Source organism: Rhinoraja longicauda, chromosome 13 (genome assembly GCF_053455715.1).
Source record: "Rhinoraja longicauda isolate Sanriku21f chromosome 13, sRhiLon1.1, whole genome shotgun sequence".
Taxonomy (NCBI): Eukaryota; Metazoa; Chordata; class Chondrichthyes; order Rajiformes; family Arhynchobatidae; genus Rhinoraja; species Rhinoraja longicauda.
Genome location: NC_135965.1, coordinates 53,794,857 through 53,866,945, shown reverse-complemented (window position 1 = coordinate 53,866,945; position 72,089 = coordinate 53,794,857). Strand labels below are relative to the sequence as shown.

The 72,089-nt window shown below is 46.6% G+C and overlaps 1 protein-coding gene and 2 pseudogenes across 1 annotated transcript; 1 reads left to right on the top strand and 2 right to left on the bottom strand.

Moving 5' to 3' along the window:
- LOC144599108 (alpha-1,4-N-acetylglucosaminyltransferase-like) overlaps positions 1 to 5,953 on the bottom strand; it is a 7,588-nt pseudogene extending 1,635 nt beyond the window's left edge.
- A 27,890-nt stretch (positions 5,954 to 33,843) lies between these two features.
- LOC144599107 (uncharacterized) lies at positions 33,844 to 36,830 on the top strand (annotated as a pseudogene).
- A 13,086-nt stretch (positions 36,831 to 49,916) lies between these two features.
- On the bottom strand, positions 49,917 to 60,291 carry LOC144599334 (alpha-1,4-N-acetylglucosaminyltransferase-like). Its single transcript, XM_078410128.1, has 2 exons — positions 59,863 to 60,291; positions 49,917 to 50,522 (listed from the first exon to the last, which is right to left on the bottom strand). Exons 1-2 carry the CDS (start codon positions 60,289 to 60,291, stop codon positions 49,917 to 49,919), a joined length of 1,035 nt encoding a protein of 344 aa, XP_078266254.1.
- Between the last annotated feature and the right edge of the window lie 11,798 nt (positions 60,292 to 72,089).

The window sequence follows — 72,089 nt, the reverse complement described above, 5'->3', positions numbered from 1 at the left end:
TGGAATAAATCGTGACAGAGACCATTGCAAACGTCTCCAGACTGTCTTTACAAATCCACACTCTGCGAAGAGGTGGGCAACCGTGTCCTCTCCATAGTAGCCATCCCGAGGGCAGCGTGCGCTGGTGGTGAGGATCCGGCGGTGCAGGAAGGATCCGACTGGGCTGGCTCCCTTCACCAAGGGAGATCAAGGGAGTGATCATTCACTGGGATGGCTCCCTCCCTCCTTCCCTTCAAGCAAAGCCAGGTCTTGGTGCTTGATGGTGAGTTCTGGCGATGAGGCATTTTGCCAGACAAGCTGGGCAGTCTGCTCTGGGAACGATGCCACAGGATCCACGGAGTCATTTCCTTGCTGTGCCTGCAGGACATTCCGTGCTGACCACTGTCAGATGGACTTGTGGGCAAAGGTGTTGGTCCAGAAGAACATTTCCACGAATGACAGATGGTGCAGCAATGTCAAGCTGACTGGCACATTGCATGGCAACTGTGCCAGGCCCATCCTTCGCAACACCAGGGACAGGTAGAACCTCAGCAGGTAGTGACACTTGGTGCCCACGTGCCTTGGCTCTATGCTCCGCCTGATGCAGCCACACACGAAGGTGGCCATCAGGATGAGGGTGAGGTTGGGCACGCTTTTAAGTCCGTTGTCTGCCGACTTGTGCATTGCGGTCCATCCTCGATCCACTGATGAAGCGAAAGACAGCTCGGGTAATCCCCGTGGCGTAGGAGGGAGGGATGGGCCACATTTATGCCAAGTACAGCAGCCCCGAGAGCACTTCACACTTCACACTTCACACTTCACACTTCACACCCGATGACCAGATATGACCAGATATTTTCCCGTGATGGAGAGGGAGCTTCCACAGCTCCAGTTTCGTCCCCACCTTGGCTCAGATCCCACCGAACATGCCTCAGATCCCACCGAACCAGGTCCCCAGCACCTTCAAGATGTCAAGCTTGATGGTGAAGGGGATGTAAGATCAGTCGGGCCAGTTACCAAAGAACATGGCCTCACTCTTTCTGCGATTCACCCTGGTTCCCATGGCCAACTCAAACTGGTCGCAGACGCTAATTAATCTGCGGCTGACCCTGGATCCAAGCGGAAGACGGCAACATCGTCCATGTACTGTGAGGTTTTGATCTGAGTGCCCCCACTGCCTGGCAATGTCACTCCTCTTATGCTCGCGTCCTTCCTGATGGATTCGGCAAAGGGCTCAATACAACAGATGAACAAGACAGGGGAGAGAGGGCAACCCTGCCTGATTCCAGACCTGACGGGGAAACTGTCTGATTCCCACATATTGATTTGGACTGCACTACAGATATCGGTGTAGAGCAGTTGGGTCCACTTCCTGATTCCCTCCCCATAGCCCATTTTGGAGAGCACGTTCCTCATGTATGTGTGCAATATCCTGTCGAAGGCCTTCTCCTGGTCCAAGTTGACCAGGCAGGCATCCACCCGTCTGTCCTGTACGTAGGCAATGGTATCTCTCAGCAGCGCCAGGCTGTCTGAGATTTTCCTGCCAGGTACAGCACAGGTTTGGTCCGGGTGGATCACCTGTCCTAGAGCAGACTTGACCCGGTTGGCGATGGCCTTAGACAGGATCTTGTAACCTACATTCAACAATGTGATGGGTCTCCAATTCCTTATATCATTCATCTCCCCCTTCTGCTTGTAAATTAGTGTGATGCTGCCCTTCCTCATAGAGTCTGACATGCTGCTGGATAGAAGCATGTCATTGTGCACTTCCACCCAGTCCCACAGAGCCAAATCCAACACAATTTCAATCGCTTCCGGGCGTTTTACTCGAGGCAAAGGATTGGATGGAGCCAGTCTGCACTTCCAGGATCTGTGGTTGGTCCAGACTCTCCTGCTTGCTGTTCACCAAGACCTCCGTGATAGAGGACAGGAAGTTCTGGGAAGTGGTGCTGTTTGTGACCTTTCTGTCATATAAACCCTTATAAAAGGATCTGCAGATCCTCAGCATGTCCCATTGTACCCATACTGTTAGAATCTGAGCCCTGTGGACATGTAAAGTTGCCAAATGGCATAGACTTCATTGACATAATGTCAGTGTAGAGGTAGATGCCTCTGTACTTCCAAAACAGGGCTAATTTACAGCCATCACCAAACACATGGAGCCAAAACTTCTTTTTTGGGGTTTACCTGTGATATAATGGAGGAAGAAACATTATCTTCAGTTCAGTATAAGAAAATAACTGCAGATACTGGTACAAATCGAAGGTATTTATTCACAAAATGCTGTAGTAACTCAGCAGGTCAGGCAGCATCTCTGGAGAGAAGGAATGGGTGACGTTTTGGGTCGAGACCCTTCTTCAGACAAAGGAAGGATATAGGTGGAGAAAGGAAGATAGAGGGAGATCTGGGAAGGAGGAGGGGAAGAGAGGGACAGAGGAACTATCTAAAGTTGGAGATGTCGATGTTCATACCACTGGGCTGCAAGCTGCCCAGGCGAAATATGAGGTGCTGTTCCTCCACTTTCCATTGGGCCTCACTATGGCACTGGAGGAGGCCCATGACATAAATGTCAGATTGGGTATGGGAGGGGGAGTTGAAGTGCTCGGCCACCGGGAGATCATGCGGACCGAGCGCAGGTGTTGAGCGAAGCGATCACCGAGCCTGCACTTGGTTTCGCCGATGTAAATAAGTTGACATCTAGAGCAGCGGATGCAATAAATGATGTTGGAGGAGGTGCAGGTGAACCTTTGTCTCACCTGAAAAGACTGTTTGGGTCCTTGGATGGAGTTGAGGGGGGAGGTAAAGGGACAGGTGTTGCATCTCGTGCGGTTGCAGGGGAAAGTGCCCGGGGATGGGGTGGTTTGGGTAGGAAGGGACGAGTGGACCAGGGAGTTACGGAGGGAACCGTCTTTGTGGAACGCAGAGAGGGGAGGGGATGGGAAGATATGGCCAGTGGTGGGGTCCCGTTGTAGGTGACGGAAATGTTGGCGGATGATTTGTTGGATCTGCAGGCTGGTGGGGTGGAAGGTGAGAACGAGAGGGATTCTGTCCTTTTTGTGAGAGGGGGGAGGGGGAGCAAGAGCGGAGCTGCGGGATGTAGAAGAGACCCTAGTGAGAGCCTCATCTATTATGGAAGAGGGGAAGCCCCGTTTCCTGAAGAATGAGGACATCTCTGACGGTCTAGTGTGAAACACCTCATCCCGGGCGCAGATGTGGCGTAGACGGAGGAATTGGGAGTAGGGGATAGACTTTTTGCAGGGGACCGGGTGGGAAGAAGTGTAGTCCAGATAGCTGTGCGAGTCAGTGGGTTTATAGTAAATGTCCGTCACTAGTCTGTCTCCTGTGATGGAGATGGTGAGGTCCAGAAACGGGAGGGAGATGTCGGAGATAGTCCAGGTATATTTAAGGGCAGGATGGAAATTGGAAGTGAAGTGTATGAAGTCAGTGAGTTCTGCATGGGTACAAGAGGTAGCACCAATACAGTCGTCGATGTAGCGGAGGTAGAGTTCGGGGATGGGGCCGGTGTACGCCCGGAACAGAGATTGTTCGACGTACCCGACAAAGAGGCAGGCGAGTGCCCATAGCTACGCCTCTGGTTTGGATGAAGTGGGAGGAGTCAAAGGAGAAGTTGTTGAGCGTAAGAACAATCTGAATTATCTTAAGTCTAATTCCTTCTAAACCTTCAGACTTATCCCTCAATCCATGTTAAGCTGTCAGGTCCACTCCTTAATAAACAACTCAATCCTCTCTTCATCTTTGTTCATAATAATAATAATAATAATAATAATAATGCATTACATTTGTATAGCGCTTTTCTAAAAACTCAAAGACGCTTTACATGGTTTACTAAAACATAGAAAAAAAAAAAAAAGAATAAGTAAACGAACAGAAAAGGAAAAATAAGGTGAGGTGACGGTCAGTGGTTGAAGGCAGTGTTGAACAGGTGAGACTTCAGTGATGTTTTGAATGTGGTGAGTGAGGAGGAGTCTCTGACGGTTTGAGGTAGTGAGTTCCAGAGGGTGGGAGCAGCAATGGAGAAAGCCCTGTCCCCCCAGGATCTGAGTTTGGTCCGGATGGGGGGGGACAGGAGGATAGCAGCAGCAGAGCGGAGGGTACGGGTGGGAGTGTGTCTGTGGAGGAGGTCAGTCAGATAGGATGGGGCCAGGTTATGGAGGGCTTTGTAGGTCATGAGGAGGATTTTGTACTGGATTCTCTGGGGGATGGGGAGCCAGTGGAGCTTGTAAAGGACAGGGGTGATATGGTCACGGGTCGGGGAGTGGGTGAGTAGACGGGCAGCGGAGTTCTGGATGTATTGGAGTTTATTGATGATTTTTGAGGGTCAACCATAGAGGAGGCTGTTACAGTAGTCCAGACGGGAGGTGATGAAGGCGTGGATGAGGGTTTCTGCAGCTGTGGAGGAGAGGGACGGACGGAGACGGGCAATGTTTTTGAGGTGGAAGAAAGCTGTCTTGGTGATGTGTTTGATGTGTTTGTCGAAGGAGAGGGTTTGATCAAAGATGATTCCAAGATTCCGGATGTGAGGGGAGATGGATACTGGGAAACCATCAATGTTGAGGGTGAAGTTGTGGGTGGATTTGGTGAGCGTTTTTGGTCCAGATAGTGAGTCATACTGTTATATAGGTAAATACCTTTGGCAAATCACATCCACCTGATCACTGGACTCATCGGTTCTACCCCCATTTATCTACAATAGATCCGTGATGATTCACATGCTTATCGAGATCCTTCTTAAATAGTTTGAGAGTACCTGCCTCCAACCTGCTGTCCAGGCTCATTACCTTATCTATGCCTCTTATGATGTGATCAACCTCAATGAAGTCACTCCTCAGCCTCCTGTACTCAAGTGAATAAATAAACATCCTATCCAGCCTCTCCTTATAACTCAAAACCTCTAGAACTGATAACTTCCTCAAAAATCTTCATTGCTCCCTTTGCAGTTTGTTATTTTGACTGAAGTAATCCAATCCAGACAACATATTAGTTATTAATATCTATTTTAAACATCGAATATTGCAGCAGCAAATATTTAAAAATCTATCAATTCATACTTTATGGATGATCCAACCATTAAACATTTACTGACTTATTTGGCAGAAAATCCCAAAGATTCTCTGACTGAGAGAAATTCCTCCTCAATTTTATCCTGAATGGCCAAAGTCTTCTTTAGAGAGAGTCATCCCCTTAATATAGACACCTAGTCAAAGGAAACATCATCTCAGTATTTACCCTGTCAAGCACCTTACGAATATTGGACATTTCAGGGAGATAACGTGGGTTTTACTATCTCAGGCGAGCACTGACCCAAGATACTCAATCTCTGTTATACAGCAAACGTGCCATGCAAGGAATCATCCTGGTGCAACTTTACTGCACTTCATTTAGTGCGTTCATTCTTTATCATTCAGGGAGACCAGACTTGGACGCAAATTTCAGATAGTCTGAGTCATCTTACTCCCAGGAAGAAAATAGTCAATGCCCACCCTTCCTATCATGTACATGTCCAAATATATTTTAAGTGCTGTTACAGTAGCTGCCTCAAGCACTTCCTCCAGCTCATTCCATAGACAGACCATCCAGTGCGTGGAAAATCAGGCCTCACAATCCCATTGTGTACATTTATCTGATCATGTCCCTACTCTGGTTTGACGACCCAAAATGTAACACATCACACTTTCTTCTTATTGGTTACCTTTTGATAGAAGAATTTCAATGGAGTATCATCAAACAGTTCGGCAGCGTTTACAGGTAGAAGGACAACATTCTTCACTGAGGAGAGCAACGGGATGAGTCTGTAATCAGGCTCTGGATACTGGCTCAATTTGCCACTGAACCCCTTCATGAAGAAATAGATTGGTTTATCTGGGTTTTGACGAGCAGTGGACTCCACTGAGCACGCCACCAATGGCTTCCCCCGTTTTAAGTTTTCGCCAGACAGATAATTTTTGGAGTTCATCCATGTGGTCTTAAATCTTTGCCATTGCATCTCCACCGCCAATTCTTTAAGTATAATTTGCCAGTCTATTTGAGGCAATTCTCGTCTCATACCTTCGAAGTTTCCTTTCTTTAAATTCAGGGACCTAGTCTCTGAATTATACGTGTCACTCTCCATCCTAATGCAAAATTCCACCATATTATGGTCACTGTTGCCCAAGGGGCTTTGCATAACAAGATCGCTAACTAATCCTTCCTCATTACACAGTACCCAGTCTAGGATAGTCTGCCCTCCAGTCGGTTCCACTACATATTGGTTTAATAAACCATCCCGTATACATTCCAGGAAATCCTCGTCCTCAGCGCTATTACCAATTTGGTTGGCCCAATCTATATGAAGATTAAAGTCACCCATGACCCATCCCTTTTGTACAGGTCACCCTTGCCCCAGAAGGATTCCAGTGACCAATATTCGTAAGGTGCTAGCTCATTATCTCAATCCATGTTCCTAAGCTGTTTCATCATTCGGTAATGATGATGGCTAGCTCTATTTCTCTTTTCACAGATGCTGCCTGACCTGCTGAGTGTTTCGATAATTTCCTGTTTTTCTTTCCGAAGTCCACCAATGTAGTTTTTATTTACTTTCCACTTGCAATATATTGTGTATGGAAAATTAACATCAACCTTCAGGGATTTGCATGCAAATTCTCACAGGTCCACTTGAATCTTTCACCATCTCTCAATCTCTTCTAAAATACCTCATCTTTTACTTCTTCGACTGCAGATGATGACCACCGTTTTACTCATTGTATTCAATATGGTATATCACTACCCATCCATACAGCCTCTCTAATGCCCCAAACCCACTCTGTCTTCTCATCACTGCTCACACAGCCAACTAGCTTTGTGTTATCAGCAAACATGGATATATTACTCATGGTCTTCTCATCCAAATCTACAAAGATTAATAACCGTTGGCTCAGTATCACCATTCCCCGCAGCAAACAACTGGTTACAGCCTCCCAAATAATTATTGTTATTTGCTCCTATCTCTTCATTAATTAATCCTCAATCCTTGTCAGTATATTGCCCCCATTATATGCACTCGTTTGGATGAGTTTCTGGAAGCAAATGGCAATGGTTGGTGGGTCGTTCCGTGACTGAATGATTATTACCATTGGGGATTCACTGGCATTAACCATTTAGTCAGAGAAACATCCATGGTCCATTGACTTAGACTTAAACATAGGAGACGTGACAATGAGGATTATAAATGTTACAAAAATGATTGAAAGGGGATGTTGGGGGAAGGTACTTAATGGGAGCATGGCAGATTACAATGCTCTATGTTAGTTGTCTCTAGCCAGTGCAGTTCAGGATTCGTCATGTGAAAGCGTGGTGGAGGCAGAAAACCTCATCAAGTTAAAATACAAACTGGATTGATTTCAGGTTTTACCCTAAATGGGCTGGTAGCTCTTGCAGAACCAGGTCTATGTAGTACTTCTATAACTTCCAATTGTGTGTGCACCAATGGTGCAACAAGGGAACATAAGGTATCCTGTGGCTCTCAAGGTAAGATCCTTTAAATCAGGCACACAATACACAATACACACAACAAACAACTGGTTTCTTATTGTCAGCACCAAATGCCGTACATTAAAATGTAGGAAGTGCATGTACATCGTTTGGAAATTCTGATTGCAAGAGGTAAACGTTTTGTATTTCTGGCAGTTGCAAGGAAAGATGTGAATGGGTCAATAGGTGTTGTTAGAGAATGAAAAACAGAGGGAATGTTCCCATCAGGATACTAAGTGGAGCTGGGAGAGAAAGATAAGTTTGATGGTGATGTCAGATTGAAGGGGGCACTGGAGTAATTAGATATCCACAACAAAATGAGCTGATAAGGACCATGAAATGTTCAAAGTACCATAATATTCAAGGTATCATGGATGTAAGTTGGAAGAGTAGAAAGGCTAGAGTTCACCCAACCATTGTTGTGAAATAATTCCTGTTTTTACAATTTTCTTCTCCAGCTTGATCCAATAATCTTCTGTTCCTAGCTGTCTCTTTGTCTCCAATAATATTCCATTTTGTAAATAGTGCAATTTCTCTATTTGATGTCTGCCCTTCTTCAAACTTGGACCATGTGTGGTCTCAGCATGGGTTTTGCTTTAAAATCAGTTTTGCTATTATTTTTGTGCATTGAAACGAAGTGCACAATGTAGAGAATGAATTAGAGCAGCATTTTCTTGATCCACTGATACTGTGTGTTGTCAAGACTGGTACCAGTGGAATCAGTGCCAAAATAAGTTTTGATGACTTTAAATAATAACAGATTCATTACTCGCAACACCAACAGACAGCAATGTTAGGAACCCTATTGGGATTAACAGCACCTGACCGACCATCCAGAATTTATCACCTTCTGCCTCACCCTCTGTTTGATTCAGCTCCCCCCAGCATCAGAGGTGTTGTGGTAGCAAGTCCTGCTTGTGGATCTTGGGGCGGCGGTAGGCGTGAGCTGTGCACATTGAGGGTGGAGGCGTGGAGGTAAAATTGCCTGAGGATGTAAGATCAGTGATGATAACATTCAATTTGGGGTGGAAGGTGGAATGAGGTATTTTCTGGGGAGCTGACATTAAAACAATACAGTTCTTTGCCAAGCAGGTTTGTGAGCTTTGATTCAGACAGAGGCCTTGTTGTGTGGACTGGAGGCCTGTGACGAGTGTGTGCCTCAGGGATCAGTACTGCACCAATGCTGTCAACAATCTCACGATCAGAGACAATGAAGATGATTATCGAGAGTTACAGCAGGAATGACCAGTTGCGCAAGTAGGCCAAGGAATGACAAATGAAGTTTAATTCATTTCAGTATGAGGTGGTTGCATTTTGGGAAGTTATACCTGGTCAGGAACTTCACAGTGAATGGTAGGGCCCTGTGGAATGTTGTCAAACAGAGGTAGTCAGGGTGTACCAGTATATTGTTCCCTTAAAGTGGCATCACAGGCAGATAGGATAGCGAAGAAGGCTTTTGAAACATAGAAACATAGAATGTTTTAGAGGATGTATTATTGCCTTTCAGGCATCCCAAAGCAAGAAGAACCGAGCTGAACAACATGAGCTAGAAAGACAGATAAAACAGCTAGACACAACAAACGCGATCGCTCCTTCTATTATAATACATAATAAAATTGCTGCTCTTAAATATAGGTTAAATCATATACTTTCAGCTCAAATCTTAAGGCTTTTTCAGCATACTAAACAAATATATTTTGAATTTGGAAATAAGCCACAGAAATTGATAGCTCGACAACTCCGTAAATTAGAAGACGAATCCACAATTCATAAAATCAGATCAGACAACGGAGACTTGCTTAAATTACCCAAGGACATTAACGAGAGATTTTTGCAATTTTATCAGACATTATACTCATCAAACATAATAGATAGCCCTGCGAATATGCAAAACTTTTTGCAGAAATGTAACCTCACTGGTTTAAATGACAATGAGAAAAATTTACTGGGCGCAGAAATAACTACGAATGACATTGAAGAGGTCATTAAGTCCTTGAAAAATGGGAAGACTGCTTGGCAAAGAATTTAGTGACTTGGCAAACCTGCTTGGCAAAGAATTTAGTGACTTGATCTCCCCACGCTTACAAACTGTATATAGTTACGCCTTTAAACAACAGATATTACCACAAACTTTGACTGAATCAACAATAATACTTATCCCTAAAAAAGATAAGGATTCTGGTTCGTATAGAGCCATAGCTCTTTTAAATACTGATCAGAAGATATTAGCTAAAGTTTTAGCCCATAGATTAAGTTTAGTTATTGATAAATTAATACACCCTGATCAATCAGGCTTTATATCTAAACGATATTCTTTCTAGAACCTAAGACGTTTGTTCAATATAATATATTCAAATAGAATATTAAACGAAGACTTAGCAATCATTTCGCTAGACGCTGAAAAAGCATTTGATCAAGTGGAATGGCCCTATCTTTTCTCCGTGATGGAAAAATTCCAACTTGGTGAAAACTTTTGCTCAGGGGTGAAACTTTTATATAAAACTCCAACAGCTAGAATATTGAGAAACCAAATGTTGTCACCAAAATGTCACTTATCCAGAGGTTGTAGACAAGGATGTCCACTATCTCCGCTTTTATTTGCCCTCGTTATAGAACCACTCGCCGAGAGTATCAGATCACACCCAGACATTCACGGCTATAACACTAAACATACAATTAACAAAATTTCCTGAAATGCGGATGATGTACTATTATACATCACAAACGCTGAAATTAGCATTCCGAATTTACTAAATCTCATAACTCAATTTGGCTCATTCTCCGGATATAGAATTAATTGGTACAAAAGTGAAATCATGCCAATTACGGAACAAAATCCGGCTATACTTCAACAATTCCCTTTTAAAATTGCCTATGAAAAGTTCAAATACCTTGGAATCTACGTGACTAGGAAATATACTTCTTTATTTAAATCAAATTTCCCTTCTTTAGTCACTAAATTACATAGAAATATCCAATTTTGGAAAACACTCCCCATTTCACTAGCTGGTCAAATTAATGCTATAAATATGATCTTCCTCCCACAGCTACTATACTTATTTCAAGCAATTCCGATACACCTTCCAAAAAATTTTTTCAAAAAAATTGATTCAGTTATTACTAATTTTATTTGGGATTATAAGACCCATAGAATAAATAAAAGACATTTATGCAAGTCTAAAACTAATGGAGGATTCGCTTTACCAAACTTCCTATTTTATTATTGGGCGGTTAATATTAAAAATATAACCTTCTGGCTGAACGACATTGATCGGCAACCAGATTGGTTAAAGTTGGAGAAGGAGGATTGCTTACCATTTGACATTGGTGCGATCTTATTCGCCCCAATAACTTTGAATAAAAAAACATATGGAGGAAATCCGATTATACATAGTGTTATCCGTATTTGGAAACAATTAAAACTCACTTTAAAATTGAGTAATTTATCTCTCTTCCTACCCATTGCAAAAATAACCCTTCTTTCAAACCGTCTGTCTCAGATAGAGGATTCATTCAATGGAAAAGTTATGGAATTAAAATGGTGGGAGACCTCTATCATAAGGGAACTTTTCTCTCTTTTCAGGAATTACAACAGAAGTATGGATTACATGCTAATAATTTTTTTAGATATTTACAAATCAGAGATTATGTAAAATCACATACGCAAGAATATAGATTTAGAGGCCCAGGAATTCTTGATGAATGCTTGAACCGTCACTACAATACAAATAAATTAATATCTTATATTTATAACACTCTTTTAGATACCAACATTCCGTCATCAGAATCATATAGACGAGCATGGGAGGACGAATTGGCTCAACCCATAACGCAAGACATATGGGACGAAAGTTTACAACACATACATCAATGCTCGTTAAACACTAGACACTCATTAATACAATTTAAAATATTACACAGATTACATTATTCGAAGACAAAATTAAACAGGATCTTCCCAAGTATCTCTCCTATTTGTGATAAATGTCAATTTCAAGAAGCCAATTTAACTCACATTTTTGTGACTTGTACAAACATGCAAAATTTTTGGATCGATATTTTAAAAATCATTTCTAAAGTTATCGATAACCAACTGGATTTAGATCCAAAATTAATAATTTTAGGATTATCAGAACACATTACAAACTTTACGCTAAGTCAGAGACGCTTTCTTGACTACAATTTAATAACTGCGAAAAAATTAATACTTAAATTTTGGAAAAAAACAGTAACCCCCACAATTAAAATGTGGATTACGGAAATGACCGAGACCTTGCATTTGGAAAAAATAAGGTTTGCCTTAATTGACAAACCAGATCTATTTTTAAAAATATGGTCTCCATTTATTGAATTTTTAAAAAAGTAAATGGGTTTGTCACAAAACTAAAATTTAAAACAAAAGTTAAAACTTGAGTTTAGGGTTGGATGTACAACTATACTCATTAACTCCCGAATCAATCCCCATAATCTTTATGTTAGTAATTCTCTTTTTTCTTTGCTCTCTCTCTATTAGTTTATAGTCTTTTTTTCCAGCCTATTTTCATCTTTATTTTTTCTTTAAAAATTTAAAAATTGAAGCTATGTAAGAACTCTATAACCAATTTGTCGTTTATTATTATTTGTAGATATGCTTTAAAAAAAAAAAATAAATAAATAAATAAAAAAAATAAAGTGGCATCACAGGCAGATAGTCAAGTCAAGTCAAGTCAATTTTATTTGTATAGCACATTTAAAAACAACCCACGTTGACCAAAGTGCTGTACATCTGATTAGGTTCCAATGGGAAAAAAAAAGAAACATACAGTAGCACGCAAACAGTTCACAGCGCCTCCTCAATGAGCCTCAAACGCTAGGGAGTAGAAATAGGTTTTGAGCCTGGACTTAAAGGAGTCGATGGAGGGGGTAGTTCTGATGGGGAGAGGGATGCTGTTCCAGGATAGGATAGTGAAGAAAGCTTTTGAAACATAGAAACATAGAAAATAGGTGCAGGAGGAGGACATTTGGCCCTTCGAGCCAGCACGGCCATTCATTGTGATCATGGGTGATCATCTACAATCAGTAACCTGTGCCTGCCTTCTCCCCATATCCCTTGATTCCACTAGCCCCTAGAGCTCTATTTTGGCATGCCAGCCTTCATCAGTCAAGGAATGGAGTACAGAAATTGGGATATTATGTTGTACATGATGTTGATGAGGCTGCATTTTGGATTATTGTGTTCAGTTTTGGTCACCCTGCTGTGAACGATGTCATTAAGATGAAAAGACAGAGAAGATTCATGAGAATGTTGCCAGGACTTGAGGGCCTGAGCTGTAGGTAAAGATTGAGCAAGCTAGGACTTTAATCCTTGGAGTGTCGGAGCTGATGGGTGAAAATAGAGCCAATTCTGATGAAATGTTATTGACTGTATGTTGCTGCCTGATCCATTAAAATTACTTCCAGCATTTAATTTCCATTTTTATATATTTCCTTCTCATGATGGTCACATTACCTTTCTGGTTTTAGTGGAACCTTTCGTTGTGTCACATTCATAAAATATCAAACCTCTTATTGAAAATAAATGTAAGAATATGGTTGAATGCACAGAGTCATATTTTCAGAGTAGAGAATTACAGGGCATAAGTTGAAGGTAAGGAGGGAAAGATTTAAGAGGAATCTGAGGGGCAAATTGTTCACACTTAGGCAAGTGGGACTGGGGTAGCTGGGACTTTGTTGTTCGGTGTGAACGAGTTGTGCTGAAGGGCCTGTTTCCACACCTATGACCTATGGCTCTATGACTCTATAAGGAGGAATGTGGGCACACGGAATGATCTTCCAGATGAAATAGTTGAGGCAAATTCAATTACAATATTTAAAAGACATTTGAACAGGTGCATCGATTGGAAAGCTTTAGAGGGAAAGGAGACAAACACGGGCATTTGAAATGAGCTGAGATTTGGAATCTTGGTCATCATGGGCAGTTTGAGTAAAGGGCCTGTTTTCATGTTGTATGACTCTATAACTATGTATGATTAACCATCCCTCGACATCCTCTCAGCTCACACCATCACCAATTATGCAACTCAGTCTCTGTTGGTCTCCACCATGTCACTGACACTATCTTTGTTTTCTGTAACCCTGACAATACTTTGTAGTTTAAGCTCTGATTTCTATCTATTCTGAGTTCTGACAAATGGACATTGAACTTCTGATTTCCTCTCCACCCATACTTTCTAACTCTTCTGCACCTAGCATTTTCTGCTTTTATTTTACATTTCTAACATCAAATGCAGGTGGAAACAACTCCCATGTTTACTTTTAAATAGAATCACAATATTCTCCCGGGTTAGCTACATGAGGTGACATGTTTCTTTTTGTTTTTACTATGACTGGCTTTCAGCCTGTAAAATTGTTATTTCAGTGTTCCTGATTTTCTGAATGATATAAATTTCAAAACACTACAGAGACAGGTTTGAGAAATAAGAGTGATGATTTCTAGACATGCCATTCTTACATTTTTCCACGGATCACTTTCCAGTTGAAGATATCAAAAGCACCAAACTACAATATAATTCCAAAGTGAATATGTTAAAGATCTTGGGTATTTATTCACAAAATGCTGGAGTAGCTCAGCAGGTCAGGCAGCATCTCAGGAGAGAAGGAATGATCTTTGTCACTCACCTGTTTTAAACTGGCAGTGTCAGTGAAGAAGGATTGTGAGGTCAGGCAGCATCTCGGGAGAGAAGGAATGGGTGGCGTTTCGGGTCGAGACCCTTCTTCAGACTGATGTTAGGGGGGCGGGACAAAGGAAGGATATAGGTGGAGACAGGAAGATAGAGGTAGATCTGGGAAGGGGAGGGGAAGGGAGGGACAGAGGGACTATCTAAAGTTGGAGAAGTCGACGTTCATACCACTGGGCTGCAAACTGCCCAGGCGAAATATGAGGTGCTGTTCCTCCAATTTCCGGTGGGCCTCACTATGGCACTGGAGGAGGCCCATGATAGAAAGGTCAGACTGGGAATGGGAGGGGGAGTTGAAGTGCTCGGCCACCGGGAGATCAGTTTTGTTAATGCAAACCGAGCGCAGGTGTTCAGCGAAACGATCGCCGAGCCTGCGCTTGGTTTCGCCGATGTAAATAAGTTGACATCTAGAGCAGCGGATGCAATAGATGAGGTTGGAGGAGGTGCAGGTGAACCTTTGTCTCACCTGGAAAGACCGTTTGGGTCCTTGGATGGAGTTGAGGGGGGGGAGGTAAAGGGGCAGGTGTTGCATCTCGTGCGGTTGCAGAGGAAAGTGCCCGGGGTTGGGGTGGTTTGGGTAGGAAGGGACGAGTGGACCAGGGAGTTACGGAGGGAACGGTCTCTGCGGAACGCAGAGAGGGGAGGGGATGGGAAGATATGGCCAGTGGTGGGGTCCCGTTGTAGGTGACGGAAATGTTGGTGGATGATATGTTGGATCCGCTGGCTGGTGGGCTGGAAGGTGAGAACGAGGGGGATTCTGTCCTTGTTGTGAGTGGGGGGAGGGGGAGCAAGAGCGGAGCTGCGGGATGTAGAAGAGACCTTAGTGAGAGCCTCATCTATAATGGAGGTGGGGAAGCCCCGTTTCCTGAAGAACGAGGACATCTCGGAAGCCCTAGTGTGAAACACCTCATCCCGGGCGCAGATGCAGCGTAGACGGAGGAATTGGGAGTTGGGGATAGATTTTTTGCAGGGGACCGGGTGGGAAGAAGTGTAGTCCAGATAGCTGTGCGAGTCAGTGGGTTTATAGTAAATGTCCGTCACTAGTGTGTCTCCTGTGATGGAGATGGTGAGGTCCAGAAACAGGAGGGAGATGTCGGAGATAGTCCAGGTATATTTAAGGGTAGGATGGAAATTGGAGGTGAAGTGTATGAAGTCAGTGAGTTCTGCATGGGTGCAAGAGGTAGCACCAATGCAGTCATCGATGTAGCGGAGGTAGAGTTCGGGAATGGGGCCAGTGTACGTCTGGAACAGGGATTGTTCGACGTACCCGACAAAGAGGCAGGCATAGCTAGGGCCCATGCGAGTGCCCATAGCTATGCCTCTGGTTTGGAGGAAGTGGGAGGAGTCAAAGGAGAAGTTGTTGAGGGTAAGAACCAGCTCTGCTAGGCGGAGGAGAGTGTTGGTCGATGGGGATTGGCTGGTTCTACGGTCGAGGAAGAAACGGAGGGCCTCGAGACCATCCTTGTGGGGGATGGAAGTGTAGAGTGACTGGACATCCATGGTGAAGATGAGGGAGTGGGGGCCTGGGAACCGGAAGTTATCGAGGAGATGGAGAGCGTGTGAGGTGTCTTGGACATAGGTGGGGAGGGATTTAACCAGGGTGGATAGGATGGAGTCAAGTTAGGTAGAGATACGTTCGGTGGGGCATGAGCAGGCAGAGACAATGGGTCTGCCGGGACAGTTCTGTTTGTGGATTTTGGGTAGGAGGTAGAATCGGGCCGTGCGGGGCTGGAGAACTATGAGATTGGAGGCACTGGGGGGGTAGATCGTCGGAGATGATGAGGTCCGTGATGGTGCTGTTGATAAAGGTCTGATGTTTGTCGGTGGGGTCATGGTCCAGGGATAGGTAGGAAGAGGTGTCTGATAGTTGTCGTCTGGCCTCGGTCCGGTAAGAGGTCAGCACGCCAGACTACCACAGCCCCTCCCTTGTCAGCGGGTTTAATGATTAAGTCCGGGTTGTTGCGGAGTGAGTGGAGGGCTGAACGTTCAGGAGGGGAGAGGTTGGAGTTCGTCAGGGGAGTGGAGAATTTGAGGCGGCTAATGTCACGCCGGCAGTTGGGGATAAAAAGTTCTAGTGAGGGTAGTTGGCCAAACTAGGGGGGGGGGCAAGGGGAGGGGGGTCCATTGGAGACGGGAGAAGGGGTCATCAGTGGGGGGTGGGGATTCCTTACCATGGAAAAATGCTTGGAGGCGGTGGCGGCGGAAGAAGAGCTCCACGTCATGGGGGACGCGGAACTCGTTGATGTGGGGGCGGAGGGGAACAAAGGTAAGGCCTCTGCTGAGGACAGACCGTTCGGTGTCTGAAAGGGGGAGGTCAGGGGGGATGGTGAACACCCGGCAATGGTGGGGGTTGGGGTCGGATGGAGGCAGGGGGGCAGGTGGAGGTGGAGGGAATGTATGGTGAGGGGGTGGTGGGTTAGCAGGGCAGAGGGGGGCATGAGGACCGATGTGGGGAGTACTTGGGGTCGCCTGGCTAGAGGGGGAAGGGGGAGACCCAGTGGAACCCCTGCTGCAGTTACCTGTAGTAGTGAGACTGCCTGAGGCCATTTGGTTTGGCATTTGGCATTTTGAGTTTATGTTTGTGTAACTTCAATTGTGACTTGCGTGTGCGCACAATAAGAGGTTTGATCATTTATGAATGTGACACAACGAAAGGTTCCACTAAAACCAGAAGGTAATGTGACCATCATGAGAAGGAAATATATAAAAATGGAAATTAAATGCTGGAAGTAATTTTAATGGATCAGGCAGCAACATTCAGTCAATAACATTTCATCAGAATTGGTGATGTGAAAAAATAAAATGCTCATGAAGGATCATTGCCCTGAAACACTAACTTTGTTTTTCTCTCCACAGAAGCTGCCTAGCTTGCTAAGGATTTCCTACATTTTCTGATTTTAATTTGAATTTCTGACTTCTGTACTTTTTATTCACTTTTCTATAATCAGAGGCATCACAACTTCAAAGAGGCGTGGACCAAAGGGTGATGACAGAAAAAGACATAATAACATAAACTGGTGGAAACAGGAACAAATCAATGTTAAGAGGGAAGAAAACTGCAAATAGGTAATCAGAAAGGAAAAAACAAAGAACGAAAATAAAAATGTTGAAGTCAAAAGCAGCGTGAAATAACAAATGAAAATGCTGGAAACACACAGCAGGACTCGTGCATCATCTGAGCAAACAGAAATGTAATTGACATTTCAGGGGGGAGGCTGTGCTGTACAACTGGGAGAGAGAGAAAAGAGGTTTGTTTTAATGTGGCAAAGTAAAGGGTAGGACAAATGGAATACAGAGGAAGGTCAAGAATTTGGGTTGAAGAGGTCCTCTGTTGGATGGGTCCTGATAATCACTGCCATCAACTTTACAGTATTAATTGCCACAAGGTTTTCGGGATGAAATCTTTCCAAGTAAAAAATATAAGTATTATTAGAGAAGGAATTTGGTTGGGAAATGAAGATGTTTTACCATAGAAAAGAAAGGATTGGAAGGTGGACCTATGACAACAGACACACAGGATTATCATTCCCTAGATATGATATTGAACATGCTCTGTGTCAATTTAAGGTAAAAATGGGATTTAATTTGTATTATGGAAGCTAGGATTCTCATGGTTGCCATCACCAAGGTTCTTGCAAGGCCACATCTCTTTTCCGACCTCTGTCATTTGTGCCAATGTGTACAATGTCACTGGCTGCTCACCCTCACCCTTGAACTGCAGCCCAACAGGGGGCCCACAGCAAACCGTGCTGCAGGCGGGACCAAGAACCTCGAGTTTTCAAGCTACTATAATGCTTTTAACGGGTCACGAGGGAGAAGTTTATTGTTGTAGTTTTCACTGTATTTCACTGGTCAGCCATCCAGACTTGACCATACAGTGGCACTGGTGGTCTATGGTGTGTCCCGTTGGGGCTGGGGAACTATGAGATTGGAGGCACTGGGGTGTAGATCGTCGGAGATGATGAGGTCCGTGATGGTGCTGTTGATAAACGTCTGGTGTTTGTCGGTGGGGTCATGGTCCAGGGATAGGCAGGAAGAGGTGTCTGATAGTTGTCGTCTGGCCTCGGTCCGGTAGAGGTCAGCACGCCAGACTACCACAGCCCCTCCCTTGTCAGCGGGTTTAATGATTAAGTCCGGGTTGTTGCGGAGTGAGTGGAGGGCTGAACGTTCAGGAGGGGAGAGGTTGGAGTTCGTCAGGGGAGTGGAGAATTTGAAGCGGCTAATGTCACGCCGGCAGTTGGGGATAAAAAGTTCTAGTGAGGGTAGTTGGCCAAACTAGGGGGGGGTTGGCAAGAGGAGGGGGGTCCATTGGAGACGGGAGAAGGGGTCATCAGTGGGGGGTGGGGACTCCTTACCATGGAAAAATGCTTGGAGGCTGTGGCGGCGGAAGAAGAGCTCCACGTCATGGCGGACGCGGAACTCGTTGATGTGGGGGCGGAGGGGAACAAAGGTAAGGCCTCTGCTGAGGACAGACCATTCGGTGTCTGAAAGGGGGAGGTCAGGGGGGATGGTGAACACCCGGCAATGGTGGGGGTTGGGGTCGGATGGAGGCAGGGGGGCAGGTGGAGGTGGAGGGAATGTATGGTGAGGGGGTGGTGGGTTAGCAGGGCAGAGGGGGGCATGAGGACCGATGTGGGGAGTACTTGGGGTCGCCTGGCTAGAGGGGGAAGGGGGAGACCCAGTGGAACCCCTGCTGCAGTTACCTGTAGTAGTGAGACTGCCTGAGGCCATTTGGTTTGGCATTTGGCATTTTGAGTTTATGTTTGTGTAACTTCAATTGTGACTTGCGTGTGCGCACAATAAGAGGTTTGATCATTTATGAATGTGACACGACGAAAGGTTCCACTAAAACCAGAAAGGTAATGTGACCATCATGAGAAGGAAATATATAAAAATGGAAATTAAATGCTGGAAGTAATTTTAATGGAACAGGCAGCAATATTCAGTCAATAACATTTCATCAGAATTGGTGATGTGAAAAAATAAAATGCTCATGAAGGATCATTGCCCTGAAACACTAACTTTGTTTTTCTCTCCACAGAAGCTGCCTAGCTTGCTAAGGATTTCCTACATTTTCTGATTTTAATTTGAATTTCTGACTTCTGTACTTTTTATTCACTTTTCTATAATCAGAGGCATCACAACTTCAAAGAGGCGTGGACCAAAGGGTGATGACTGAAAAAGACATAATAACATAAACTGGTGGAAACAGGAACAAATCAATGTTAAGAGGGAAGAAAACTGCAAATAGGTAATCAGAAAGGAAAAAACAAAGAACGAAAATAAAAATGTTGAAGTCAAAAGCAGTGTGAAATAACAAATGAAAATGCTGGAAACACACAGCAGGACACGTGCATCATCTGAGCAAACAGAAATGTAATTCACATTTCAGGGGGGAGGCTGTGCTGTACAACTGGGAGAGAGAGAAAAGAGGTTTGTTTTAATGTGGCAAAGTAAAGGGTAGGACAAATGGAATACAGAGGAAGGTCAAGAATTTGGGTTGAAGAGGTCCTCTGTTGGATGGGTCCTGATAATCACTGCCATCAACTTTACAGTATTAATTGCCACAAGGTTTTGGGATGAAATCTTTCCAAGTAAAAAATATAAGTATTATTAGAGAAGGAATTTGGTTGGGAAATGAAGATGTTTTACCATAGAAAAGAAAGGATTGGAAGGTGGACCTATGACAACAGACACACAGGATTATCATTCCCTAGATATGATATTGAACATGCTCTGTGTCAATTTAAGGTAAAAATGGGATTTAATTTGTATTATGGAAGCTAGGATTCTCATGGTTGCCATCACCAAGGTTCTTGCAAGGCCACATCTCTTTTCCGACCTCTGTCATTTGTGCCAATGTGTACAATGTCACTGGCTGCTCACCCTCACCCTTGAACTGCAGCCCAACAGGGGGCCCACAGCAAACCGTGCTGCAGGCGGGACCAAGAACCTCGAGTTTTCAAGCTACTATAATGCTTTTAACGGGTCACGAGGGAGAAGATTATTGTTGTAGTTTTCACTGTATTTCACTGGTCAGCCATCCAGACTTGACCACACAGTGGCACTGGTGGTCTCGGGTGTGTCCCATTGGCCCAGACTTCCTCAAACCTGTGACAGGGGAACACAACTAGGGGCTCTCTCTCATGTTTTACCATTGAGTAAACTGTCTCTACCTAGTAAGTTTAGTATAGTTTCGAGATACTGCATGGAAACAGGCCTCTCAGATCACCGAGTCCACGCCGACCAGCAATCCCCATACACAAAGCACTATCCTACACATACTAGGAACAATTTACTATTTTACCAAGCAAATTAATCTACAATCCTTTTATTCTTTGGAGTGTGGAAGAAAATCGGATCTCTGAGGGAAAACCCACAGCGGTCATAGACAGAACATACAAACTCCGTACAGACGGCACCAGTAGTCAGGATCGAACCCAGGTCTCTGACGCTGCAAGGCAGCAATTCTACGCGCTGCATCACCATGCTGCCAAACCCTTCCTCCTTCTCTTCATGGACATAACCAGTTGTAATCACATATTGATAAGAAAAAGAATTGAAGCTAAACATCAAATTTGCCTCAAAACCATTCTGGTTTATTTTTAATTGATCCTGAATATTGCCTTTGCCAGGTAAAATTGCACTGAGGTTACAAACAAAATGGCCATGGAATAGAGCACTGAGCAGTTTATGGAGGAAAATTGCCAACATGTGATAAACACAGTAATCATGGCCTTGCCTCTATCAACTGGAGCTCAGGAACAAAAATATAATAAATTGGCCTTGATTAGATAGGCCACAGTCCCACAATTACAATAGCTTGTTCTCATAGGATTACAAAGATCTGTTTATGAGGATTGACACCACCTTTATCACTGTGTTTAACATAATAAAGCACATGCTTTATCACCGTGTGTGTCCGAAACACATCAAGAGGACCCACGGCACCCAGGATTAAACTGATGAAAACTTCCACCCACGCAAACAACTTCATCATCTTCGGTCTCATATTTACCACTCCCCTCAGAAAGAGTCCAGATAGGATACATCTGCCATTCGGTAAACTCAGTGAGACTTCTTCATTTTTGTATCCAACCCTAGATTTGCAATTTGCCAAGATCAAATCGATACAGCTGATGTTAATTTAGTCTCCATGCTCAATGATTAAATTATAGGATCGTCATAAGATCAAGCACTCAAGACTTGTACAATGAGCAATTTGCACAAATGATCAAAACTAAAAATACTATCAGTAAAGACTATTGTAGTGGCCTGGCGGAGGCCAGAGAAAGGGGTGGATGCCAGGCAGGTTTAGCAAAAGGTCTTTATTTGGCTGTGAGCTCCTACTCACAGTGAAGTCCACCTAGGAATAAACCACACCTCCCAACGGGCTGACCTATAGCCTGTCCGTCAAGTGATGAGGGGGCTGACCCAAGGAGTGGCCTGATCCCCAGGGACCGCCACAGGACCCCCCCCAAGAACCGGAGGTACAAAGCGGACAGGAGGGCGCACGAGGCGACCAGCCCGGGTGCGCAACACGACCGGCGCAGGGGATGGCGACCGACCGACAGGTGGAGGGGACGTAGCAGACACTGGCGGGGGTAACGTGGACGGGGGGCGACCGCGCGGGTGGGGCTGCGTAACTGGCACCGGCCGATCAATGTCCACGTGTGCCGGCTTCAGCCGTGCAATCGAAACTGTCTCGCTGCGACCCCCATGTCCAGGACAAATGTGGCCGAGCCGTGCTGCGGGACCCGGAAGGGGCCCTCATAGGAGCGTCCCTGCGCAGGAAAACAAACTGGCGGTCCTCCAGAGCAGCAGGGACGTGCGGATGGAAGGTCCCATGACGTGACGTGGGCACAGGTCCCAGCTTGCCCGCCGTCTGCCGAAGACGTTGCAGGGCGTCCGAAGGCTGCTCCACTCGACCCTGCGCTGGTGGGATGAACTCCCCGGGAACCGTCAAGGGGGCCCCGTACACCAACTCGGCGGAGGAGGAGGCCAAGTCCTCTTTGGGTGCGGTGCGGATCCCTAGTAAAACCCACGGCAGGGCGTCAACCCAGTCTGGGTCCGTGAGCCGAGCCTTCAGGGCAGCCTTCAGCTGGCGGTGAAAACGTTCCACCAAACCGTTCGCCTGTGGATGGTACGCCGTAGTGTGGTGTAGGCGAACTGCCAGGAGGCGTGCCATGGCCGACCACAGTTCCAAAGTAAATTGCGGGCCCTGATCCGATGTTATGTCCAGTGGCACCCCGAACCGGGCGATCCAGTGCGCCGCCAAGGCCTGAGCGCAGGTGGCCGTCGAGGTGTCCACCAGCGGAATGGCCTCCGGCCACCTCGTGAAGCGATCGAGCACGGTGAAGAGGTGGGTCATGCCCCGGCACGGCGGCAGCGGCCCCACGATGTCCACATGAATGTGGTCGAACCGCTGCCTAGGGACACCAAACTCCTGCAGAGGCGCACGCACGTGTCGCTGGATCTTTGCAGTTTGGCACGGGATGCAGGTGCGTGCCCAGTGTGCGACCTGCTCACGCAGCCCGTGCCACATGAAGCGGGAGGCTACGAGGGCCACCGTCGCCCGAATGGAGGGATGAGAAAGCCCGTGGAGCAACTCGAAAACCCTGCGCCGCCAGACGATGGGGACGATGGGCCGCGGCAGGCCAGTGGAGGTGTCACACAACAGCGTTGCGTCCCCTGGGCCACAGACAATGTCCTCTAGCTGCAGGCCCGAAATGGATATGCGATAGGCGGCCATCTCCTCGTCCCCCAGCTGTGCGGTTGCTAGGGCGGAATAGTCGATACCCCCGGCCATTTGAAGAACGGCATGGACCGCGTGTCTAGACAGGGCGTCGGCCACCCTGTTGTACTTGCCCTCCATGAAACGATTGAGGTGGTGTACTCAGACATGTACGCCAACTGCCTCTGTTGCCGCGCAGACCACGGATCTGAAACCTTGGCAAACGCAAAGGTGAGTGGCTTGTGGTCCGTAAATGCGGTGAATGGTCTCCCCTCCAGGAAGTACCGAAAGTGGCGTATGGTGAGGTAGAGGGCGAGGAGCTCACGGTCGAATGCGCTGTAACATCGTTGGGCGCCGGTGATAATAGCACCCACCCCCTCTGCTGGTGTCCGGTGGTGGTGCAGACTGGGATGCCCACCAGCGACCTCCGGTGGCCTCCAGCGGTATGGGAGGTGGTGCTGACTGGGCTGACCACCAGCGACCTCTGGTGGCGTTTGAATGAACTGCCGGCGGGCCTTGCGAGAACGACGTGCCTGCGCCGGAGTGCCCGATGGCGGCCGGATTTCGCCGCGGAGGTCGCCCTGAGACGCGGTCGACGGAGGCCCGGCTTGCTGTGCGCCTCCCGACGCCATGGAAAAGATGGCCAGCACGTCCAGGTCCTCCCGACGGGACATCCAAAGCTGGTCAACGCGCTCGCCCAGCGCCTGCATGTCGGTGAACGGATCCCCGGCGAGCTGCAGGCGGAGGTCGGCTGGGAGCTGCCGAAGGTAGGCATGTTTAAATAGATAACAGGGCTCGTGGTCGCCCATAAGGGTGAGCATGTCCTCCAGAGGGGCCGACGGCCGTCGGTCCCCGAGGCCCTCCTTGCTCATAACTCGAGCTGCCCGCTCGGCCTCACTGAGGCCGAACCTCCTGATAAGCAGATCCTTGAGGCTCGCATATTTGTTAGCCGCCGGGGGGGCGTTCAGGTAGGGCTTTACTCGCCTTGCAGTTTCCTGGTCCAGGGCGCCGACGACGTAGAAATACTTTGTCTCGTCCACGGTCACGCCTCGCACAGCAAACTGTTCCTCTGCCTGCTGGAACCAGACCTCAGGCTCTTCGGTCCACAGGGTCGGGAGTTTGAGCGCGACGGCATCGAGGTCGGCAAGACCGGGTTGCGCATTATTGCGATTCATCACGACGCGTGATGAATGTCGGGGTCACCAATGTAGTGGCCTGGTGGAGGCCAGAGAAAAGGCTGGACGCCAGGCAGGTTTAGCAAAAGGTCTTTATTTGGCTGTGAGCTCCTACTCACAGCGAAGTCCACCTAGGGATAAACCACACCTCCCAACGGGCTGACCCCTTAAGCCTGTCCGTCAAGTGACGAGGGGGCTGACCCAAGGAGTGGCCTGATCCCCAGGGACCGCCACACTATCCTCTTTGACACTTCTGCAAAGTTCAAGGAATGGAGTAGATTTTAACCCCTTTAATGGGGGGGGGGGGATCAGAAATTGGTGTTTGACGCTAATTTAAATTAGACAGGGGAAGTAGGGTATATTCGGATCAGAAACATAACAATGAATGCTTCATGAATTGCATTATAGAGCTCAAAGGTGTTTTACACACGTTTTACTCTGGTACTATCACTCATAGTAAAATATCAGGTCCGAAATCACAGCACTATTAATAAATTGAATTACCTTTCTGTATGTAGTTGGACAACAGGACTGGAATAATTGTTCAATTAATGATCCACTTCCAGCAACTATTTTCTTTTTGTTGTTGGAATTCATAACATTCCAGTCATGTGCTCCATGCATGGCTGAGAAGGTCTGCTCCATTGTTTCCTTTTCAAAGCGAACAAAGTACTTCTCCCAAAATGTAAATGTGATGGGGTAGAATCGATCTGTGTTCCATAAAGAAATGCTGTTGCATTCTTTGCCAATGAAGGCACCTAGATTATCCATCTGACACCATCTCTTCAGTACACAGGTAAGCAGTCCAGGACCTTGTTGACCCTAAAGATCCCCAATGTATTTGGCCACAAAATCCTCCATGCAATTCCATAGAAAAGGAATTGCCCCGTTACTGAGTACATGTGAGCTCTGTGGATATGTAAAGTGACAAATGGCAATGGCTTCATTGATATAATGTCAGTGTCCAGGTAGATGCCCCCGTGCAGTGCTAATCTACAGCCGTCAGCAAACACATGGATCCAAAACACATGAACGCTGTTCCAGATGTCAACTTCTCTACATCGGCGAGACCAAACGCAGGCTCGGCGATCATTTCGCTCAATACCTTTGCTCAGTCCACGTTAACCGACCTGATCTCCCGGTGGCTCAGCACTTCAACTCCCCCTCCCACTCCCAGTCTGACCTTTCAGTCATGGGCCTCCTGCATTGTCATAGTGAGGCCCAGTGCAAATTGGAGGAACAGCATCTCATATTTCGCTTGGGCAGTTTACACCCCAGCAGTATGAACATTGACTTCTCCAACATCAGATAGTTCCTTTGTCCCTCTCTTTCCCCTCCCCTTCCCAGTTCTTCCACTGTATTCCTATCTCCTACTACATCCTATCTGTCCCGTCCCCTCCCCTGACATCAGTCTGAAGAAGGGTCTCAACCCGAAACGTTACCCATTCCTTCTCTCCTGAGGTGCTGCCTGACTTGCTGAGTCACTCCAGCATTTTGTGTCTACCTTCACATGGATCCAAAACCTCTCCTTTTTTGGATCTATGTGTGATATAATGGACTGAAACATTATCTTAATTTGAAATCTTTTTAAACTTTACCACCCCGGTCTGTGTGTCTCTTCCTGAAGCTAAAGATCATTCACCAAGGAGTCATCTTACACTGGCTGTAATCAAGGCATGAAGACACTATAATCAGTTCTCTAAAGGAGCGGCGAATTGTCTGCTCCACACAATTCCACACTGCAGAACAGACATGATCCAATAAATCACATCAAAAACCCTCAGAGCTATACTTCACTACATCTTAATCTGGCATGTCCACTCGTTGGGAAACAATTTATACCCTTCATCTTTGTTCATGCAGATAGTGAGTCATACAGTTACAGTGCATTCAGAAAGTATTCAGGCCCCCTCACTTTTTCTACATTTCATTACATTACAGCCTTATTTTAAAATGGATTCAATTCATTTTTTTAATCATCAATCTACTCACAATACCCCATAATAAAAAAGCGAAAACAAGTGTTTAGAAATGTTTGCAAAGTAATTAAAAAGAAATAACTGAAATATCACATTTACATAAGTATCCAGACCCTTTACTCAGTACTTTGTTGAGGCGCCTTTGATTGGGTTCAAGTCCGGGTTCTGGCTGGGCCACCACTCAAGGACATTCACAGACTTGTCACGAAGTCACTCCTGCATTGTCTTGGCTGCGTGCTTAGCCTTTCCAGCCTCACCTTCCAACTCAAAGCTTCTGGACCCGGTAACTTCCAAAAACTCTTTTTGCACCCTTTGCAGTTTGTCATTTTGATTGAAAGACTCAATTTTGACCACTCCATAGTGGTCAATAATATATATTCTAATCATAAAATATTGCAGCAGCGATTCTTCTGGTACACCACTGGTCACAGATTTCCAATCAGAGAAACAATCCATCACCACCCACTCCCTCCCATTACTAAGTCAATTTTGGATCAATTTGCCAGTTTGTCCGGTCCTCTTATCAGCTAGACTGTGGTCCTGACCTCCCATGTACCTCATTGGATACTTTGAACTATCTTTAAATAGACCTTATTGGACTTTGTCTTGTACTAAATGTTATCCCCTTTATCCTTTATCGGCGCAATATGGTTGGCTTAATTGATTGATTAATTAATTGATTAATTAATTGTATAGTCTTGACTGGATAGCTCGCAAACTAAAGCTTTTCACCGTACTTCAGTATGTGTGACAATAATAAACTAAATTATACTCTTACTTACTTTTAAGTAGAACCACAATATCCTATCGGTTTAACTACATGAGGTGACATGTTTCGTTTTGTTTTCACTATGACTGGCCTTCAGCATGTAAAATTGTTATTTCAGTGTTCCTAATTTCTTTAACATTGTAAATTATGAAACAGTGAAGATAGGTTGGAGAAATAATAGTGAGGATTTCGAGACATGCCATTCTTTCATTTTTCCAGTTGAAGATATCAACAGAAACTGAGAACAAGAAAAACCCCCCACATTTTTCCAGCATTAGAACCAAACTACAATATAATGCAGCATAGGTTTACTAGGTTAATTCCCGGAATGGCGGGACTGTCGTATGTTGAAAGACTGGAGCGACGAGGCTTGTATACACTGGAATTTAGAAGGATGAGAGGGGATCTTATCGAAACATATAAGATTATTAAGGGGTTGGACACGTTAGAGGCAGGAAACATGATCCCAATGTTGGGGGAGTCCAGAACCAGGGGCCACAGTTTAAGAATAAGGTGTAGTGGGTCTGGACGCAGCAGGAATCAGGCAAGACGCCAGGTAAGGATCAACAGTAACTTTAATGTAGCATCAGACATCCACTCTCTTCCGTCTCTCGCAAGAGAGTCAACTCTCGCCCCTTCAGGCAAACCCCATAGCTCCAGACCCCTCACCAGCCCTGTACACTCAGTGCCGAGGGGGATGACCCAGGGAGTGGCCTAATCCCCGGGCACCGCCACAGGACCCCCCCCCACCAAGAACCGGAGGCACGAAACGGACAGGGGGATGTATGAGACGACCAGCCCGTGTGCGCACCACGGCGGGAGGCGGAACCGGAGCCACGCCGCCAGGGGAAGACAACCGCGGGGACGCTGGGGGTAAGGGCTGGGACGCTGGACGACCCCGAGGGCGAGGCCGCGCCAGTAGGACCGGCTGGCTAATGTCCACGTGCGCCGGCTTCAGCTGTGCAATAGAGACTGTCTCAGGATGACCCCCCATGTCCAAAACGAAGGTGGCAGAGCCACGCTCGAGCACCTTGAATGGTCCTTCATATGGCCGCTGAAGGGGCATCTGGTGCGCATCCCAGCGCAGGAAAACAAACGGACAGTCCTGCAGAGCAGAAGGGACATGTGACCGCACCGAACCATGGTGAGACGTCGGCACCAGTGCCAGCTTGCCCACAGTCTCCCGAAGGCGTTGCAGGGCGGACGATGTTTGTTCCTCCTGACCCTGGGCTGATGGAATAAACTCACCGGGCACTGTCAGCGGGGCCCCGTACACCAATTCAGCCGAGGAGGTGGCCAAGTCCCCTTTGGGCGCAGTGCGGATGCCCAGCAACACCCATGGCAACGCGTCGACCCAGTCCGGGCCAACAAGCCGGGCCTTCAGGGCAGCCTTGAGCTGGCAGTGGAAGCGTTCCACCAGGCCGTTCACCTGCGGATGGTACGCAGTGGTGCGGTGCAGGTTAACCCCCAGTAGCTGAGCCATTGCCGACCACAGTTCGTAGGTGAATTGCGGCCCTCGGTCAGACGTGATGTCGAGCGGCACCCCAAACCTGGCAATCCAGTGTGCCGCCAAGGCATGGGCACAAGTAGAGGCAGAAGTGTCCGGCAGTGGAACTGCTTCTGGCCACCGCGTGAAACGGTCAACCACAGTCAGGAGGTGAGTGAAGCCCCGAGAAGGTGGCAGCGGCCCCAAGATGTCCACGTGGATGTGATCGAACCGCTGTCGAGGGACGATGAACTCCTGGACTGGCGCTCGCACATGCCGTTGTACCTTGGCAGTTTGGCACGGGATGCAGGTGCGTGCCCAATGCCCAACCTGTTTACGCAACCCGTGCCACACGAAACGGGAAGCCACGAGTGTCGTCGTTGCCCGAATGGAAGGGTGGGCCAGCCCGTGGAGCACCTTGAACACCTTGCGCCGCCAGTCAATGGGAACGATGGGGCGCGGCTGCCCGGTGGAGACATCGCACAGTAGCGTCGCGCCCCCAGCGCCACAGGGAACGTCCTCCAACCGCAGGCCCGATACGGCGGTACGATAGGCGGACATCTCAACGTCTGTCAACTGGGCGGCCGCCAGGGCTGAGTAGTCGATGCCATCGGCCACCTGCAGGATGGCGTGGACCGCAGGTCGAGACAAGGCGTCGGCCACTCTGTTGTCCTTGCCCCCGATGAAACAGATGGAGGTAGTGAACTCCGAGACGAAAGCCAACTGCCGCTGCTGGCGAGCTGACCATGGGTCGGACACCTTGGCGAACGCAAAGGTGAGGGGCTTGTGGTCAGTGTACGCTGTGAAGGTTCACCCCTCGAGGAAGTAGCGGAAGTGGCGGACTGCAAGGTAGGACTGGCGGACTGGCGGACAAGGAGCTCGTGGTCAAAGGCACTGTAGTTCCGCTGTGTGCCGCTGATGTGCCGGCTGAAGAAAGCGAGAGGCTTCCAACACCCATCAATCCGCTGTTCTAGCACCGCCCCAACCGCCACATCCGAAGCGTCGACCGTCAGGCTGGTTGGTGCATCCGCCCGTGGGTGCACGAGCATCGTGGCCATAGCCAGGTCTTCTTTGCCTGTAGAAAGTCCGCACCCAGCAACGGCTGGGACACATCCGCAATGACGAATGGCCATGAGAAGCGGCCCTCTCCGACGTTGAGGGAGAGCGTGCACACCCCCATACAAGCAGATTGGAGTCCCGTTGGCTGCGGAGAGGAGGGGGCCGCGTTTACCACTGCGGAGGTCATCATTGGAAGGGGGAAGGACGCTCACCTCAGCCCCTGTGTCCACAAAGAAACGAGCCCTGGTGCGGCGATCCCACACAAACAAGCAATGAATCTGGCCGGCCGCCGAAGCAATCACTGACGGCCAGCCTCTGCGTTTCCCGGGAACGAACAGGGCTGCTGGCATTGACGGGTAGAAAGGCCCCACCGCCGGTGAAAGTAGCACCAGCCCCCTCTGCTGGCGTCTGTGGAAACGGGCGGCTGTGCGGGCCGATCCGACCACCAGCGACCTCCGGTGGTGTGTGGAGGAACTGCCGGGTTCGACCACCAGCGACCTCTGGTGGCGTGCGGAGGAACTGCCGGCCGGCTGCGCGGGAAAGACGTGTTGCCGGCTGGGTGTGCTGTTGCAGCCGGGTCCGACCACCAGCGACCTCTGGTGGCGTGCGGAGGAACTGCCGGCTGTGTGTGCTGCTGCAGCCGTGTCCGACCACCAGCGACCTCCGGTGGGTTGCGGAGGAACTGCCGGCCGGCTGCGCGGGAAAGACGTGCTGCCGGCTGGGTGTGCTGCTGCAGCCGGGTCCCGCCACGAAGGACGTCGAGGAGCGGGGGAGATGCGGGCGATCGAGGCCCCTGCCTGCGGATCGTCGTCGGTCGTCGGAGGGACTTCCAGCACGTCGAGGGCCGGCTGACGGGCCATCAAGAGTTCATTGGCGTTGTTTCTCTCTCAATAGAAGCCGCCCAACTTGTGAAAGATTTCCACCATTTTCTGTTTTTATTTTGAATTTCTGACATCTGTAGTTTTCTTATTCACTTTTCTATAAACAGGGGCATCACAACTTCAAAGAGGTACGGACCAAAGGCTGATGACAGAAAAAGACAAAAGAATATGATCTGGTGGAAACAGGAATAATTCACTGTTAAAAGAAAAAAATGATGCAAATAAGAAAATAACTGCAGATGCTGGTACAAATCGATTTATTCACAAAATGCTGGAGTAACTCAGCAGGTCAGGCAGCATCTCGGGAGAGAAGGAATGGGTGACGTTTCGGGTCGAGACCCTTCTCAAATAGGTAATCAGATATGAAGTAACAAAGAATGAAAATCAAAATGCTGAAGCAAAAGCAGATGCTGCAAGTCTGAAATCTATATACTAAAACTCTTGTTTGTTTGTTTGGGGGAGGGGGAGAGGGGGAGGGGAGAGTTGGAGGGGGGTAGGGGAGGGGGAGGAGGGGGGAGGAGAGGATGCTGCACCAATGCAAGGGAGGTTTGGTCTAGTAACAAATGAAAATCTTGGGAACTCACAGCAGGACCCGTGGTATCTGAGCAAACAGCGATTTAATAAACATTTATGCGGGCAGACTGTACAACTGGGAAAGGAGAAAAACAGGGTAGTGTTAGTTTGTAGAGAGGGTGTGGTAAAAGGAAAGGGAGGACAAATAGAAAATGATGCAATATCAAGATTTTGTGAAATAGTTTGAAGAGGTCCTGATAATCACTGCCATCAACTCATGAAAGATGCAACATTACTGTGATAATTGCCACAAGGTTTTGGGCTTAAATCTTTCCAGGTATAACATAGTCATTATTAGAGAAAGAATATGGCTGGGAAATTAAGATGTTTTACCACAGAAAAGAAGGATGAATTGGAACGTACTCTTATGACTAAATGGCAACATTCAGACAGGACTGTCATACTCTTTATATATGTTAATGAACAAGCTTGTGTCAATTTAAGGGAAAAATGGGATTTAAATCGTATTATGGAAGCTAGGATTCTCAGGGTAGACATGACCAAGGTCATGTATGAAACAGAAGAGCTTCATGGGAAAGAATGGAAAAAAAATGGTACGAATAATTTTCATAGATCAGGCAGCAACATTTCAGTCTAAAACATTTCATCAGAATTAGTAATGTGAAAATAAAAATGCCAATGAACAATCATTGACGTGAAACACTAACGTTGTTTCTCTCTCCACAGAAGCCACCCAACTTGTGAAAGATTTCCACCAGTTTCTGATTTTATTTTGAATTTCTGACATATGTAGTTTTTTGTTCACTTTTCTATAAACAGAGGCATCGCAACTTCAAAGAGATATGGACCAAAGGCTGATGACTGAAATAATCCATTGTAAGGACTTCTTAATCTCTCCAGTGTGATTTAAGGCTTGTATACACTGGAATTTAGAAGGATGAGGGGGGATCTTATTGAAACATATAAGATAATTAGGGGATTGGACACATTAGATGCAGGAAACATGTTCCCAATGTTGGGGGAGTCCAGAACAAGGGGCCACAGTTTAAGAATAAGGGGTAGGCCATTTAGAACGGAGATGAGGAAGAACGTTTTCAGTCAAAGAGTGGTGAAGGTGTGGAATTCTCTGCCTCAGAAGGCAGTGGAGGCCAGTTCGTTGGATGCTTTCAAGAGAGAGCTGGATAGAGCTCTTAAGGATAGCGGAGTGAGGGGGTATGGGGAGAAGGCAGGAAAGGGGTACTGATTGAGAGTGATCAGCCATGATCGCATTGAATGGCGGTGCTGGCTCGAAGGGCTGAATGGCCTACTCCTGCACCTATTGTCTATTGTCTAAATCACACTGGAAAGATTAAGAATATTAAATACATTACTATCAGCCTGAGGGATGATATTTGAAACTCTGCTGAAATGTACAATATTATCCAAAGGTACAGATTACTTCCCGTATGGCAAGTTTAGTGTGATCCGTTTTGCTGAACGTTCAATCAACCAAAAGGGGGGATATGTAGCTGGAGACAAGATGTAGCTGGAGACAAGGGTTTAGCATACATGCATAAAAGAGATTAAGTTGTACTGATCCTTGATTTCGAGTCATTTTGTTTGACATGTCACCTGATACCCTATAGAAGTAGTAAGGTCAACCCCATTCCTACCTTCACTAGCATGTGGCACAGGGAGTAATCTGGAGACGAATACTCTTTAAGTATGCATTTTAACTTTTGCTCAACAATAAAAAAGTCTTGCTTTTTAATCTTTTGCACTATATTTATTCTGCAAGAACTCATCCCTTTTCCTACCTATGTCCATTGTGCCAATGTGCACAATGTTTTCTGGCTGCTTACAAGAATGATCTCGGGTACGATTGGGTTAACGTATAACGAGTGTTTTGCAGCACTGGGCCTGTACTTACTGGGCCAGTACTCACTGGTATTTACAATGATGACGGGGGACCTCATCGAAGCTTACCAAACAGTGAAAATCCTCTATGGAGTGGATGTGAAGAGTATGTTTACACAAATGGGAGATTCTAGGACCAGAGGGCACAGCCTCAGAATAAAAGGACGAACCTTATGAAAGGAAATGAGGAATTTCTTTCCTCAGAAGGTGGTGAATCTGTGGGATACATTGCCACAGATGGCTATGAAGGCCAAGTCATTGGGTATTTTTAAGGCGGAGATTGATAGAAAGAGCTTTTAAATTGCTTTTAAAGAACAACAGGGGGTAACAAAAAAAAATACGGGGAGAACAAAAGAAATACGAAGGTAAGCTAGCCAATAGTATAAAAGACGATAGCAAAAGAATCTTCAGTTATAAAAAGAGCAAGAAAGAGGCAAGAGTAGAAGTTGGATCGCTGAAGAATAATGCACGAGAAGTGATAATGGGGAATAAAGAAATGGCAGAGGAGTTGAATAACCTTTTTTACATTAGGCTTCACAGTGGAAGACATCAGCAACATGCCAGAAATTCAAGAGAGTCAGGGGTGGAAGTTAGTGGAGTGGCTATTATCATGGGAAGCTGAAAGAGCTAAAGGTGGATAAGTCACCTGGGTCGGATGGACTGCACCCTAGGGTTCTGAAAGAGGTGGCTTTAGGGATTGTGGAGACATTGATAGTGATATTTCAGGACTCACTAGAGTCAGGAGTGGTCCCAGAAGATTGGAACATTCCTAATATTACCCCACTGCACAAAAAGGGAGCAGGGCCGAATAGTGGGAATGATAGTCTGACTTTGGTGTTTGGGAAGATTTTAGACTCCATTATAAAGGATGAGCTTCTCCTGGACTGCAACCTTGACGTGGTGGAGAGGCTTGCGTACTCCAGTGATCCTGTGAGCTATGCCGGATGGGTTTTTATATCCCTGGCAGATTCAACCAAACCGGACAGATCATGGGCGAGGAGGCAGACGAAGCAGTCCCTGGTCCTCCAAGTTGGGGTTCGGCGTGGGGTTAACTACCCCACCCTGGAAAAAATTGTGAGTTACAGAAACATTGATGAATAAAATCGAAATGACACACTTGGTTGAAGAAGGTGTGCCAGCGATGGAGAACATGACGCTTCCCAGCCAAACCCGCAAGGGCGCTGGGAAGCTGACACACCTTCTGACGCCAAAGAAATCCATCCTTGTGGGGACATGGAACATCCAAACCATGTTCCAGGCTGGCAAGGCTGCAACGGTTGCCAATGAAATGGTGCGCTACAATCTCTCAGTCCTGGGCTTGGCAGAAACAAGATGGGCACGGTCAGGGGAGATCAAATTGGCCAATTGGCCAATACTCCGGAAAGGAAGATGAGAGAGCGAAAGATACAGAGGGAGTGGCCATAATAATGTCGAAGGACACTAGAAAGGCTCTAACGACATGGAAACCCATCAGCTCTCGCCTCTTCTCCACAACCTTCAAAATCAACAACAAGAGAGTGAAAGCCCACATAATCCAATGTTATGCACCCACCAACGATGCAGAGGAGGAGGTCAAAGACAGGTTCTATGACAGCTTGAACCACCTACTTGGTAGTATTGCAGCCAGAGATCTCATTGTCCTGATGGGTGACTTCAACGCAAGGATTGGAGACCAATACGAGGGAATGGGAAAACATGGAGTGGGGAATATGAATGAAAATGGCAAAATGTTTGCTGGGACCTGTGTTAACAATAACCTAGTGATTGGGGGAAGTGTATTCCACCATAAAACAATCCACAAAACAACTTGGGTGTCACCAGATCATGTCACATAAAATCAAATTGACCACATTTGTATCTGTAAAAAGTTCAAAAGGTCCATGGAAGATGTCAGAGCAAGAAGAGGAGCAGATGCAGCTTCAGACCACCACCACCACCTGGTAGGGCAATTCAAGCTAAGGCTGAGGAGACTGAATACCTCAGCAGTGCTCAAGTGGTGAAGAAGTTCAAGGATATCCTCGCAAGGGAAAATACAGAGCTACAGCTGAGGAGGAAGGAAGGATGGACAATAGATGAGGAGTGGGAACACCTAAAAACTGCTTGGAGCTCAACCACTGAGGAGGCCCTAGGGAGAAGGACCCAAAAGCACAAGGAGTGGATAATACCAGAAACCCTCAACACAATCCAACAGAGGAGAAAGTTCTAAGAGAAGGTGAACAACTCAAGAACAAGAGCTGAAAAGGCTTTGGCCCAAAAGGAGTACAACAGATGCCACAAAGAAGTGCAAAAGAACATCAGGAGGGACAAGAGAACACTGGTGGAGAGGCTAGTCAAAGAGGCAGAAATTGCGGTGACTCAAAGGAACATGAGGTAGTTGTATACCATTACACGGAAATTATCCGGGACATACCTGCACAGTAATAAACCAATTACAGACAAGAACGGCCAACTGCTTCCAACCCAGGAGGCGCAGCTCGAAAGATGGGTAGAGCATTTCGAAGAAGTCTTAACAGGCCACCACCGGCAGTACAGCCACATATTCCCAAAACCAGGATACCACTACATATTAAGTGTGAAAGACCAAAAAAATCAGAAATAAAGGCTGCACTCAAGCAATTGAAAACTGACAAGGCAGCTGGCCATGACAATATTCCACCTGAAGTCCTTAAAGTAGATATAGACTCACCAACACATGCTCTACGGCTTCTTTGGGAGAATTTGAGAATAGGAAAAGGCACCCACTGAATGGGCAGAGGGATACATTGTGAAACTGCCAAAAAAAGGTGACCTAAGAAAATGTAACAACTACCGAGGGATCACCCTACTTTCTGTACCCAGTAAAATTCTCAACTGGATCATCCTCAACCGTCTTCAGGAAGCTGTAGACAAGAGGCTACGGGACCAGCAAGCAGGATTCAGGAAGGATCGCTCATGCACAGACCACATAGCAACACTACGCATCATCATTGAACAGTCTATTGAATGGAACACGTCCCTGTACATCAACTTCATCGACTTTGAGAAAGCGTTTGACAGCTTAGACAGGACAACACTATGGCGCCTAATGGACCACTATGGAATTCCCACCAAGATCATAAACTTAATCAAGAATTCGTATGATGGAACCTCATGCAAAGCTATGCATACAGGCCAGCTCTCCCAGAGCTTTAGCGTCAAGACGGGCGTCAAGCAGGGATTTCTACCTTCACCATTCCTGTTCCTCCTGGCAATTGACTGGATTATGATGGAAACAACTGAAGGGAAAAGAAATGGAATTCAGTGGACAATGTGGGAACAGCTAGATGACCTTGACTTTGCAGACGACATAGCTCTCCTTTCACACACACAGATACAAATGCAGAAGAAGACGGACAGACTCTTACAAGCTGCAACAAAACTTGGTCTTACACCCAAACTGCAAAGACACAGGTGATGAAGATCCACTCCAGAACCAGCAACCCTATCCTCATGCACAGCATTGCCCTGGAGGAGGTAGAAACATTCACAGACCTAGGCAGTGTTGTGGACACCACCAGAGGGGCAGATGCAGACATAAAAAGCAGAAGCAATAAGGCAAGGGTGGTGTTTAAAATGCTCAGGAAGATCTGGAGTTCAAAATACATCTCAATCAATACCAAAATACGCATGTTTAATTCAAATGTGAAGCAGGTAATGCTGTATGGATCAGAGACATGGAAAACAACAAAACACACAACAAACAGGCTACAAACATTCATTAACACCTGCCTCAGGAGAATACTAAACATCTGGAGGAGAGACAAAGTAAGCAATGTGGACCTGTGGGAAAGAACAAGCCAGGATCCCATTGACTTACAAATTCGAAAGAGAAAATGGAGTTGGATTGGACACACCCTCAGAAAACCTGCCACAAACATCATCCGACAAGCCCTGAAATGGAACCCCCAAAGAAAAAGGAAAAGAGGTCGCCCCAGGAACAGCTGGAGAAGAGGTGTCCAGGCAGAAATGTCTAGGAGTGGACTCAACTGGGGAGATCTCGAAAGAACCGCCAACAACCGAGTGAGGTGGAGGACATTTGTCAATGGCCTATGCTCCCCAGAGGAGCCAAGGGCTTAAGAAGAAGAAGATAAAGGATGAGCTTACGGAGTACTTATAAGTTCACGATAAAATAGGCCAAAGTCAGCATAGGTTTGTGAAGGTGAGGTCTTGTTTGACAAATTTGCTGGAATTCTTTGAAGAAGTAAAGAGCAGGACAGACAAGGGAGAGTCAATAAATGTTGTTTACTTAGATTTTCAGAAAGCCATTATAGATGAGGCTCTCACTAGGGTCTCCTCTATATCCCACAGCTCCGCTCTTGCTCCCCCTCTCCCCATTCGTAACAAGGATAGAGTCCCCCTTGTCCTCACCTTCCACCCCATCAGCTGTCGTATACAACAAATTATCCTCCAACATTTCCGTCACCTCCAACGGGATCCCACTACTGGCCACATCTTCCCATCTCCACCCGTTTCTGCTTTCCGCAGAGACTGTTCCCTCCGTAACTCACTGGCCTACTCGTCCCTTCCCACCCAAACCAACCCCTTCCCAGGTACTTTACCCTGCAACCTTTACCTCCCCCCTCAACTTCATTCAAGGACCCAAACAGTCTTTCCAGGTGAGGCAGAGGTTCACCTGCACCTCCTCCAACCTCATCTATTGTATCCCCTGTTCCAGACGTCAACTTCTCTACATCGGCGAGACCAAACGCAGGCTCGGCGAATGTTTTGTTCAACACCTTCGCTCAGTCCACCTTAACCAAACTGATCTCCCAGTGGCTTAGCACTTCACCTCCCCCTCCCACTCCCAGTCTGACCTTTCTGTCATGGGCCTTCTCCATTGTCATAGTGAGGCCCAGTGCAAATTGGCGGAACAGCATCTCATATTTCGCTTGGGCAGTTTACACCCCAGCGTTATGAACATTGACTTCTCCAACTTCCGATATTTCCTCTGTCCCTCTCTTTCCCCTCCCCTTCCCAGTTCTCCCAATGTCCTCCTGTCTCCTACTGCATCCTACCTTTGTCCCGCCCCCTCCCCTGACATCAATCTGAAGAAGGGTCTCGACCAGAAACGCCACCCATTCCTTCTCTCCTGAGATGCTGCCTTACCCGCTGAGTTACTCCAGCATTTTGTGTCTACCAGGTGTGTATGAGATGGAAACATGCTTCATAAATGTTTTGTACTAACCTTTCTGTCCTGGGCCTCCGCCATTGTCAGAGTGAGGCCCAGCACAAATTGGAGGTACAGCACCTCATATTTCGCTTGGGTAGATTACACCCCAACAGTGTACATTGACTTCTCCAACTTAACATTGACTTCTCCAACTTCAGATAGCCCTTGCTTTCTCTCTCCATCCCCTCCCCCTTCCCAGTTCTCCCACTAGTCTATTTATTCACAAAATGCTGGAGTAACTCAGCAGGTCAGGCAGCATCTCGGGAGAGAAGGAATGGGTGACGTTTCGGGTCGAGACCCTTCTTCAGACTGATGTCAGGGGGGCGGGACAAAGGAAGGATATAGGTGGAGACAGGAAGATAGAGGGAGATCTGGGATGGAGGAGGGGAAGGGAGGGACAGAGGAGCTATCTAAAGTTGGAGAAGTCGACGTTCATACCACCGGGCTGCAAACTGCCCAGGCGAAATATGAGGTGCTGCTCCTCCAACTTCCGGCGGGCCTCCCTGACATCAGTCTGAAGAAGGGTCTCGACCCCCTGACATCAGTCTGAAGGGTCTCGACCCCCTGACATCAGTCTGAAGAAGGGTCTCGACCCCCTGACATCAGTCTGAAGAAGGGTCTCGAGCCCCTGACATCAGTCTGAAGAAGGGTCTCGACCCGAAACGTCACCCATTCCTTCTCTCCCGAGATGCTGCCTGACCTGCTGAGTTACTCCAGCATTTTGTGAATAAATCGATTTGTACCAGCATCTGCAGTTATTTTCTTATATTTCTCCCACTAGTCTTACTGTCTCCGACTACATTCTATCTTTGTCCAGCCCCCTCCCCTGACATCAATCTGAAGAAGGGTCTCGACCCGAAACGTCACCCATTCCTTCTCTCCTGAGATGCTGCCTTACCTGCTGAGTTACTCCAGCATTTTGTGTCTACCAGGTGTGTATGAGATGGAAACATGCTTCATAAATGTTTTGCACTTTGGATGCAATGCAAACCACATTGAACATATTCATTATGATGCAAATACACTTGCCAAGTTGACAAGAAGCACCGTGTTCAGGTCTGGTCCCACTATCGAGGGGTGGGGATACTTGCAAATGGAGGAATGATCTCCTCTTAGGGTAGCCGTGGAAGCTTCATCTTTCCTCAAAGGTCGAGTTTCCAGTCCTGGCAACATCCTGATTATCTCCTCTGCATCCACTCCAGTGGAATGAGATCTTTGCTGTAATTTACTCTCCTGAACAGACACATCTCACAAATTGCAGATGAAAAAATATGGTATGTGATTATAGTTTATATTCTACGTTTCAACCACCAATGTGTACTTTAGTTTAGTTTATTCATTTATTATTGTCACGTGTAATGAGGTACAATGAAAACCATTTGTTTGCATGCTATCCAGTCAAAGATAAACTGTACACCAATACAATCAAGCAGTACAATACAATACAATGCAATACAATATATCTTTAATGTCATTGTACAGGGGTACAATGAGATTGGGAATGCGCCTCCCATACGTTGCAATAAATCAATTAGCTAGTCAGTATTAATTTAAACAACCCAATGAAACAAATTAGAAAATACCATAAAATGCTTGTGTTTAACCAATTTGTTTACCGTCAGGACATTTGATAGGTAGATTGGAGGCGACTCTTTGACGGTCAGGTAAGCGTGGGAATTTTTGCGATATTTATGGTCATCAGCCATTACATTTAAAGTGGGCTCCCAACCCAGATATGCAACCCAGAAACCAGATATGCATCTCCCATATATTTTCAAAGAATGGCTACACACTTTTCACAGAAATCCACTTAACCACTTAAAAAAAAAAATTTTTAATACAGCTATTAGTAAACTGGAAGTAAATCCAGTTTATGCCTTGTTACAGTGAAGCTTGGTTTTTAAGTAACCCACACAAGATATTATTGTTCAAAACTCTCAAGTACTTACTGACTTGTCAGTGATTTCAGCAAAAATTAGGACGCCGGAGAAGCATTGACAGCGTGGGAATTTCGCAATGTTTCAGATGATGGTGTAATCTCGACCTGACTCGGCATTGTCGTGGTCATTGTCGTTGGGTACAAGAAAATTTTGGCGATCTGCTACGACTTTGACAGTCGCCGGCAGTCACCAAAAAAATCACCTAAGTGGGACAGGCCCTTAAGAATGGCATGTCTCGAAATCCTTGCTCTTATTTCTCAAACTTGTCTCTGCAGTGTTTCGTAATTTATAACATTAAGAAAATCAAGAACACTCAAATAACAATTTTACAGGCTGAAAGCCAGTCATAGTAAAAACCAAAAGAAATGTGTCACCTCATGTAGCTAAACCGGGAGAATATTGTGATTCTATTTAAAAGTAAACAAGGGAGTTGTTTCCACCTACATTGGATGTTAAATATGTTAAATAAAAGCAGAAAATACTACAGGTAGAAGAGTTAGAAATTATGGGTGGAGAGGAAATCAGAAGTTCAATGTCCTTTCGTCAGAACTCAGAATAGAAAGAAATCAGAGCTTAAACTACAAAGTATTGTCAGGGTTCGAGAGAACAAAGATAGTGTCAGTGACATGGTGGAGACCAACAGAGACTGATTTACGTGACTGGTGGTGGTGTGAGCTGAGAGGATGTTGAGGGATGGTTAATCATACATAGTTATAGTCATACAACATGAAAACTGGCCCTTTATTCAAACTGCCCATGATGACCAAGATTCCAAATCTCAGCTAATCTCATATGCCCGTGTTTGCCTCCTTTCCCTAAAGCTTTCCAATCAATGCACCTGTTCAAACGTCTTTTAAATATTGTAATTGAATTTGCCACAACAATTTCATCTGGAAGATCATTCCATGTGCCTACAGTCCTCGTTATAGAGTCATGGAGTCATAGAGTCATATAGTTTTGAAACAGGCCCTTCGGCACAACTCGCCCACACTGGCCAACGATGTCCTAGCTACCCTAATCCCACTTGCCTCTGTGTGAAATATTTGCCCCTCAGATTCCTCTTAAATCTTTCCCTCCTTACCTTAAACTTATGCCCTGTAATTCTAGATTCTCTACTCTAAAAATATGACTCTGTGCATTTAACTATATTCTTACATGATTTAAACAGCTCTACCTTACAATACAATATATCTTTATTGTCATTGTACAGGGGTACAACGAGATTGGGAATACACCTCCCATAAGATGAAATAAATTAATTAGCTAGTCAGTATTAATTTAAACAACCCAATGAAACGAATTAGAACAGTTTTAAAACAGAATAAAGTGCAAGTAGATCCGTGCCGGTTCACTGTACGATGTGACCATCTGGCTCAGCAGGACCGGTTCATAGCAGCTATGGGCCTGAGGATGAAGCTGTTCCTGAGTCTGGAGGTGCGGGCGTAGAAGGCCTTGTATCGTCTGCCCGATGGTCGAAGTTCAAAAAACAGACTGTTGCAGGGGTGTGAAGAGTCTTTGTGGACGCTGGTGGCTTTTCTGAGGCATCGTGTGTTGTAGATGCCCTCCAAGGCTGGTAGCTGTGTTCCAATAGTCCTCTGAGCTCTATGGACTACCCGCTGAAGAGCTTTCCTCTCTGCCTCCGTGCAGCTGAGATACCACACAGGGATGCCATGTGTTAGGATGCTCTCTATGGTGCAGCGGTAGAAGGTCGTCAGCAGCTGTTGGGGTAGACCAGACTTTTTCAGTGTTCTTTTTTTAAATTTTTTTTTTTTTTTTAATCAAAAATATTTATTCAAATATTAAAATAATATATACAATACAATAAAACCAAAACAGAACCCACCACCAGAGTATTATACAAACAAATATACCTATTGAAACTATTATACAATTATATTACAATCCCTATCCAGGATACATCCAATCCCCCGCGGTGCCCAGCGGTCCCGGAAATCCTCCAGGGTGCCCGTGGGCAGCGCGTAGTCCCTCTCCAACACCACCCTGGCACGGACGTAACCCCGGAAAAGGGGCAGGCAGCTGGCTCGGGCAGAGCCCTCTTCCGCCTGGCGCCGTGAGTCGCGGATGGCCAGCTTGGCCTGGCCCAGGAGCAACCCAACAAGGACATCTTCAGCCCTACCCTCTCCCCTATGCACAGGGTGTCCAAAGATGAGGATGGTGGGTGAAAAATGCAGCCAAAAAGCAAGGAGCAGCCCCTTTAGATATTGGAACAGGGGCTGCAACCTCACACACTGCATGTACACGTGGTACACAGACTCTTCCAACCCGCAAAAGTGGCAGGCGGCTGGCGAGTCTGTGAACCGCGCGAGGAACAGGTTGCAGGGGACTCCTCGGTGCAATACCTTCCACCCCAGGTCCCCGATGGAGAGGGGCAGAATTCCTGCGTAGAGGGACCCCCACCGCGGGGTCACCTCGTGACCGGAAGGCAACACCGACCGCCACTTAGTGTCCGGACGGTGGACCAGGGCGAGGAAGTGCAGGGTGTGGAGGAGGAGCCCGTACAGGACACGCCTCCCTGCGTCTCGGAGGGAGATGAAGGGTGTCGAGGAAATGCGACTCATGTTGTGTGGGACCGGTTCCCGGGAAGGATTACGCGCCTGGGTCCGACGAGTACTTCCGGCTGAGCGGGGGTTTGCTCAGCCGCAGGTGCTCCACACATTTGAGCCTCTCCGACACCCAGCGGGGCAGGACAAGGGCCGGCTGCTCTCACGCCTGGGCCGTCGCCCTCCGTCAGCAGAGGGGGGGGCCCGGTCGACAGCAACCAGGTTCCAAACTCTCAGCAAGTCCCGGTAGAAGCCGAGCATTCCCAGCAGGATATCACGGCTGACGCCCACCATCGGGATCCGCGTACCTGCTTGAAGGCAGCGGCCCCGTTGGAAAAAGTGCGTCGCCAGCACGTGCCACCTGGGAGGACGCTCCGAGTACAGGTATCTCTGCAGAGTCCTGAGGCGGAGAGCCGCCAACTGGGTGCGGATGCACACCAGCGACTGCCCGCCCTCCTCAATCGGGAGACTCAGGACCGCTGCAGAGACCCAGTGCTTTCCGTTGCCCCAGAAAAAGTCCACCAACTTCTTCTGGATGATCCCAGCAAAAGTGGCTGATGGGACCAATGTGGTCAATCTGTACCAGAGCAGGGAAGCCACGAGTTGGTTAATGACCAACACCCTGCCCCGGTAGGAAAGCATGCTGAGGAGACCTGACCAGCGCCCAAGCCGGGCGACGACTTTCAACTCCAGCTCCTGCCAGTTCGCCAGCCAGGTCTCCGCGACGGGACTCAGGTAGACTCCCAAGTAAAGGAGGTGCGTGGTGCTCCACGTGAAAAACCGCATCTCCTCAGGGAGGGAGTCCACCTGCCATGGACCCACCAAGAGTCCAGAACATTTCCCCCAATTGATCCTTGCAGAGGAGGCGGCCGAGAAGACTCGTTGGCACTCGCGCATCCTCTGCAGATCAGCGGGGTCAGTGACCATGAGGAGCACGTCATCGGCATAGACCGAGAGGACCACCTCCATATCTGGCTCGCGTAGAACCATGCCCGTCAACCTCCTCCGAAGCAGACTAAGGAATGGCTCCACGCAGATGGCGTACAGTTGGCCTGACATGGGGCAGCCCTGACGTACTCCTCTGCGGAAGGGAATGGGGGCCATCAAGGATCCATTGACCTTGACGAGGCACTCCGCAGTGGCGTCTAGAAGTCGGATCCGGGCCACAAAGTGCGGTCCGAACCCAAACGCCCGCAGAGTCCTCAACAGATACTCGTGATCCACCCTGTCGAAAGCCTTCTTCTGGTCAAGGGAGAGAAAGGCAGTGGGTACACCGGTCTCCTGAGCCAGGTAGACCAGGTCCAGGACCAGGTGGATATTGTCCTGGATGGACCGGCCTGGGACTGTGTAAGACTGGTCAGGGTGGATCACTTGGGCCAGCACTGGGCCCAGACGGTTGGCCATTGCCTTAGCAAAGACCTTGTAATCGGTACAGAGGAGGGAGACCGGGCGCCAGTTCTTTAGTAGGCGGAGATCACCCTTCTTGGGCAGAAGGACCACTACAGCCCTCCGCCAAGACAGGGGCATCTCCCCGGTCGCCAGGCTCTCCCTCAGGACCATGGTGTAGTCCTCCCCCAGGGTCCCCCAGAAAGTGCGGAGGAACTCTGCTGTCAGGCCGTCCAGGCCAGGGGATTTGCCCCTTTGAATCTGATGGAGGGCCGCGGTCAGTTCGTCTAGTGTCAGGGGGGCGTCCAGACGCTCGGCACCCTCCGGGCCGACCGTGGTTAGACCTTCCCACAGATCACTGCACTCGTCCACGCCAGAGCTATCCGGTGAAAACAAGGTCCCATAAAAGGAACGAACCGCCGCGTTGATGTCTTCTGGTTCGGTGACGGGGGAGTCATCGTCAGCGAGCAGCTCCACTAACTGCTGACGGACTCCCCGCCACTTCTCCAGCGAGTAGAAGAAGGGTGAACCGCGGTCCAAATCGTGGAGCATTTGGATCCGCGACTCGGGATTGCTGTAACTGCAGCTCCTTCAGCGTGTCCTTCTTCTCCTGGTATTCCCTCCAGAGGGTCGGGTCCCCACCGGTCTGACTTAGACGCAAATCCAAATCGAGCAGCTCACTCCCGAGCTGTCTGACCTTGGAATTGCGTCTCTTGGTAGACCCCCTAGTATACTCCTGACAGAAACGCCGGATGTGGGCCTTGCCCACGTCCCACCATAGCCGCAGGGAGTGAAATCCTCCCCTCTTCCCCTTCCAAGTGGTCCAGAACCTCACAAACCAGTCCCGGAAGCGGCGATCCTCCAGCAGCCGGTTGTTAAAGTGCCAGTACGCGGACCCTCCCCTCGTGCGCAGCGGAGTAAACTCCGCCCACACCAGGTGGTGGTCCGAGCAAGGCATCGGTCGCATGGAGGCCGCTGAGACGCGGGAGACGTACGCCCGAGAAATGTACAGGCGGTCAATGCGAGAACCACCCCCCTCTGACCTCCTGGAGAAGGCATTGGAGTCGGGGTGGAGGTTCCTCCAGGTGTCTACCAAGTCAAAGGAGCCCACGAGCTCCTTCCACTTCTTCACCGACTCCTGGCCGCGCTGGATACCAGAACGGTCTCCTTCCTCGAGGGTACAGTTGAAATCTCCCCCGAGGATCACGCAGTCTCCAGGGTCGATGGAGCTCAAAAGGGTAGACACCTCCCGGAACAGGCACGTCTGCAACAGGGCGGGCTTGGGGGCGTACACGTTGACAAAATGCAACGGCACGCCATCCAGGCACACGGCCAGGTGAAGCAAGCAGCCTGGCACCAATTCCTGGACCTTTAGGATTTCTGGCCGGAAATTCGGGGCCAACAAAATGGCCACCCCACTGGAAATGGAGCTGAGGTGGCTCATGAAGACCTCACCACTCCACTCCAGGAGCCAGGTGGACTCGTCTCCTGGGATGGTGTGGGTTTCCTGCAGGAAGCTCACCGCATATTTCCCATCCCTCAGGGTTGAGAGATGGTTAAACCTGCGGAGAGGCCCCCTGCTGCCATTTATGTTATAACTGGCTATGGTGATCGCCATGTCAGGAGTACACTAGATCCCCTCACCAGTCCCCTGGTCACTGACAGCAGAGTCGCCTTTGCCGCTACGGACCCTAGATGGATTGGCAGTGCGTTTCACCTTCCGGATCTTGGCAACAAGGGACGCTCTACTGATCCCTCTACCCTCAGCAGGAACGACGCTGCTCTGGGCCTCGGCGTCCTTTTCCAGGTCGTCCAAGAAAGACCTGAGCTGACGCCAGTCGTTCCCCTTCACCCCCATCCCTCCCTTCACCCCTGTCCCTCCCTTCACCCCCGTCTCTCCCTTTCCCCTCCCCTTCCTTCTGAGGATGAGGTTCAGGGAGCTGGTGACCCCTTGTAAGTTCGGCCACCGGAGGGAGGCCAGTTTGGGCCGATGTTGGGCTCCTTCGGTGGCCGCGATGAACTCACGGATCTCCTCCACTGGAATGAGAGGAGTGGCGTCGGGGGCAGCGAGAACATCCATTGACTCATTGTCCGAGGAGTCCCCTTCCACCCCCCCCCCCCCCCCCCCACTGCAGATGGAGTCACCATTCCCATCCTTGGACACACCTTCTGTGCTTGAGACTCCTGCCCCACCCTGCGCAGCGGTTACCTCTTCCCCACCCTCTGGTCTCACCTCCACCTCAGTCCCCACCGTGGGGCCAGTGGCAGAGGGGCCTTCCTCGGGTGTACCTGGGCAGTCAAGACCATTGACAGTGGGGTCTATCCCGCCACCAGTTGGGCCCAGAGTGGACTCTGGTGCCCCAGACTCAGGGAGTCCCTCTGGAGCCAGGTCCTGCGGGATAGAAGGGCTGGTTTCCCCTTCCCCCTCCCCGCCTACTATCCCTAACTCCACAGGCGTGTTCTCAACCTCGTCCTGGGTGGGTTGCTCCTGGGCTTCCTCGGGTGCTTGAATCGCGATTCCCTCCCCAACAGGAATCTCTCCCTGCTCCATTACACCCGAGTGGTCCCCATCACCACCCTCCCCAGAAACCCCTTCAGAGCATGGAACCGGGGCCTGAACCAGAGGGCAGGAGTCATCCTCCACCACAGTACACCCCGCCCCACTGGAAGATTCCCCTATGTCCCCCTTCTGCTCCTCCCTGGAGAGATTCCTCCTACTTTTTTTCGAAGGGGAGGAGCTCACAGACTCTGGGGTCACCTGAGCAACCCTAGTCTGCGGCTCCCCCTCCTCCCGCCCAATCCCCTCCGCCCCTGGCTGGATTATGGGGCTTGCGGACTCCCTAACGGGAGGTGACGGGATGGGTGGCAAAGTCTTATCCCCGGGGGGTTTGTTCCCCAGGTGCCTTATCTTCTTCGCCACCTTGCCCCCCTTCTTTTGACCCTCCCCATCCCCAGGGTTCCCTGACTCAACTACAGGGGGAGTGGGAGTGGGGGGGGGGGGGAGGGGGGTTAGTGGCACTGGAGGCGGAGGCCTCCGCCCGGGATTTGGGGCAATTCCTCCGAATATGCCCCACTTCCTTGCAGGCGTGGCACCTCGGGCGCTCCGATGTCCAGAAGATGGTGAAGTCTCGCCCATCCTGCTGGACACAGAAGCGCCCGTCGACCACCTCCTCCCGGTCCAGCAGCATTGTCAACTGGCGCCGGAGGGAGAGAACGTGCTGCAAGTCCTTCCTGCGAAATCCCATGGGTATTGGGGTGATGTCGGTGAGGATCTTACCCAGGGTATGAAGGTGGGGAAGGAGGGCCTCGTTCTTGATGCAGGGCGGGACGTTGGATAGGACCACCCGCTGCGCGGTGGACTCCAGGGGCTCGACCTGTAAGAATAGTCCACCCACTGTGACCCCTTTACATACAGTCGCGTTCACCCCCTCAACGGACTCCAGAAAGAACACGCCCTTCCCAAACATTTTTCCCACATACACAATGCCTGCAGGCTTGGCTGCCACTGCCACAGCAGCCGAGCAGTCCTCCAGGTTCATTTGGGGGGGCATGTAGCACCTGACCCCATGTTCAAAGGGTAGGTTCCTCATGGGGAACCGGGCCCCCAGGGGAGCAGCCGAAGCAGCTGAAGCAGCCGCCTTAGCATAACTCCCCGAAGGCCCCGATCCCCCAGAACGCTGACCCTGCATGATATCAGGCATTACAGTGAAAACAAAACACTGATACACAAAGTCAAAGACAATCCAAAAGGCACGGGGCCAAGTCCAAACACACAAACAAGTGTAGAACAGTTCAAGGGAGGGAGGCGAGTGGTGTTGCCTCGAACGTCAATAATGGCGGCTCCCACTAGAAACTGCTGCGTCACGGCCTCTTGGCCCGGGTATCTCTGCTCTCCTGCGTTCCCTGGTGAGCTGCAGACTTTCTCAAGCAATCCCCGCTGGTCTTCGCTGCTCCTGCAGCAACGAAAGGGATTCACCTGCAGTCTGTTATTGTTGGATGCCTATCTCTGATAGGGAGGAGGTTCCTTCAGCTCCAGGTCTCAAGGCCACAGAAGAAGGTCGAGGGTGTAGAAAACTCCCACACCGCACGAAAACCAGACCGGTCCGGTCAGTAGCGACGAGGCAGTAGGGTAGGGGGGGGGGTTGTTCTGGACGCAGGTGTATCAGTCCAGACAGGTTTTTCTCCCCCTTTTTGTGCGCCACAGTTTCCTGGCAGGTTGCCAGCCTCAGTAGTGGGAGCTGAGCAGTCAGTTGATAACACCGCTCGCAGCCCCAAAACACACAGAAACCTTTTAAAAAGATTTCTGTAGCGTCGCAGCGATACCCAAAGATGTTTAGAGTACCGCTGTACCTCCTCCGAATTCCAAAAAATGTTTAGAACTCACTCATTCGAGTGATTGAAACAGAGCTCCGTAGCACCACACCTGAGCTTGGTGGGGATGACCGTGTTGAAGGCAGAGCTATAGTCAATGAATAGCATCCTCACGTACGTGCCCTGTCTCTCTCGGTGAGTCACGACAGTGTGAAGAGCCAGAGAGATGGCGTCCTCTGTGGATCTGTTTGCCCTGTATGCAAATTGATGTGGGTCCAGTGAGGCAGGGATGCTGGATTCGATGAGTGAGAGGACCAGCCTCTCAAAGCACTTCATGACTATAGAAATTAGGGCAACCAGATGGTAGTCGTTCAGGTTGGTGATCTTTGCTTTTAAAAGTGTCGGCACTATGGTAGCCGACTTCAGGCACTTGCGGACCGTAGCCAGAGATAACGACAGGTTAAATACCTCAGCCAACTGTTCAGCACAGTCCCTAAGTACCCTTCCTTGAAATCCATCCGGGCCTGCAGCCTTGCGTGGGTTGACCCTTTGCAGAGCGGTTGTACTTCCTGTGTGCTCAGTTGCAAGACCTGTCCCTCCGCTTCAGTTGCAAGGCCTGTCCCTCTGCCTCCGCCTTGGAAAGGGGCAAATAAGGTTTTTAGCTCGTTGGTTAGTGTGATACCGCTGTGGGGCAGGCAGGGCTGCTCTTGTAGCCAGTGATGTCCCTGACACCCTGCCACATGCTTCTGGTGTCCATGGTATTGAAGTGGTCTTTCACCCGTTGCCTGTGGGTATCTTTGGCCCATTATATACCTTTGTTCAGGTTTGATCTGGCAACACAGTATGCTGAAGTGCCACCAGATTTAAAGGCATTGTTGCGTGCCCTCAACAGATTCTGTACTTCCTTATACATATTGCGCAGATAAAGGATCTAGACACAACATGCCAGGCTTTATTACCATCATCTATATGACTTCTTATCTTTAAAGTTATACGGACATACACTACAAGGCAATTACATCTTGTATTTGCATATAGCACCTTCCCTGATGTATTATCATTGTAAACCATCTATACCTTGTAAAGTCAAAACTTTCCCCCTTCCCATCAAGCACACAACTAGTTTTAATCACGTATTAATAAGGGAAACAAATGAAGCAAAACATCAAATTTCTCTGAAAATCATTCAGTTTATATTTTTAAATTGATCGTGAAAATTGCCTTTACCAGATAGAAATGCATTGAGGTTACAGACCAAAATTACAGTGGAATTGAGGAAGTACTCAGCAGTTTTAACATGAGAATTGCCAGCACCTGCTCAACACAGTTATCGTGGCCCTGTCTCTATCAACTAAAGCTCAGGAACAAATAGAATAGATTGGCCTAATTATACAGTCCCACAACTGCACCAGTTTGCTGTGACAGGGTTACAAAGATCAGTGATTGAGGATTGGCACCATCACACATGCTTTATCACTGTGTGTGTCCTAACCACGTTGAGAGGTGACATTTCGGGTTGAGACCCTACTCTACAGTGAGGTGCCTACAACAGCTGCTGCAGGTTCAATGCCAACGTCCCTAGGTGCAGAGATACATCACACAAACCGGGGTGGGGGTCAGAAATTGGTGTTTGATTCTAATTCAAATTACACAAGGGAATTGTAGTGTATCCAGATCAGAGGAAGCTGTCAGATAAGTTTAACATTTAATGTTTCATTGTTTTATGCACACTTCATACTATGACTTTAGAACACCCGTGAATTTAATTCTACCACACATTCCTCAATATCAAGGCCTAAATCATTGAACTGTTATTGAATTGAATTAAATATCTGTATGTAGTTGGACAATATAACTGGAATAAACGTTCAATTAATGATCCACTTCCAGCAACTATTTTCTTTGCGTTATTGGAATTCATAGAATTCCAAACATGTGCGCCATATGTGGCTGAAAAGGTCTGTTCCATGTTTTTATTTTCCATGGGAGAAAAGTACTTCCTCCAAGATGGATATGTGATGGGGTAGAATCGATTTATAATCCATACAGAGATGCCATTGCATTCTTTGCCAATGAAGGGACCTAGGTATTCCTCCTGACAACAACTCTTCAGCACACGGGTAATCAGTTGAGGACCTTGCTGACCCCAAATATGTCCAATGTAATTGGCCACAAAATCATTCATGCAATTCCATAGAAAAGGATGGTGCCTGTGATGGAAACCCATTGCCCCGTTATTGATCATATCTGAGCTCTGTGGACATGTAAATTTGCCAAAGGGCAACGGCTTCATTGATATAATGTCAGTGTCCAGGTAGATGCCCCCGTACTTCCACAGCACTGCTAATCTGCAGCCGTCAGCAAACACATGGAGCCAATACTTCTCCTTTTTTGGATCCACCTGTGATAAAATGGAGAAAGAAACATTATCTTAATTTCAAGTCTTTCTAATCATCCTCTTTCCCAGTCTTTGTGCGCGTAGTATAAAAAATAAAGTGGATGAGCTTGAGGCTCAGTTAGTCATGGGCAAGTATGATGTTGTAGGGATCACTGAGACATGGCTACAAGAGGACCAGGGCTGGCAACTGAATGTTCAGGGGTACACAACGTATAGAAAAGACAGACAGGTGGGCAGAGGGGGTGGGGTTGCTCTGATGGTAAGGAATGATATTCATTCCCTTGCAAGGGGTGACATAGAATCAGGAGATGTTGAATCAGTATGGATAGAAATGAGAAATTGTAAGGGTAAAAAGACCCTAATGGGAGTTATCTATAGGCCCCCAAACAGTAGCCTCGACATAGGGTGCAAGTTGAATCAGGAGATAAAATTGGCGTGTCAAAAATGTAATGCTAAGGTGGTTATGGGAGATTTCAACATGCAGGTAGACTGGGAAAATCAGGTTGGAAATGGACCCCAGGAAAGAGAGTTTGTAGAGTGCCTTCGAGATGGATTCTTAGAACAGCTTGTACTGGAGCCTACCAGGGACAAGGCAATTCTGGATTTAGTGTTGTGTAATGATCCTGATCTGATAAGGGGACTAGAGGTAAAAGAGCCATTAGGAGGCAGTGATCACAACATGATAAGTTTTACTCTGCAAATGGAAAGGCAGAAGGGAAAATCGGAAGTGTCAGTATTACAGTATAGCAAAGGGGATTACTGAGGCATGAGGCAGGAGCTGGCCAAAATTGACTGGAAGGAGGCCCTAGCAGGGAAGACGGTAGAACAGCAATGGCAGGTATTCCTGGGAATAATGCAGAGGTTGCAGGATCAATTTATTCCAAAGAGGTGGAAAGACTCTAAGGGGAGTAAGAGACACCTGTGGCTGACAAGGGAAGTCAGGGACAGCATAAAAATTAAGGAGAGGAAGTATAACATAGCAAAGAAGAGTGGGAAGACAGAGGATTGGGACTCTTTTAAAGAGCAACAAAAGTTAACTAAAAAGGCAATACGGGGAGAAAAGATGAGGTACGAGGGTAAACTAGCCAATAATATAAAGGAGGATAGCAAAAGTTTTTTTAGGTACGTGAAGAGGAAAAAATAGTCAAGGCAAATGTGGGTCCCTTGAAGACAGAAGCAGGGGAATTTATTATGGGGAACAAAGAAATGGCAGACGAGTTAAACCGTTACTTTGGATCTGTCTTCACTGAGGAAGATACACACAATCTCCCAAATGTTCTAGGGGCCGGAGAACCTAGGGTGATGGAGGAACTGAAGGAAATCCACATTAGGCAGGAAATGGTTTTGGGTAGACTGATGGGACTGAAGGCTGATAAATCTCTAGGGCTTGATGGTCTGCATCCCAGGGTACTTAAGGAGGTGGCTCTAGAAATAGTGGAAGCATTGGAGATCATTTTTCAATGTTCTATAGATTCAGGATCAGTTCCTGTGGATTGGAGGATAGCAAATGTTATCCCACTTTTTAAGAAAGGAGGGAGAGAGAAAACGGGTAATTTTAGACCAGTTAGTCTGACATCAGTGGTGGGGAAGATGCTGGAGTCAATTATAAAAGACGAAATTGCTGAGCATTTGGATAGCAGTAACAGGATTATTCCGAGTCAGCATGGATTTATGAAGGGGAAATCATGCTTGACAAATCTACTGGAATTTTTTGAGGATGTAACTAGGAAAATTGACAGGGGAGAGTCAGTGGATGTGGTATACCTCGACTTTCAGAAAGCCTTCGACAAGGTCCCACATAGGAGATTAGTGGGTAAAATTAGGGCACATGGTATTGGGGGTAGGGTACTGACATGGATAGAAAATTGGTTGACAGACAGAAAGCAAAGAGTGGGGATAAATGGGTCCCTTTCGGAATGGCAGGCAGTGACCAGTGGGGTACCGCAAGGTTCGGTGCTGGGACCCCAGCTATTTACGATATACATTAATGACTTAGATGAAGGGATTAAAAGTACCATTAGCAAATTTGCAGATGATACTAAGCTGGGGAAAAGTGTGAATTGTGAGGAAGATGCAATAAGGCTGCAGGGTGACTTGGACAGGTTGTGTGAGTGGGCGGATACATGGCAGATGCAGTTTAATGTAGATAAGTGTGAGGTTATTCACTTTGGATGTAAGAATAGAAAGGCAGATTATTATCTGAATGGTGTCAAGTTAGGAGGAGGGGGAGTTCAACGAGATCTGGGTGTCCTAGTGCATCAGTCAATGAAAGGAAGCATGCAGGTACAGCAGGCAGTGAAGAAAGCCAATGGAATGTTGGCCTTCATAACAAGAGGAGTTGAGTATAGGAGCAAAGAGGTCCTTCTACAGTTGTACCGGGCCCTGGTGAGACCGTACCTAGAGTACTGTGTGCAGTTTTGGTCTCCAAATTTGAGGAAGGATATTCTTGCTATGGAGGGCGTGCAGCGTAGGTTCACTAGGTTAATTCCCGGAATGGCGGGACTGTCGTATGTTGAAAGGCTGGAGCGATTGGGCTTGTATACACTGGAATTTAGAAGGATGAGGGGGGATCTTATTGAAACATATAAGATAATTAGGGGATTGGACACATTAGACGCAGGAAACATGTTCCCAATGTTGGGGGAGTCCAGAACAAGGGGCCACAGTTTAAGAATAAGGGGTAGGCTATTTAGAACGGAGATGAGGAAGAACTTTTTCAGTCAGAGAGTGGTGAAGGTGTGGAATTCTCTGCCTCAGAAGGCAGTGGAGGCCAGTTCGTTGGATACTTTCAAGAGAGAGCTGGATAGAGCTCTTAAGGATAGCGGAGTGAGGGGTATGGGGAGAAGGCAGGAACGGGGTACTGATTGAGAGTGATCAGCCATGATCGCATTGAATGGCGGTGCTGGCTCGAAGGGCTGAATGGCCTACTCCTGCACCTATTGTCTATTGTCTATTGTCTATTGTCTATTTCCTGAAGCCACAGCTCATTCACCATGGAGGACACCTTCCAGTGACTGTAGTCAAGGCACAAAGACACCAGTCTGATCAGAGTCTTGAATGAAACGTCACCCATTCCTTCTCTCCAGAGATGCAGTCTGTCCTGCTGAGTTACTCCAGGATTTGGTGTCTATCTTCAGTTTAATCCAGCATCTGCAGTTCCTTCCTACATAAAGACACTACAATCCGTTCTCAAAGGGAGCATGTGAATTGACTGTTCCACACAATCCCACATTACAAAACACTGCTGCTCCAATAAAGTGTTGTAATAAATAAGACAAGGGGGATGTTGTGATATTGCTGGGACTACTTTGTGTATCCAAGGATTACTTTGTATGCCTGTGTATATAAGTGATTGGTGTGATTAGGCGGTCACTCTGGATCCAGGCGGCCTTGGAATAAACAGCCTGGAGTACAAGCTGCACCATGATAACATCTTAAACATGTGCACTCGTGGTCCGTCCAGAGTCACAACAAAGGTACAACAGGTACCGGACCACGAAGGACAACATGGTGGCAGCGGTTTGGGTGTTTAGCCTAGAAAAGGAAAACAACAAAAAAAACAAGAAAAAAAGTTAACAAGTGCGTAAGAAAAAAAAGAAAAAAAGAAGGTTAACAAAAAGGAACCCAGCAAAAAGGTTAACAGGAAAATAAGATAGAGCCCTGAAGAACGAAAAAAGTTTCCCGCTCGGTAAGGGGCCAATATATGTAGGTATACTTACCTGCTCAGTAGTCAGCGGCGAGCTGCCGACGTGATGCTGCAAGCTGCTGAGGGCGGTGTGTGAAGGCCCACATCGCGCCCCAGCACCTGTGCAGGCCCGAGATTAGGAGCCTGCGACTGCTTCGTGGGGGAGAGACCGGAGGCGACCGGGAGGCCCGACACCCACGGAGGTGTACGGTGACCGGGGAAGACCGACACCCACGGAGGTGTGCGGCGACCGGGAGACCCGACACCCACGGAGGTGTGCGGCGACCGGGGGAGGCCGGGAGACCCGACACCCACGGAGGTGTGCGGTGACCGGGGAAGACCGACACCCACGGAGGTATGCGGCGACCGGTAAGACCGACACCCACGGAGGTGTGCGGCGACCGGGGGAGGCTGACACCCACGGAGGTGTGCGGCGACCGGGAGAGCCCTGGAGGAGACCGACACCCACGGAGGTGTGCGGCGACCGGAGGGGGTCGGCGACAGGAGGGACCGACCACCCGCGGAGGTGAGGCGGCAGGTAAGGCCGAGGCACTACATACTAACCCAGGCGCGTCGACCGTAGAGTCGGGACGGCCCTGGGCCCGAGGCAGCTGCCGGGAGCACCTGTGGGCGTGGCCGGGGAGCACCTGTGGGCGGGGCCAGCTCGCAGCGGCAGCGCGTTCGAAAAGTTGAACGGCAGCTGCCGGGGAGTACCTGTGGGCGGGGCCAGCGCGCACTGCAGCGGAGGCGCGATCGCACCACGATTCCAGCAGTGGGAGGCCAGCAGTGCCAGCCCAGCAGTGGGAGCCCAGCAGTGCCAGCCCAGCAGTGGGAGCCCAGCAGTGCCAGCCCAGCAGTGAGAGCCCAGCAGTGCCAGCCCAGCAGTGGGAGCCCAGCAGTGGGAGCCCAGCAGTGCCAACCCAGCAGTGGGAGCCCAGCAGTGCCAGCCCAGCAGTAGGAGCCCAGCAGTGCAGCCCAGCAGTGGGAGCCCAGCAGTGCCAACCCAGCAGTGGGAGCCCAGCAGTGGGAGCCCAGCAGTGCCAACCCAGCAGTGGGAGCCCAGCAGTGCCAGCCCAGCAGTGGGAACCCAGCAGTGGGAGCCCAGCAGTGCCAGCCCAGCAGTGGGAGGCCAGCAGTGGGAACCCAGCAGTGGGAGCCCAGCAGTGCCAGCCCAGCAGTGGGAGGCCAGCAGTGGCAGGCAAATCATGGTGGTGGAGCATCTAGAGCCTACACTACGTTTGATCTACACAGCACGTCTTCTTGAGGGGAAGATATGGAACAAAATGAATATTTTGTGTTTAATGACCTGTGTAGTGATCTGTGTACTGAAAGCTTAATGTATTATATTTGATGCTTTTGTATGAATGTATATATCTGTGGAGTGACCACACGGAGTGAGTGCCCACACGGAGTGAGTGACCACACGGAATGAGTGACCACACGGAGTGAGTGACCACACGGAGATGAGTGACCACCCAGAGATGAGTGACCACCCAGAGATGAGTGACCACCCGGCGATGGGTGAAATTCTGCAGAGGAATGACCACCATGATGGCGAAAAAAGCAATTGTGTTTAATTGTGTTTAGTTGTGCTATTGGTTTTGTTTGCAAAAAGCAATGGTGTTTTGGTTTTGTTTGTTAAATATATTTTAGCCCTCGAATGGTAAAGAAAACAATTTTATATAAGACAAGGGGGATGTTGTAATATATAAGACAAGGGGGATGTTGTGATATTGCTGGGACTACTTTGTGTATCCAAGGACTACTTTGTATGCCTGTGTATATAAGTGATTGGTGTGATTAGGCGGTCACACTGGATGCAGGTGGCCACGGAATAAACAGCCTGGAATTGAGCTCCAGCAATGTAACCTTTTATACACGTGTACTTGTGGTCCTTCCAGAGTCACTAAAGGTACAACAGGTACCGGATCACGAAGTACAACATAAAGCACATCATAAACCCACTACCTATCCTTTAATTCATGTTAATCTGGCAGGTCCACTCCTTGAGAAACAACTTTCTACTCTCTATATCTTTGTTCATGAAAAAAGAGTCATCCCGTTATAAAGGTCAAAGCAATTTATTCGGTCTGTTACATGTACCTGATCACTGCACTCATTGATACTTGCCCCATTTATCTACAAGGTCCGTGGTGATTCATGTGCTTACCAAGATGCTTTGTAAATATTGTGAAAGAACCTGCCTCCATCATGCTTACATTCCAGATAGCAACTAGTCTCAGGGTGAAAATCAATCCCATTTAATCCACCTCATAATTTGTATAATTCCATCACCCCTTGGGGCCTTCTTCAGGGAAATGTAACTCAGCATATTCAATCTCTGTTTACCTGGACAGAGCTACGCAGCATGAGAAGAGGTCGTTTGGCCCAACATACATGACGACCACAGTATATAACCAAACTTGTTCTACTTGCTTGTGGCTGGACGTATATCCATCCACATTATTCTTACCCAGTACCATTTCCTCTGGCAGGTAACTCCAGAGATTCATCACCCCCTGTATGAATAGTTTGCCCCTAGGGTCCCTTTTAAACCTTTCCCCTCTCAGCTAAAACCTGTGCCGATTGTTTTAGACCGCCCTTTCCTGGCTAATCAACTTATCTTTGTCTCTTGAGATTCAATAAACCTCTATAAAGTCTCTCCTTGGCCTCCAATGCACAAGGGAAGAAAGATACAGCCTATTCAGCCTCTCCTTTGAATTCAAAACTTCTAGAACTGGTAACTTCTTCAAAAATCTTTTTTGCTGCCTTTGCAGTTACTGTTTTGACTAAAATACTCCAATCCAGCTAACATAGTGGTCATTAATATATATTATAAACATTAAATAATGCAGCAGTGATTCTTATAGTGCACCATGGGCCACATTCTGTTTTCCATTACTAAGCCAATTTTGGATCCAATTAGCCAGCTTGCCTAGATCCCATGGTTTAAAACTTTTGGACCAGCCGACCATGCACAACTTTGTCAAAGCCTTACTAAAATCCTGTCAAATTAGTGCAAGAATTTTTCACATAGCCATGCTGCTTACATCCAATCAATCCCTAACTTTCGAAATTATAAATTATGTTCATTTATTTTCTTTCCAATACCTAGTTTACCTCTGATGTAATACTCATTGGACTGTAGTAACCAGGACTGGCCATTGTTGCCTACCATCCCTATCTTCCTTTTTCTTTTATTTGAAGATAGACACAAAATCTGGAATAACTCAGCAGGACAGGCAGCATCTCTGGAAGGAAGGAATGGGTGATGTTACGGGTTGAGACCCTTCTTCAGACTGCTGGACCAGCCGACCATGCACAACTTTTGTTACTCCAGCTTTTCAAAGGTTCAAAGGTTCAAAGGTCAGTTTATTGTCGCCTGCATCAATTAAACTACAGTGAAACATGAATTACCGTACCGCCATACAAAAAAAAAGCAACTAGATACACAGCTACATAGAAGTTAACATAAAATATCCACCATAGTGAATTCCCCACATCCCTCACTGAGTTGGAAGGCAATAAAGTCCAAGTTTCTTCCTCTTTTTGTGTCTATCTTTGGTTTAAACCAGCACCTGCAGTTCCTTCTGACACATTTTTCCTTTATCTGTATAGACTGCGTTGCTGGGCATGTCCCAGTACATCAGAATATACAATATTACTCAGATTTGACAATATCTGCACCAATTGCACAGACAAATTAGTTCCACTGCCACTTAACAGCTGCATTATTTCGCACTAACAATGAGGTTCCATCTCATCAACTTATTACACTCCTTTGTGTGATAGATTGATACATCTTTGGGTCCTCATCTTTCTGCAGTAAAGTATGACTGGAGTAAATTGTCAGGCATGATCCTGGTGAGGAGGAGGGGCTGAATGGTCTATTCTTGCCACTTCTCATGTCTGATGCCCGTCTAATGTTTTCAAGAGAGAATTAGATATAGCTCTTAGGGCTAACGGAACTAGGAAAAGGGGAGGTGCAACGAGACGAGGGTTTGTTTATACAACAGTCACTGAAAGTAAGCAGGCAGTGACGAAAGCTAATGGCACGTTAGCCTTCATTGCAAGAGGATTTGAGTTTAGGAGCAAGGAGGTCCTACTGCTGTTATACAGGGCCCTGGTGAGACTGCACCTGGAGTATTGTGTGCAATTTTGGACTCCTAATTTGAAGAAGGACATTATTGCTATTAAGGGAATGGCATTCCTCAGCCTCCTATACACAAATGAAGAAATATACTGCCTATCCAGCCTCTCCTTATAAATCAAAACCACTACAACTGATAACTTCCTCAAAAACATAACTTCCTTAAAAATCCAGACAACATTGTGGTCATTAACACCTAATTTAAACATCGGATATTGCAGCAGCAAATATTTAAAAATCTATCAATTCATGCTTTATAGATGTCCAACCATTAAACATTCACTGACTTATTTGGCAGAAAATCCCAAAGATTCACCACACCACCCTGTGACTGAGAAAAGTTCCTCCTCAATTATCCTGAATAGCCAAAGTCCTATTTGGAGATAGTCACCCCCTTAATATGGACACATAGTCAAGGGAAACACCATCTCAGTATTTACCCTGTCAAGCACCTTACAAATTTTGGACATTTCAAGGTGATAACTTGTGTGTTGTCTAATCTTAGGTGAGCACTGGCACAAGATGCTCAATCTTGTTATACAACAAACCTGCCATGCAAGGAATCAACCTGGTGCAACTTTACTGCACTCCACTTAGTGCATACATTCTTCCTCATTCAAGGAGACCAGACCTGGACGCAAATTTCAGATAGACTGAGTCAACTTACTCCCAGGAAGAAAATAGTTAATGCACACCCTTCCGATCATCCAAATGTCTTTTAAGTGCTGTCATAGTAGCTGCCTCAAGCAGTTCCTCCAGCTCATTCCATAAACAGACCATTCACTTTGTAGAAAACCAGGCCTCATGATCCTATTGTGTGCATTCACCTGATGCATGTCCCTAACGACATTAGACTCGTAAGCTTCAAGAACAAATTCGTGGCCTGTCCAATCTCTTCCTATAATTTAGTCCTTGCTTCCTGGTTAATATCATGGTAAAGCTTTTCTTCGCTCAATCAAACTTAATGGAATCTTTCCTGGGTGATCAAAACAAAACACAAAACTCCAGTTGGGGCCTCACCAAATTCTTGTGCAACTGCACCATCATCAACATCCTAACTTCTATACTTAATGATTTCACTGATGTGGGCCAGCATGTCTCGTCATTACCACCTCCCCACAGCCAAAAATTGATCATTGGGGACTGCACTTTTGTTTGGTCATTGGTGCTGCCTCAGATTTGTTTTGTACCTTTTCATACCTCTAGTTACTCTCTCCCCGACTCTCAGTCTGAAGAAGGGTCTCGACCCAAAATGGCACCTGTTCCTTTTCTCCAGAGATGCTGCCTGACCCGTCGAGTTACTCCAGCATTTTGTGTCTATCTTTATGTCTAATGCCTTCTTCACCACCCTGTCCACATATGATGTTACTTTCTGTGAATTATGTACTTGTACTCCTAGCTCCCTCTATTCTGCAGCCTTCCCCAGGGGCCTAAATTTTACTGAGAAAGTCCTACTCTGGTTTGACGACCCAAACTGTAACACATCACACTTTCTTCTTATTGGTTACCTTTTGATACCAGAATTTCAACGAAGTATCTTCAAACATTTCGGCAGCGTTTAAAGGTAGAAGGACAACATTCTTCACTGAGGAGAGCAACGGGATGAGTCTGTACTTAGGCTCTGGATACTGGCTCAAGTTGCCACTGAACCTCTTCATGAAGAAATAGATTGGTTTATCTGGGTTTTGACGAGCAGTGGACTCCACTGAGCAAGCTACCAATGGCTTCAACTCCACATTGTCTGACGTTTCCACAAACATAATCCCAGGATTCAGGAGTGGATGAGGATCCTCCATGGTAGCTTCATCGTCCACGTGTGACATTCTTATCATGTCATTACGATCCTTGCGTTGTGATTCCATATACCAACGTGCATATAGCAGGACACAAACTCCAAATGTGATGATAAAGAAATAACCATGATGCATGGAAATCATGACGTGGCCTGAGGGTCTTCTGAAAAAGCTCCTGTGAAATATTGTTGGGTCTTTTGAATATTAATAACATTTCCATGGGAACAATTATTTCCCTTAGCAATTAGAATCAAATACCAGAGATTCCACATTTATGGTAATTATTAGTTTGATTAGAGATGAAATTAAAAAGTATCATTCGCAGAGGGGGGAGGGGCTTGAAATTGTTTGATAGCTTTGGATTGGAGCATGCTGTGAAGTCGGAAATTTCGAAAAAAAACAATTGCCAAGCAATTAGAAGTCTGATTTCTTTTGTGGCTCCAAAATCTACTTGAATGCTTCAGTATATTATTTATCTTTCTTTTTGATAGATAGATTCTTGATTAGTACAGGTGTCAGAGGTTATGGAGAGAAGGCAGGAGAATGGGGTGAGAAGAGACAGATATAGATCACATTGAATGTCGGAGTAGACTTGATGGGCCGAATGGCCTAATTCTGTTCCTATCGGTTATGATATTTTGTTAAATGAGTGGTTCCATAATTTTCTGGTTTCTTTTACTCAGTTTTTATTATGTGTGGAAAGTTCACTCTCAGTTATACCTTCATAAATTACAATAGTTGAGTTATGCATTGAAAATAAATAAATGGCGATGACAATTCCAATAGCAGAGCAGCAGTTAACAAATGGAAGGGCTGATGGGAAAGTGGATGTAACGACACGCTAGTCTGAATAAAGGACAGGCAGGGAGAGGTTCATTAATATGGGATAATAAAGGGATGAAGTGTAATTACTTCAATGCAAGGAGTTTAATGGGTAAACCTGATAAACTTAGAACCTGGGTCAGTGCTTGGAATTACATCATCCTGCTGCAGTTCTTCTCCAGCCACAGGCAAGGACTCAGAGGACTGGGGAGTGGCCAATGTTGTTTCTTTGTTTAAGAATGGAAGTCGTGAGAAACAAGGGAACTATTGGCCAGTAAGCCTCGTGTCAATGGTTGGAGAACTATGAGAGAATTCTTTTGAGACAGGGTTACTCCTGTTTGGAAGAGAATGGGTTAATTAGAGATAGCCAGTACATGACCGGTTGTGTGTTAATAACAATTGAATTTTTTGAGGAACGGCTGAAGGAGATTGATGAAGGTGTACATGGTGTACACATGGATTTTTGTGAGGCTTTTGATAAGGTCCCTCATGGTTGGCTCATCCAGAAGATTAAGATGTACGAGATTCCCAGTAACTTGGGCTACTGGATTCAGAACTGGGGTTTTGGAATTCATAGATTTCAGAGAGTTGTGGTGGAAGGTAGATATTCTGGCTGGTGGTCTGTGATCAGTGGAGTTCCACAGAGATCAGTGCTGGTACATCTACTTATAAATGACCAAGACATGAATGTAGATGGGTTGCTAAGTTAGAAATTATATTTAGTTATCCAACGAGAGGCTAAAACAATAAGTTGACCCAGGTAGTCCTGTTTGTGGACTTTGGGCAGTAGGTGGACAGAAGCTGTGCATATTGAAGCTGGAGGAGTGGAGGGAGGATTGACTGTAGATACAAGATCGGCAACAATGGTTAGACATTCCCCAATGGTGTGGAGTGTGCTGAGAGGTATTGTCTGAGAGCTGGCATCAAAAACATAAACACTGTCCTTCATTTGATGATGAGGTTTATCGAGCCATAGAGTTATAAAGTGATACAGTGTGGAAACAGGCCCTTCAGCCCATCCTGACCACACCAGCCATTAAGTCCCAGCTACAGTAGTCCCACCTGCCTGCATTTGGTCCATATTGTACCAAACCTGTCCTATCCATGTACTTGGCCAACTCCATAAACGTTGGGATAATCATTGCCTCACCTACCTCCTCTGACAGCTTGTTCCATACACCCACCACCCTTTGTGTGAAAAAGTTACCCCTCATATTCCTATTATACCATTTCCCCTTCATCTTAAATCTACAGAATGTCCTTTGGTCCTCGATTCACCTACTCTGGGCAAGACTCTGTGCAACTACCCGATCTATTCCTTTCATGAGGAATTGTGTTTGGGATGGTGGGACTAGTGTACATGGGACATGTTGGTTGCTGTGAGCAAGTTGGGCCGAAGGGCCGTTTCCACAGTGTATGACTAGAGCTCTATGCTCCAAAATGATCTTTGCCACTCCCACATTGACAATACTATCTTAAGCATCTTAATCTGTTCAAAATCCATCATTAACTCCAGCTGTCTAGAGTTCTCTTCTGTCTCCAATAATATTCCATTTGGAAAACAGTGTAATGTCTCTATTTTATGTCTACCCTTCTTCAGACTTGGACCATGGGTGATCTCAGCCTGGATTTTCCATGAAAAACAGTTTTGCTATTTTTTTGTCTTGGTACCATGTGCATAATTCAGAGAATGGAGATTAGCTTTTTCTCGATGCTCTGATCCTTTGCATTCCCACGACTGAGTGTGCCAGTGGAATCAATACCAAAATAGGTCCTGATGAATATATGGGGAGAGATTCATTACTGACAACAACAGCTGACAGCAATGTTGGGAACCCTGTTGGGGATTAACAGCACCTGACTGATCATCCAGAATTTATGAACTTTATTATTATTTTTTTTTAATTTTAATTTTTAAAAGCATATGCACAGATAGAAATAAAAGACAAATTTGTTACAAAGTTCTTACATGGCTTCAATTTTTAAATTTTTAAAGAGAAAAAATAAAAAGAAAGAAGAATGAAAAAGAAAAAAAAACTATAAACTATTGGGAAGAGAGAATAAAAAAAGAGTTATAACTATAAAAATTAAAGGGGGTAGATCCGGGAGACAATAACCACAGTTGTACATCCAACCCTAAACTCAAGTTTCAACTTTTAATTTTAAATTTTTATTTTATTCCTGTGTCAAACCCATTTACTTTTCTTAAAATTCAATAAATGGAGACCATATTTTAAAAAATAAATCAGGTTTGTCAATTAAGGCAAATCTTATTTTTTCCAAATGCAAGGTCTGTCATTTCCGTAATCCACATTTTAATTGTGGGGGTTATTGGTTTTTTCCAAAATTTAAGTATTAATTTTTTCGCAGTTGTTAAACTGTAATCAAGAAAATGTACCTGACTTGTTGTAAAGTTTGTAATATGTTCTGATAATCCTAATATTATTAATTTTGGATCCATATCCAATTGCTTTTCGATAACTTTAGAAACTATTTAAAAAATATCCAACCAGAAATTTTGCATTTTTATGCAAGTTACGGAAATATGAGTTAAATTAGCTTCTTGAAATTGACATTTATCACACATAGGAGAGATACTAGGAAAAATCCTATTTAATTTCGTCTTCGAATAATGTAGTCTATGTATTATTTTAAATTGTATTAAGGAATGTCTAGTATTTAATGAACATTGGTGTATATGTTGTAAACTTTCATCCCATATATCTTGCATTATGAGTTGGTTCAATTCATCCTCCCATGCTCTTCTATATAATTCTGATGACGGAATGTCAGTATCTAGGAGAGTATTATAAATAAAGGATATTAATTTACGAATTATAATGTCGATTCAGGCATACATCAAGAGTTTCTGGACCTCTAAATTTATATTCTTGCATGTGTAATTTTACATAATCTCTAAGTTGTAAATATCTAAAATAATTATTAACATGTAATCCGTACTTCTGTTGTAAATCCTGAAAAGAAAGAAAAGTTCCCTTATGATAAAGATCTCCCACCATTTTAATTCCATAACTTTTCCATTGAGCAAATCCTCTATCTAAGACAAACGGTTTAAAAGAAGGGTTATTCGCAATAGGGAGGAAAGAGGATAATTTACTCAGTTTTAAAGTAAGTTTTAATTGTTTCCAGGTACGGATAACACTATGTATAATCGGATTACCTCCATATGTTTTTTTATTTAAATTTATTGGAGCTAAGAGGATCGCACCAATGTCAAATGGTAAACAATCCTCTTTCTCCATCTTTAACCAATCCGGTTGTTGATCAGTGTCATCCAACCAGAGGGTTATATTTTTAATATTAACCGCCCAATAATAAAATAAGAAGTTAGGTAAAGCAATTCCTCCATTAGTTTTAGACTTACATAGATGTCTTTTATTTATTCTATGAGTCTTGTAGTCCCAAATAAAATTAGTAATAATTGAATCGATTTAAAAAAAAAACTTTTTTGGAAGATAGATCGGAATTGCTTGAAATAAGTATAGTAGATGTGGAAGAAAGATCATCTTTATAGCATTACTACGACCAACTAATGATATAGGGAGTGTTTTCCAAAATTGGATATTTCTGTGTAATTTAGTAAGTAAAGGAGGAAAATTTAATTTAAATATAGAAGTATATTTCCTAGTCACGTAAATTCCAAGATATTTAAACTTTTCATAGGCAATTTTAAAAGGAAATTGTTGAAGTATGGCCGGAATTTGTTCCATTATTGGCATAATTTCACTTTTGTACCAGTTAATTCTATAACCTGAAAATGAACCAAATTGAGTTATGAGATTTAATAAATTCGGAATGCTAATTTCAGGATTTGTAATGTATATTAATACATAAACCGCGTATAAAGAAATTTTATTGGTTGTATGTTTAGTGTTATAACCGTGAATGTCTAGATTTGATCTAATACTCTCAGCAAGTGGTTCTATAATGAGGGCAAATAGAAGTGGGGATAGTGGGCATCCTTGTCTACAACCCCTAAATAAATGAAATTTGGATGACAGCATTTGATTAGTTAATATTCTAGCTGTTGGGGATGTATATAAAAATTTCACCCATGAACAAAAATTTTCACCTAATTGAAATTTTTCCATCACTGAGAAAAGATAGGGCCATTCTACTTGATCAAATGCTTTTTCAGCATCTAGCGAAATGATTGCTAAATCTTCGTTTAATATTCTATTTGAATATATTATATTGAACAAGCGTCTCAAATTGAAAAATGAATATCGTTTAGATATAAAGCCTGATTGGTCGGGGTGTATCAATTTATCTATAACTAAACTTAATCTATGAGCTAAGATTTTCGCTAATATCTTCTGATCAGTATTTAAAAGAGCTATCGCTCTGTATGAACCAGGGTCTTCAGAATCCTTATCTTTTTTAGGAATAAGTATTATTGTTGATTCAGTCAGAGTTTGTGGTAATCTCTGTTGTTTAAAGGCGTAACTATATACAGTTTGCAAACGTGAAGAGATCAAATCACTATTTTTTAAATAAAATTCATTGTTTAAGCCGTCAGGGCCAGGGGTCTTCCCATTTTTCATGGATTTAATGGTCTCTTCAACGTCTTTCATAGTTATTTCTGCGCCCAATAAGTTTCTGTCACTCTCATTCAAACCAGGGAGGTTACATTCCTGCAAAAAGTTTTGCATCTGCGCAGAGCTATCTGTTATTTTTGATGAATATAATTTCTGATAAAATTGCAAAAATCTCTGATTAATGCCCTTGGGTAGTTTAAGCAAATCTCCGTTATCTGATCTAATTTTATGAATTGTAGATTTATCTTCTAGTTTACGGAGTTGACGTGCTAACAATTTCTGTGGTTTATCTCCAAATTCAAAATGTATTTGTTTAGTATATTGAAAAAGCCTTAAAATGTTAGCTGAGAGGTCAGACTGGGAATGGGAGGGGGAGTTGAAGTGCTCGACCAGTTTGGCTAACACGGACCGAGCGCAGGTGTTGAGCGAAGCGATCGCCGAGCCTGCGCTTGGTTTCGCCGATGTAAATAAGTTGACATCTGGACATGCAATAGATGAGGTTGGAGGAGGTGCAGGTGAACCTCTGTCTCATCTGGAAAGACTGTTTGGGTCCTTGGATAGAGTTGAGGGGGGAGGTAAAGGAACAGGTGTTGCATCTCGTGCGGTTGCAGGGGAAAGTGCCCAGGGATGGGGCGGTTTGGGTAGGAAGGGACGAGTGGACGAGAGAGTTACGGAGGGAACGGTCTCTGCGGAACGCAGAGAGGGGAGGGAATGGGAAAATATGGCCAGTGGTGGGGTCCCGTTGTAGGTGACGGAAATGTTGGCGGATGATTTGTTGGATCCGCTGGCTGGTGGGGTGGAAGGTGAGAACTAGGGGGATTCTGTCCTTGTTGCGAGTGGGGGGAGGGGGAGGAAGAGCGGAGCTGCGGGATGTAGAAGAGACCCTAGTGAGAGCGTCATCTATAATGGAAGAGGGGAAGCCCCGTTTCCTGAAGATTGAGGACATCTCGGATGCCCTAGTGTGAAACACCTCATCCCGGGCGCAGATGCGGCGTAGACGGAGGAATTGGGAGTAGAGGATAGACTTTTTGCAGGAGACCGGGTGGGAAGAAGTGTAGTCCAGTTAGCTGTACAAGTCAGTGGGTTTATAGTGGATGTCAGTCACTAGTCTGTCTCCTGTGATGGAGATGGTGAGGTCCAGAAACGGGAGGGAGATGTCTGAGATAGTCCAAGTATATTTAAGAGCAGGATGGAAATTGGAAGTGAAGTGTATGAAGTCAGTGAGTTCTGCATGGGTACAAGAGGTAGCACCAATGCAGTCGTCGATGTAGCAGAGGTGGAGTTCGGGGATGGGGCCGGTGTACGCCCGGAACAGGGATTGTTCGACGTACCCGACAAAGAGGCAGGCGTAGCTAGGGCCCATGCGAGTGCCCATAGCTACGCCTCTGGTTTGGAGGAAGTGGGAGGAGTCAAAGGAGAAGTTGTTAAGGGTAAGAACCAGCTCTGCTAGGCGGAGGAGAGTGTTGGTAGATGGGGATTGGCTGGTTCTACGGTCGAGGAAGAAACGGAGGGCTTCGAGACCATCCTTGTGGGGGATGGAAGTGTAGAATGACTGGACATCCATGGTAAAGATGAGGGAGTGGGGGCCTTGGAACCGGAAGTTATCGAGGAGATGGACAGCGTGTGAGGTGTCTTGGACGTAGGTGGGGAGAGATTTAACCAGGGGGGATAGGATAGAGTCGAGGTAGGTGGAAATAAGTTCGGTGGGACATGAGTAGGCAGAGACAATAGGTCTGCCGGGACAGTTCTGTTTATGGATTTTGAGTAGAAACATAGAAACATAGAAACATAGAAACATAGAAAATAGGTGCAGGAGTAGGCCATTCGGCCCTTCGGCCCTTCGAGCCTGCACCGCCATTCAATATGATCATAGCTGATCATCCAACTCAGTATCCCATACCTGCCTTCTCTCCATACCCCCTGATCTCTTTAGCCATAAGGGCCACATCTAACTAACTCCCTCTTAAATATAGCCAATGAACTGGCCTCAACTACCTTCTGTGGCAGAGAATTCCACAGATTCACCACTCTCTGTGTGAAAAAAACTTTCTCATCTCGGTCCTAAAAGAATTCCCCCTTATCCTTAAACTGTGACCCCTTGTTCTGGACTTCCCCAACATCTGGAACAATCTTTCTGCATCTAGCCTGTCCAACCCCTTAAGAATTTTGTACGTTTCTATAAGATCCCCCCCCCCTCCATCTTCTAAATTCCAGCGAGTACAAGCCGAGTCTATCCAGTCTTTCTTCATATGAAAGTCCTGCCATCCCAGGAATCAATCTGGTGAACTTTCTCTGTACTCCCTCTATGGCAAGAATGTCTTCCTCAGATTAGGAGACCAAAACTGTACGCAATACTCCAGGTGTGGTCTCACCAATGCCCTGTACAACTGCAACAGAACCTCCCTGCTCTTATACTCAAATCCCCTCGCTATGAATGCCAACATACAATTCGCTTTCTTCACTGCCTGCTGCACCTGCATGCCTACTTTCAATGACTGGTGTACCACGACACCCAGGTCTCGATGCATCTCCCCTTCTCCTAATCGGCCACCATTCAGATAATATTCTGCTTTCCTGGTTCTTGCCGCCAAAGTGGATAACCTCACATTTATCCACATTATATTGCATCTGCCATGCATTTGCCCACTCGCCTAATCTATCCAAGTCACTCTGCAGCCTCCTAGTATCCTCCTCGCAGCTAACACTGCCACCCAGCTTCGTGTCATCCGCAAACTTAGAGATGTTGCATTCAATTCCCTAGTCCAAATCATTAATATATATTGTAAATAACTGGGGTCCCAGCACTGAGCCTTGTGGTACCCCACTAGTCACTGCCTGCCATTCTGAAAAGGACCCGTTTATTCCTACTCTTTGCTTCCTGTCTGCCAGCCAGTTCTCTATCCACATCAATACTGAACCCACAATACCGTGTGCTTTAAGTTTGCATACTAATCTCTTATGTGGGACCTTGTCGAAAGCCTTCTGGAAGTCCAGATATAACACATCCACTGGTTCTCCCTTATCCACTCTACTAGTTACATCCTCAAATTTTTTTATAAGATTCAACAGACATGATTTACCTTTCATAAATCCATGCTGACTTTGTCCAATGATTTCACCACTTTCCAAATGTGCTGCTATCCCATCTTTAATAACTGACTCTAGCATTTTCCCCACTACCGATGTTAGACTAACTGGTCTGTTATTCCCCATTTTCTCTCTCCCCCCCTTTTTGAAAAGTGGGGTTACATTAGCTACTCTCCAATCCTCAGGAACTACTCCAGAATCTAAAGAGTTTTGAAAATATTTCACTAATGCATCCACTATTTCTGGGGGTACCTCCTTAAGCACTCTGGGATGCAGCCTATCTGGCCCTGGGGATTTATCGGCCTTTAATCCATTCATTACCTAACACCACTTCCCGACTAACCTGGATTTCACTCAGTTTCTCCATCTCATTTGACCCCCGGTCCCCTGCTATTTCCGGCAGATTATCTATGTCTTCCTTAGTGAAGACAGAACCAAAGTAGTTATTCAATTGGTCTGCCATGTCCTTGTTCCCCATGATAAATTCACCTGTTTCTGACTGCAAGGGACCTACATTTGTTTTAACTAATCTTTTTCTCTTCACATATCTATAAAAGCTTTTGCAGTCAGTTTTTATGTTCCCTGCCAGTTTTCTTTCATAATCTATTTTCCCTTTCCTAATTAAGCCCTTTGTCCTCCTCTGCTGGACTCTGAATTTCTCCCAGTCCTGTGGTAGGCTGCTTTTTCATGCTAATTTGTACGCTTCATCTTTTGTTTCAATATTATCCCTAATCTCCCTTGTTAGCCACGGATGCACTACCTTCCCTGATTTATTCTTTTGCCAAACTGGGATGAACAATTGTTGTAGTTCATCCATGTGGTCTTTAAATGCCTTCCATTGCATATCCACCGTCAACCCTTTAAGAATCAATTGCCAGTCTATCTTGGCCAATTCACGTCTCATGCCCTCAAAGTTACCTTTCTTTAAGTTCAGAACAGTTGTTTCTGAATTAACTAAGTCACTCTCCATCCTAATGAAGAACTCAACCATATTATGGTCACTCTTGCCCAAGGGACCACGCACATCAAGACTGCTAACTATCCCTTCCTCATTACTCAATACCCAGTCTAGAGTAGCCTGCTCTCTGGTTGTTTCCTCTACATGTTGGTTTAGAAAACTATCCCGTATACATTCCAAGAAATCCTCTTCCTCAGCACCTCTGCCAATTTGATTCACCCAATCTATATGTAGATTGAAGTCACCCATTATAACTGTTTTACCTTTGTTGCACGTATTTCTAATTTCCTGTTTGATGCCATCCCCAACTCTATTACTACTGTTAGGTGGCCTGTACACAACTCCCACTAGCGTTTTCTGCCCCTTAGTGTTTCGCAGCTCTACCCATATTGATTCCACATCCTCCAAGCTAATGTCCTTCCATTCTATTGTGTTAATCTCCTCTCTAACCAGCAACGCTACCCCACCTCCTTTTCCTTTCTGTCTATCCCTCCTGAATATTGAATATCCCTGGATGTTCAGCTCCCAGCCTTGGTCACCCTGGAGCCATGTCTCCCTAATCCCAACTATAACATATTCATTAATAACTATCTGCACATTCAACTCATCCACCTTATTACAAATGCTCCTTGCATTGAGACACAAAGCCTTCAGGCTTGTTTTTACAACACTCTTACCCCTTATACGGTACGGCACGGTAGCGCAGCGGTAGAGTTGCTGCTTTACAGCGAATGCAGCGCCGGAGACTCAGGTTCGATCCTGACTACGGGTGCTGCACTGTAAGGAGTTTGTACGTTCTCCCCGTGACCTGCGTGGGTTTTCTCCGAGATCTTCGGTTTCCTCCCACACTCCAAAGACGTATAGGTATGTAGGTTAATTGGCTGGGTAAATGTAAAAATTGTCCCTAGTGGGTGTAGGATAGTGTTAATGTACGGGGATCGCTGGGCGGCACGGACTTGGAGGGCCGAAAAGGCCTGTTTCCGGCTGTATATAAAATTTATATGATATGATATGATGATATACAATTATGTTGAAAAGTGGCCCTTTTTGATTTTTGCCCTGGATTTGTCTGCCTGCCACTTTTACTTTTCACCTTGCTACCTATTGCTTCTACCTTCATTTTACCCACGTCTGTCTCTCTGCTCATGCTCCCATATCCCTGCCACATTAGTTTAAATCCTCCCAGACAGCACTAGCAAACAGCCCTAGGACATTGGTTCCCTTCCAGCCCAGGTGCAGACCTTCCTGTTTGTACTGATCCCACCTCCCCCAGAACTGTTTCCAATGTCCTAGAAATTTGAATCCCTCCCCCTTGCACCATTTTTTAAGCCACGTATTCATCTGAAATATCCTCCTATTTCTATTCTGACTAGCACGTGGCACTGGTAGTAATCCAGAGATTATTACCTTTGAGGTCCTACTTTTAAGTTTATCTCCTAGCTCCTAAATTAACCTTGTAGGACCTCATCCCATTTTTTACCTATATCCTTGGTGCCAATGTGCACCACGACAACTGGCTGTTCACCCTCCCCCTCCTGAATGTTCTGCAGCCGCTCAGAGACATCCCTGACCCTTGCACCAGGGAGGCAACATAGCATCCTGGAATCTCGTTTGCGGCCGCAGAAACGCCTATCTATTCCCCTTACAATTGAATCCCCTATTACTATAGCCCTTCCATTCTTTTTCCTCCCCTCCTTTGGCCCAGAGCCACCCATGGTGCCATGAACGGCTGCTGCTGCCTTCCCCTGGTGAGCTATCTCCCCCAACAGTATCCAAAATGGTATATCTGTTTAGGAGGGAGATGACTGCAGGGAACTCCTGCACTACCTGCCTACTGCTACGCTGGCTAGTGGCCACCCGTTCCCTTTCTGTCCGCTTATCTTTTACCTGCGGTGTGGCCAACTCACTGTACGTGCTATTCATGACCTTCTCAGCATCGTGGATAGAAACATAGAAACATAGAAACATAGAAAATAGGTGCAGGAGTAGGCCATTCGGCCCTTCGAGCACGCACCGCCATTCAATATGATCATGGCTGATCATCCAGCTCAGTAACCTGTACCTGCCTTCTCTCCATACCCCCTGATCCCTTTAGCCACAAGGGCCACATCTAACTCCCTCTTAAATATAGCCAATGAACTGGCCTCAACCTACCTTCTGTGGCAGAGAATTCCACAGACTCACCACTCTCTGTGTGAAGAAATGTTTTCTCATCTCGGTCCTAAAAGACTTCCCTCTTATCCTTAAGCTGTCACCCCTGGTTCTGGACTTCCCCAACATCGGGAACAATCTTCTCGCATCTAGCCTCACCAACCCCTTAAGAATTTTATATGTTCCTATAAGATCCCCCCTCAGTCTTCTAAATTCCAGCGAGTGGTGGGGAAGATGCTGGAGTCAATTATAAAAGACGAAATCGCGGAACATTTGGATAGCAGTAACAGGATCTGGAGTACCTGGAGTACTGTGTGCAGTTTTGGTCTCCAAATTTGTGGAAGGATATTCTTGCTATTGAGGGT

What these genes read in the sequence shown, in the direction of transcription:
- LOC144599334 (XM_078410128.1), bottom strand. Translation starts at nt 60,291, where the DNA reads ATGATTTCCATGCATCATGGTTATTTCTTTATCATCACATTTGGAGTT. An exon ending in TGAAATTCTGGTATCAAAAG is followed by an intron (nt 50,523 to 59,862) that starts GTAACCAATAAG and finishes ATTTTATCACAG; the next exon opens with GTGGATCCAAAAAAGGAGAA.